Below are 68,847 nucleotides of genomic sequence, written 5' to 3'. Positions count from 1 at the left end.
TGGAGATCAGCACCAGAGAGGAACAGGCTCACGCCAGCACCTACCAGCGCTATGATGACCACCTTGACGACACCTTCTCCCCTGACAATGACCTTGACCCCCAGGACAACCAGGAAGAGGGGCGCTACCAGGGCTGGTCAGCGGAGAAGGGCTACCACTACCAACAGCAAAACCAGGATCAGAACCAGGATCCGGAGGGTGACCAGTACCAAAACCACTATCAAGATGGCAATCAAGATGGCAACCAGTACCAGGATGGCTCCCAGTACCAGAACCAGTTAGGTTATCAGTCCGGCCCTCAGGGCTCCTCTATGGGATCCAGGGGAAGAACCAATCAGGGCTACACAGATCCACAGGAACCCGGGGGCTCCTCTTGTGATTGACAGCTGCAGTGGAACACACTTACTTCCTGTTTCACTGGGCACTAGAGGAGAGGAAGGGCAGAGGGCTCCTGAATCCCTCATCAAGCCCCACACCATAGGCACTTGAGTAGACTGAGAGGACAGGAGAAGTGAGCTATATGGCAACCATTCCACCTGGTCTAACACTGCATTATAAACATACATACAACATGCTGTGTTTCAAATCTATCTATCTATCCGAGAGTGAATCAATTATCCAGGAGCAAACATGCTCTTATACTACCTATTAGTCTGACTCCACTGGTGTGACATTGTACATGGGTGAGTTGGTTGGAAAACATTTAAGATTATTTTGTTTTAAGAGTGTGATCATTCAAAAAAGAAAGTATTTATTGTTGAATCAGAGTGTGTAAATGTGTGCACAAAGAGTGATCTGTGTTTTGCTGTTTTCTGATAAACTGTCAATAAAACAAATACATCTGAGAGAACACCTGTCTCTGTTCCCTTACTACACGAAAACACTAGAACACTAGAACACCAGAACACCAGAACACCAGAACACTAGAACACTAGAACACTAGAACACCAGAACACTAGAACAATAGAACACCAGAACACTAGAACACCAGAACACCAGAACACTAGAACACTAGAACACCAGAACACTAGAACACTAGAACACCAGAACACTAGAACACCAGAACACCAGAACACTAAATGGTGTAGAAGGAGGTTATGGAATTCCAGTGAACAGGGAAAAAGTTGAGGAGGGTGGTGTTCACCTGGCCAGCTTCCTGTCTGGCAGGATGTGAGGTCATGGTCCTCAGGATGAGGTCATGGTCATGAAGACTAGCCAGTCATGTGGATGTGTCAATCACAAGTTCTCTGCAGCTCATAATCCTTTTTTACATTCTTTCTCACACGTTGGCGCTCTTGGCGTGGTTGCCTGTGATTACAGTGGTAGCAGTAGCGTAGGGGTTGATAATAATAATAATAATATATGCCATTTAGCTGACGCTTTTATCCAAAGCGACTTACAGTCATGTGTGCATACATTCTACGTATGGGTGGTCCCGGGAATCGAACCCACTACCCTGGCGTTACAAGCGCCATGCTCTACCAACTGAGCCACAGAAGGACCACGATGGGTGTGGTGGCGCCCCCTGCCTGTCTAGAGAAGTAGTAGCTGCTCTCTTGCGTCTGGGGGTTCCCCAAGTGGTTGTCACCGTGGCAACACAGAATCATAGTGCTCCCCAGGAGACAGAGGGCGGAGCTGACCCATCCAGCGTACAGTGAGATGCTGAATTACAACAGACCCTCCTCTGCATGAGCACCAATAGCAAACCAGATAGTTGACACCAATCCACAGAACGCTGGAAAGAGATAGGAGAGAAAGAGAGTTGGTTATTGTCCACCAGCTGCTCAGTCCCTATCACAAGGCTTCTGACATGGACTTCCTGTCCCACACAGGAAACACTTCCCAGGTTAGAGAGAGGGTGATATGAGATGGTCCCGCAGCATCCCATAGCCTGACACAGCATCATTAGTCAATATAGGATAACATTAAGTTGTGTGGAATGTTTGTGTCTGTGTGTGAACGTGCGTCTCACTTACCCATGACGAAGATGAGCGAGCCCCCCAACATGGCACAGCGTAGTTTGATAGCGGGGATCTCATGTCCTAGACCTAGCCTGATGCAGGACATGACACGCACACACACCTTCACTGCACGACTGCTGGAGGGGAGGGGAAAGGTAGCGATAGAGACTTTTATATTCAGATGTTTTTTTAAATAACACAAGATATGGTACGGTTTTCTAGAAGTCTATGGAATCTGCAGGTGGACTACAGATGTGGTTAGAGGCAACTTCTTACACACACACACACACGCACGCACGCACGCACGCACACGCACACACACACACACACACACACGCGCGCGCACGCAGTGTAGTGGCACTCTAACTTTGTCCACTAAGAAAACTCAAAATCAGTCACCAAAGATATGGGATAAAGGGAAGGAATTCAGTTGGTGAGTGATTCATACTGCACCATTCCTGTCAGTAGAAACCTTGAAGTGTCGAACTATGAAAATAAATAGGTCAAATCTAAAAAGGCTAAAAAGCAAGAATTTTGTTAAAATGTCAGTTGATATGTCAGTAAAAATTAAGGTGGACTAAAAATAGGGTACATTTATTGTCCCCCACAATGACATCGGGAAGGGGACTGTGGATCTGTGTCTAGTGTTTACCAAATTACATTTATTGTCCCCCACAATGACATCGGGAAGGGGACTGTGGATCTGTGTCTAGTGTTTACCAAATTACATTTATTGTCCCCCACAATGACATCGGGAAGGGGACTGTGGATCTGTGTCTAGTGTTTACCAAATTACATTTATTGTCCCCCACAATGACATCGGGAAGGGGACTGTGGATCTGTGTCTAGTGTTTACCAAATTACATTTATTGTCCCCCACAATGACATCGGGAAGGGGACTGTGGATCTGTGTCTAGTGTTTACCAAATTACATTTATTGTCCCCCCCAATGAGATCGGGAAGGGGACTGTGGATCTGTGTCTAGTGTTTTCCAAATTACATTTATTGTCCCCCACAATGACATCGGGAAGGGGACTGTGGATCTGTGTCTAGTGTTTACCAAATTACATTTTATTGTCCCCCACAATGACATCGGGAAGGGGACTGTGGATCTGTGTCTAGTGTTTACCAAATTACATTTTATTGTCCCCCACAATGACATCGGGAAGGGGACTGTGGATCTGTGTCTAGTGTTTACCAAATTACATTTTATTGTCCCCCACAATGACATCGGGAAGGGGACTGTGGATCTGTGTCTAGTGTTTACCAAATTACATTTTATTGTCCCCCACAATGACATCGGGAAGGGGACTGTGGATCTGTGTCTAGTGTTTACCAAATTACATTTATTGTCCCCCACAATGACATCGGGAAGGGGACTGTGGATCTGTGTCTAGTGTTTACCAAATTACATTTATTGTCCCCCAATGACATCGGGAAGGGGACTGTGGATCTGTGTCTAGTGTTTTCCAAATTACATTTATTGTCCCCCACAATGACATCGGGAAGGGGACTGTGGATCTGTGTCTAGTGTTTACCAAATTACATTTTATTGTCCCCCACAATGACATCGGGAAGGGGACTGTGGATCTGTGTCTAGTGTTTACCAAATTACATTTTATTGTCCCCCACAATGACATCGGGAAGGGGACTGTGGATCTGTGTCTAGTGTTTACCAAATTACATTTTATTGTCCCCCACAATGACATCGGGAAGGGGACTGTGGATCTGTGTCTAGTGTTTACCAAATTACATTTTATTGGCCAGATGGTGGCACGACAACAAGAGATTGAAAATGCACATTTTAAAAGGTCACGCCCCTCACCCAGTTCATACTAAGGTCGTGAAATTCGCGACATCGATACGCCATGATGGATTTTCCTCCATTTAGAATTTTGTGAAAAAGTCTTAAAACGCTACTCTTATGGTACCGAATGACTGATCTGCACGAACCTTGATATGTGACATCTATGGACAAAGATCTTTCAAAGCAATATTTTACAGACTGGTACCTCAAATAAAATGTCCAGCCTTTAGTGTTACGGAGTCTAGTTGATAGGTAATCGACTAGCCGGACTGTTCCCCGGGACTCCAGTTGTAGCCATTCGTACAATGCACAAACAAGGCCATTGGTGTCTGTCGTTATTCCTTTATCTAACATATCATACTGAAAAATGGTATCAGAAGTGGCTCGGAAAACACACATTTGTTATTTTTGTAGCTAAGTACAGTATAGGCGCAGTTACGTTCTATATGCGAACACACGCCGTTTCCTACTCACAACACTGATCAACTCGTTGTTAGCTGCCTAGCTAGCATCACTACCTACGTCGATGACTGAAGGCAAAGAAATCTCATATTCCATTGCTATGGCAGCGAACATTCCGCCACCAAATCCCATGGTTCTCACAGGGGACTGGAATACTAATTGGGACAACTTCAGGGATGAATTCGAGGACGATGTGCTGGCGACCGGTTAACATGAGAAACCCAACGAGGTACAAGCGGCAATGGGCAGCGAATTTAATGGGCAGCGAATGCAGGCATATCTACCGGCACAATGTCACCCTCACAGCACGACAACAGTGTGATGCAGAGGCTATATTGGATGCATTGGAGAATTACTTCAAACCCGCCAGAAACGTCATTTATGAGCGGTTTGTTTTCGGAAGCTGTAAACAGGAAGAGGGTGAGTCAGTACACAACTTTGTAACCCGTTTGAGAGAGAAATCCGCCACTTGTGAATACGGGGGATTGAAAGATGAATTGATTCGTGACAAAATAGTGCTGGGAATTGCAAATGAGGATACACGCCGGCGTCTACTGAGAGAGAGAGACTTAACATTAGTAACTGCCATTGAAATGTGCCGCACTGCTGAAGTCACTGACATGAGAATGAGAGCAATGGAAATCGAAACCCCACGCTCCGACGTTGATACCGTTCACGCTGTTGCTAGGCAGACATTCAGACTAAACCAATCGAGGCAGAGCAATTCACCACGAACGGTGAACACAGAGAGCCCCGTAGCATGTAAATACTGTGGGAATACACACACACGTGGCAAAGAGCACTGCCCTGCCTACGGAAAAACCATGCAGAGCTTGTGGAACTAATAATCATTTTGCAAAAGTGTGTCTCAAAAGCATCTGAACCAAGCACTGAAACGATCCTACAACATCATGCCGACACTAGAGGATGTCCTCTATAAGCTTCCCAAGGCCAGGATTTTCACCTTGGTGGATGCCCGAGATGCATTCCTTCAATGCAAGCTGGATGAAGAAAGCAGCCTCATGACTACCTTCTGGACCCCCTGGGGTCGGAAACGCTGGCTCAAGCTCCCGTTTGGTGTCTCGGTGGCGCCTGAGATATACCAACGTAAGCAGCACGAGTTACTGGCTGGGCTCAAGGGCATTGAACCCATCGCAGATGATGTCCTGATCGTAGGCTGTGGTGACACAGACGAAGAAGCAGTACGCGACCACGATGTGAAGCTCCTGGCACTGATGGAGCGCTGCCGATCAGTTAAGCTTCGCCTTGGCCTGAAGAAGCTGCAGTTCAAGGTGAAAGACGTCCACTTACATGGCCACATTCTCTCGGCAAAAGGCCTGAAGCCGGACCCAGACAAGGTCAGAGCGATCCTCGACATGCCAAACCTGTCTGATGCAAAAGGAGTACAGCGTCTCATCGGCTTTGCAAACTATCTTGCAAAGTTCATGCCACACCTATCAGCAGTCTGTGAGCCTCTGCGCCGGCTGCTGGACAAAGACACACCATGGCACTGGCTACCCAAGCACGAGGCCGCAGTGCAGGAGATGAAATCTCTGGCTTCATCCATGCCAGTGTTGTGCTTCTACGACGTCATGAAGCCTGTCACAATCCAGAGCGACTCCAGCCAAAGGGGACTTGGATGCTGCCTTATGCAGGAAGGCCAGCCCGTTGCGTTTGCCTCGAGAGCGCTCACCCCCACCGAACAAAACTATGCACAAATTGAGAAAGAGTGCCTCAGCATCGTCTTCTCCTGCCAGCGATTCCATCACTACTTATATGGGCGAGACCTGGTCATCGCTGAAACTGACCACAAACCACTCATTGCCATATTCAGTAAACCTCTCCTCAACGCGCCCAAGAGGCTTCAAAGCATGCTCCTGACTCTGCAAAACTACAGCCTGAAGGTCATTTACAAGCCAGGACCAGAGATGTACATCAGCGATACACTGAGCTGGGCAACAACACAATGTACAGGCAGAGGCACTGTCTATCAGCGGCAGGCCATCTGTTCGCTAGAGCAGGAACAACAAGATGTTCAACAGATCAATCAGGCAGACTACTAAAACGTCACAGATCACCGCCTAGCCCAGATAAGGCAACACACTGACAAAGACGAACGCCTACAGTCACTGAAGTCCATGGCTCTCGCAGGTTGGCCATACCTGAAAGAGGAGACACCTTTCACAGTGAGAGAATACTGGACCTTTCGAGATGAGATCAGCGTGCAAAATGGCATCTTGTTCAGAGGTCAGAAGGTCATTATTCCCAAATCACTACGTCCAGAGATGCTTATCCACATACACTCCAGTCACGTTGGAGGTGATGCATGCTACCGCCAGGCTCGTGAAACATTATACTGGACAAACATGCAAGCAGAAATTAAAGACTTTGTCAGCAACTGTACCACATGCAACGAGTACGCTCATGAACAGCAAAAGGAAACCATGATGTCACACGAACTGCCCACAAGGGCCTGGCAAATCGTCAGCATGGACTTATTCAGCCACAGACAAAAGGACTATCTTCTCATCGTTGATCACTACTCAGACTTTTGGGAAATTGAACTGCTCCCTGACTTGTCTGCAGAGACGGTCATAAAGCGCTGCAAGGCGCAGTTTGCAAGGCAAGGTCAGCCTGACAAGGTAATCACGGACAATGGCCCACAATTCACTGCACAGTTCAAGCGTTTCGCCTCAGAATGGGAGTTTGACCACGTGACCTCCTCTCCAAGACACCCAAAAGCAAATGGCAAGGCAGAATCAGCTGTCAAGATTGCAAAAAACCTGTTAAGAAGGGCCTTGCGCGACAGCAACGACCCATGGAAAGCGATCTTACAGTGGAGGAACAAACCCACTGAAAACATGGACAGCAGCCCAGCACAACGCCTTCTGTCCAGACGTCTGAAGACTACCATCCCCGTAGCTAACAAGCTACTTGAGCCCTGCGTCATGGTTGGCGTCACGGACAAACTGCGTCACAGAAAGCAGCTAACTAAGTGCTTCTACGACCGGACTGCCCGGGACCTACCAGAGCTGGAGGTGGGTGAAACGATAAGGATGAAACCGCTGCAGTGAGACCACACAGGACTTTGGAGGCTGGGCACATACATTTACATTTACATTTAAGTCATTTAGCAGACGCTCTTATCCAGAGCGACTTACAAATTGGTGCATTCACCTTATGAAATCCAGTAGAACAGTCACTTTACAATAGTGCATCTAAATCTTAAAGGGGGGGGGCCTGCAGAGAGTTGCACCATGTTCTTACCTGGTGGATGTTGGTGGCTGCCTCTATCGTCGCAATCGGGTGGATCTGCGCGTAGCAGAGCAGACAAACCAGAACACACCATACACTCACCTAGATGAGCTGGATCACAGTCCAGGCCTAAGGGTAAGGGGTTCAGAATTGAGACATGGGCCAACTGAAGGTGAGGCTTCTACCCCACCAAGCTCTCCAGCTCGTGCCCCTAATCCTACCCCTGTCAGAGCCAATACTTACTCACGGGTGGGTCGGCTGTGCAAGCCACCGGACAGGCTTACTCTGTAAGCAAGGGACTGTTAACTTGCCCTCGGTTAATTAAAATCTATATTTGTTCTTAAGTAATTAAATTGAAATTAAAAAAGGAAGATGACAACTGAAGTAAAAAAGAAAATGTAATGCTTTTTCTATTGTTATGACCTGACTGTTAAGAATTTAATGTTATGCCTTTATGTTTGCACTTTCTATTGAAAAGGATGATGTTACGGAGTCTAGTTGATAGGTAATCGACTAGCCGGACTGTTCCCCGGACTCCAGTTGTAGCCATTCGTACAATGCACAAACAAGGCTATTGAACCTGACATTGGTGTCTGTCGTTATTCCTTTATCTAACATATCATACTGAAACATTTAGGTCACCAGGCTGCTTGTTTATGGCGCAGACCTGTCACCAGCGTTAAGCGCATTTGAGCATAATGACACTCACCTGGACTCCATCACTTCCTTGATTACCTGCACTATATATGTCACTCCCTTTGGTTCCTTCCCTAGGTGTCATTGTTTCTGTTTCTTGTCCTTGCGTGGTTCGTATTATGTTCCATTTATTTAGACCACTCACTCCCTGAACTTGCTTCCTGACTCTCAGTGCATGTCATTATGCCAATAAACATTTATTTGGTTGTGGCCTGGCACATACATGCATATAAATCAGTCAAGGATGTTCGCATTGTAGTTGGTAAACATGTTGCAAAAACTGTCAAGACTCAACCTGCAAAACAATTCACATTGACCACACGGTGGCGCTATAACAGGCACAGGTTTATATCTCTTGATCTGTTTGACTCAGAATTATGAAATTTGGCACAAATGCTCAGGGACATGAGTCTAGCTAACCCATGTGATATCTCAGACACTACTGGTCTGATTTTGATGGGTGAATGATACGTCTTGCAATAGAGATTCGCCATTTACAAAATTACACTGATTGGCCCAAGGAAGGAGCTGCAGCATTCGAGGAGGACGACATGTTTACTGTTGCCTTATTTTGATTAAATATGCCTATTATGGTGAAATGATCATTGTTGACAACACACTATATTAGGCAACATAAATTGGTTAAACCACATTTCATGACCATGGGATCAATTAATCAATATTCATACTTTAAGGTGCAATATGCAGAAATCGCTCCGCCATTTCCTGGTTGCTAAAATTCTAATAAATAGCCTAATTTCAGTTTATGTGACACAGTTTATGTGACAAAACAACCAATTATAATGGAGAGAATCATTGTACCATATAGACCACTGTGAAATACATTTTCCATACAAATATTGTATTTTCAGCTGTTTAAAGTTGGGGTACAAAACAAAGCAAAAGGAGCAAAAACAAACTGTTAGAACAGGAAGCATAGAAATAGCGGATAATTGAATATGTTCGGACATACAAAATTACCCTAATTTGCTAAACATCAGTCCTTATTTAACAATGCTTACCTACCTATAAAAAGCCATTGAAGCAGACCTAAAGTCATTTTTGCAATATTGTTCTAATGAGTAAAAAATGCTATGCAAATTGCCATTCTAATATGGCATTGCCTGTATGACCTTTTGACTTCTCAACCGCCTGGTAGTAAGTACTGTTTTTTTTTTTTTAAAACATCAAGTTGAAAAAAACACATCTATTAGTTCTTATTTGAGTTGTTAGTAATAGGAATTAAAGGTTAAATCATTTTTTCCACATGTTTTTCAAGAAGAGACAGCTAAACTGTTAAAACCCATTTCAGCAGTGTTGAAATTGCCACTGGTTCCTGATTGGTTTGGCATAAACACGGATTGATTCAGCAATAATAGGTCTGTGCTGCTTTAGGAGGTTTTTCATGTATGAACTTAGACATTGTGGTCCAGAGAAGCATCAGTGATAGCAATATAAATATGATACATTGGTTTTTATGTCATTCATATTGAATTTTCCTTGATCATTGTTTCCATGAGTTGAGAGAATATTGCAGCTGCCGTCTCTCTACTAGTAAACGTGACCCCTCACCTCCATCTAGTGGCTGGAGTTAGTAGTGGGTAATTTTGCTACCTACCAAATATCATAATACCAATACCTAGGCAGTAAAACAATGTTCATAAATTAATTTGATTTATTACTGAGTTTTAAGAGGCAGAATAAAATAAAACATTATGATATCTGACAAAATTGACATGGTTAGGAGTCAAATAAGATCTAACTTTTTCTCAGAAGAGATCATATATAAAAACATAATCATTGATTTAGTTAAGACATTAAATTCCACAAAGTTATTTGAAAATGTCTGTGTATCAACTGTGTAAAATCAAAAAGTATTTTACAATTTACATGTGATGCCACATTTTAAAATAATAACCAAATACACAAATACATGATAATGTATGTTACAAATCCTTAATGAAATTGTTTGTTACACCCAATAGACGGCATTGTAAAATATGTACACAGACACAATAGAATAGAAAAGGTCCCTCTCCTCTCTCACTGATTCACTCTTAGCTCTTCATCTCTTGAATTAATCTCTTTATCTCTCATCTTCGCTGTCCTTTGTTCCTCACCTCTCTCTCTCATCCCCTCTCTCTCATCCTCTCTCTCTCATCCCCCCTCTCTTCCCCATCAATCAATCACTCTTTTCCCTATCTTTTTCCACACCCAGCCCTCTTAACCTATTTTCTGTCTCTATCTTCTCTTCCTCCCACCTCACCTCCTTCTCTCATCTCTCCTCCCCCCTCTCTATCTGTGTCTGAGTGTGTTGATGTGGGCACAGATCTTGAGAGCTGGTCCCAATTTGATGTTCATGCTGGTCATCAGGTGGTCCTCAGTGAGCAGTAGCAGAGCCTGGCCGTCTATCTCCTGAACACGGAACGCCTCCGCAACCTCGACACAACCTAAAGAAAACATACACACACAGGTTATAACCTCCACACAACCTTAAAACAGCATACAGCTAGGTTATAACCTCCCCACAACCTTAAAACAACACACACACAGGTTATAACCTTTCCAAAATATTAAAACAACATCCACACAGGTTATAACCTCCCCACACTGGTTTTAACCTCCCGACAACCTAAAGATAACATACACCTAAGTTATAACCTCTCCATAACCTTATAACAACAATCATCCAGGTTATAACCACCCCACAACCTTAAAGCACCATACACCCAGGTTATAACCTCCCCAAAACCTAAAGACAACACACACAGGTTATAACCTCCCCAAAACCTAAACACAACACACACAGGTTATAACCTCCCCAAAACCCAAAGACAACACACACAGGTTATAACCTCCCCAAAACCTAAAGACAACACACACAGGTTAGAACCTCCCCAAAACCTAAAGACAACACACACAGGTTATAACCTCCCCAAAACCTAAAGACAACGCATAACCGACCAACAACCTACAGCAGGGAGATGGGTCAATGCATGTCCTTGTGTGTGTGTGTTACGTGGCAGTGTGTGTATGTGTTACCTGGCAGTGTGTGTATGTGTTACCTGGCAGTGTGTGTGTGTGTTACCTGGCAGTGTGTGTGTGTGTTACCTGGCAGTGTGTGTGTGTGTTAACTGGCAGTGTGTGTGTGTGTTACCTGGCAGTGTGTGTGTGTGTTAACTGGCAGTGTGTGTATGTGTTACCTGGCACTATGTGTGTGTTACCTGGCAGTGTGTGTGTGTGTGTGTGTGTGTGTGTTACCTGGCAGTGTGTGTATGTGTTACCTGGCAGTGTGTGTGTGTGTTATCTGGCAGTGTGTGTATGTGTTACCTAGCAGTGTGTGTGTTACCTAGCAGTGTGTATGTGTTACCTAGCAGTGTGTGAGTGTGTGTTACCTGGCAGTGTGTGTATGTGTTATGTGGCAGTGTGTGTTTGTATGTGTTACCTTGCAGTGTGTATGTGTTACCTAGCAGTGTGTGTGTGTGTTACCTGGCAGTGTGTGTGTGTGTGTGTTATGTGGCAGTGTGTGTTTGTGTTACCTAGCAGTGTGTATGTGTTACCTGGCAGTGTGTGTATGTGTTATGTGGCAGTGTATGTGTTGCCTGGCAGTGTGTGTGTGTGTGTTACCTGGCAGTGTATGTGTGTGTTACCTGGCAGTGTATGTGTTGCCTGGCAGTGTGTGTGTGTGTTACCTGGCAGTGTGTGTTGCCTGGCAGTGTGTGTGTGTTACCTGGCAGTGTGTGTGTGTGTTACCTGGCAGTGTGTGTATGTGTTATGTGGCAGTGTGTGTGTTACCTAGCAGTGTGTGTTACGTGGCAGTGTGTGTTTGTGTTACCTAGCAGTGTGTGTGTGTGTTACCTGGCAGTGTGTGTATGTGTTATGTGGCAGTGTGTGTTTGTATGTGTTACCTGGCAGTGTGTGTATGTGTTACCTAGCAGTGTGTGTGTGTGTTACCTGGCAGTGTGTGTGTGTGTTACCTGGCAGTGTGTGGATGTGTTACCTAGCAGTGTGTGTGTTACCTTGCAGTGTGTATGTGTTACCTAGCAGTGTGTGTGTGTGTGTTACCTGGCAGTGTGTGTGTGTGTGTTACCTGGCAGTGTGTGTATGTGTTACCTGGCAGTGTGTGTATGTGTTACCTGGCAGTGTGTGTGTGTGTGTGTGTGTTACCTGGCAGTGTGTGTGTTACCTGGCAGTGTGTGTGTGTGTTACCTGGCAGTGTGTGTTACCTGGCAGTGTGTTTATGTGTTACCTGGCAGTGTGTTTATGTGTTACCTGGCAGTGTGTGTATGTGTTACCTAGCAGTGTGTGTGTTACCTTGCAGTGTGTATGTGTTACCTAGCAGTGTGTGTGTGTGTTACCTGGCAGTGTGTGTGTGTGTTATGTGGCAGTGTGTGTTTGTGTTACCTAGCAGTGTGTATGTGTTACCTGGCAGTGTGTGTATGTGTTATGTGGCAGTGTATGTGTTGCCTGGCAGTGTGTGTGTGTGTTACCTGGCAGTGTGTGTGTGTGTTACCTGGCAGTGTGTGTATGTGTTACCTGGCAGTATGTGTTACCTGGCAGTGTGTGTGTTACCTGGCAGTGTGTGTGTGTTACCTGGCAGTGTGTGTGTGTGTGTGTTACCTGGCAGTGTGTGTATGTGTTACCTGGCAGTGTGTGTGTGTGTGTTACCTGGCAGTGTATGTGTTACCTGGCAGTGTGTGTGTGTGTGTGTGTGTGTGTGTGTTACGTGGCAGTGTGTGTGTGTGTGTGTTACCTGGCAGTGTATGTGTTACCTGGCAGTGTGTGTGTTACCTGGCAGTGTGTGTGTGTATTACCTGGCAGTGTATGTGTTGCCTGGCAGTGTGTGTGTGTGTTACCTGGCAGTGTGTGTGTTACCTGGCAGTGTATGTGTTACCTGGCAGTGTGTGTGTTACCTGGCAGTGTGTGTATGTGTTACCTGGCAGTGTGTGTGTGTTACCTGGCAGTGTGTGTGTGTGTGTTACCTGGCAGTGTGTGTGTGTGTTACCTGGCAGTGTGTGTGTGTGTGTTACCTGGCAGTGTGTTTATGTGTTACCTGGCAGTGTGTGTATGTGTTACCTAGCAGTGTGTGTTACCTTGCAGTGTGTATGTGTTACCTAGCAGTGTGTGAGTGTGTGTTACCTGGCAGTGTGTGTGTGTGTGTTATGTGGCAGTGTGTGTTTGTATGTGTTACCTGGCGGTGTGTGTGTATGTGTTACCTAGCAGTGTGTGTATGTGTTACCTAGCAGTGTGTATGTGTTACCTGGCAGTGTGTGTATGTGTTATGTGGCAGTGTATGTGTTGCCTGGCAGTGTGTGTGTGTTACCTGGCAGTGTGTGTTACCTGGCAGTGTGTGTATGTGTTACCTGGCAGTATGTGTTACCTGGCAGTGTGTGTGTTACCTGGCAGTGTGTGTGTGTTACCTGGCAGTGTGTGTGTGTGTGTGTGTGTGTGTTACCTGGCAGTGTGTTTATGTGTTACCTGGCAGTGTGTGCATGTGTTACCTAGCAGTGTGTGTGTTACCTTGCAGTGTGTATGTGTTACCTAGCAGTGTGTGTGTGTGTTACCTGGCAGTGTGTGTGTGTGTGTGTTATGTGGCAGTGTGTGTTTGTGTTACCTAGCAGTGTGTATGTGTTACCTGGCAGTGTGTGTATGTGTTATGTGGCAGTGTATGTGTTGCCTGGCAGTGTGTGTGTGTGTTACCTGGCAGTGTGTGTGTGTGTTACCTGGCAGTGTGTGTATGTGTTACCTGGCAGTATGTGTTACCTGGCAGTGTGTGTGTTACCTGGCAGTGTGTGTGTGTTACCTGGCAGTGTGTGTGTGTGTGTGTGTTCGTGTGTGTGTGTGTTACCTGGCAGTGTGTGTATGTGTTACCTGGCAGTGTGTGTGTGTTACCTGGCAGTGTATGTGTTACCTGGCAGTGTGTGTGTGTGTGTGTGTGTGTTGTGGGGTGTGTGTGTGTGTGTGTGTGTGTGTGTGTGTGTGTTACGTGGCAGTGTGTGTGTGTATTACCTGGCAGTGTGTGTGTGTGTGTTACCTGGCAGTGTATGTGTTACCTGGCAGTGTGTGTGTTACCTGGCAGTGTGTGTGTGTGTTACCTGGCAGTGTATGTGTTGCCTGGCAGTGTGTGTGTGTGTTACCTGGCAGTGTGTTTGTGTGTTACCTGGCAGTGTATGTGTTACCTGGCAGTGTGTGTGTTACCTGGCAGTGTGTGTATGTGTTACCTGGCAGTGTGTGTGTGTTACCTGGCAGTGTGTGTGTGTTACCTGGCAGTGTGTGTGTGTGTTACCTGGCAGTGTGTGTGTGTGTGTTACCTGGCAGTGTGTTTATGTGTTACCTGGCAGTGTGTGTATGTGTTACCTAGCAGTGTGTGTGTTACCTTGCAGTGTGTATGTGTTACCTAGCAGTGTGTGTGTGTGTGTTACCTGGCAGTGTGTGTGTGTGTGTGTGTGTGTGTGTTATGTGGCAGTGTGTGTTTGTATGTGTTACCTGGCGGTGTGTGTGTATGTGTTACCTAGCAGTGTGTGTATGTGTTACCTAGCAGTGTGTATGTGTTACCTGGCAGTGTGTGTATGTGTTATGTGGCAGTGTATGTGTTGCCTGGCAGTGTGTGTGTGTGTTACCTGGCAGTGTGTGTTACCTGGCAGTGTGTGAGTGTGTGTTACCTGGCAGTGTGTGTGTGTGTGTTATGTGGCAGTGTGTGTTTGTATGTGTTACCTGGCGGTGTGTGTGTATGTGTTACCTAGCAGTGTGTGTATGTGTTACCTAGCAGTGTGTATGTGTTACCTGGCAGTGTGTGTATGTGTTATGTGGCAGTGTATGTGTTGCCTGGCAGTGTGTGTGTGTTACCTGGCAGTGTGTGTTACCTGGCAGTGTGTGTATGTGTTACCTGGCAGTATGTGTTACCTGGCAGTGTGTGTGTTACCTGGCAGTGTGTGTGTGTTACCTGGCAGTGTGTGTGTGTGTGTGTGTGTGTTACCTGGCAGTGTGTTTATGTGTTACCTGGCAGTGTGTGTATGTGTTACCTAGCAGTGTGTGTGTTACCTTGCAGTGTGTATGTGTTACCTAGCAGTGTGTGTGTGTGTTACCTGGCAGTGTGTGTGTGTGTGTGTTATGTGGCAGTGTGTGTTTGTGTTACCTAGCAGTGTGTATGTGTTACCTGGCAGTGTGTGTATGTGTTATGTGGCAGTGTATGTGTTGCCTGGCAGTGTGTGTGTGTGTTACCTGGCAGTGTGTGTGTGTGTTACCTGGCAGTGTGTGTATGTGTTACCTGGCAGTATGTGTTACCTGGCAGTGTGTGTGTTACCTGGCAGTGTGTGTGTGTTACCTGGCAGTGTGTGTGTGTGTGTGTTCGTGTGTGTGTGTGTTACCTGGCAGTGTGTGTATGTGTTACCTGGCAGTGTGTGTGTGTTACCTGGCAGTGTATGTGTTACCTGGCAGTGTGTGTGTGTGTGTGTGTGTGTGTGTGTGTGTGTGTGTGTGTGTGTGTGTGTGTGTGTGTGTGTGTGTGTGTGTGTGTGTTACGTGGCAGTGTGTGTGTGTATTACCTGGCAGTGTGTGTGTGTGTGTTACCTGGCAGTGTATGTGTTACCTGGCAGTGTGTGTGTTACCTGGCAGTGTGTGTGTGTATTACCTGGCAGTGTATGTGTTGCCTGGCAGTGTGTGTGTGTGTTACCTGGCAGTGTGTTTGTGTGTTACCTGGCAGTGTATGTGTTACCTGGCAGTGTGTGTGTTACCTGGCAGTGTGTGTATGTGTTACCTGGCAGTGTGTGTGTGTTAGCTGGCAGTGTGTGTGTGTTACCTGGCAGTGTGTGTGTGTGTTACTTGGCAGTGTGTGTGTGTGTGTTACCTGGCAGTGTGTTTATGTGTTACCTGGCAGTGTGTGTATGTGTTACCTAGCAGTGTGTGTGTTACCTTGCAGTGTGTATGTGTTACCTAGCAGTGTGTGAGTGTGTGTTACCTGGCAGTGTGTGTGTGTGTGTGTGTGTGTGTTATGTGGCAGTGTGTGTTTGTATGTGTTACCTGGCGGTGTGTGTGTATGTGTTACCTAGCAGTGTGTGTATGTGTTACCTAGCAGTGTGTATGTGTTACCTGGCAGTGTGTGTATGTGTTATGTGGCAGTGTATGTGTTGCCTGGCAGTGTGTGTGTGTGTTACCTGGCAGTGTGTGTTACCTGGCAGTGTGTGTATGTGTTACCTGGCAGTATGTGTTACCTGGCAGTGTCTGTGTTACCTGGCAGTGTGTGTGTGTTACCTGGCAGTGTGTGTGTGTGTGTGTGTGTGTGTGTGTGTGTGTGTGTGTGTGTTACCTGGCAGTGTGTGTATGTGTTACCTGGCAGTGTGTGTGTGTGTGTTACCTGGCAGTGTGTGTGTATGTGTTACCTGGCAGTGTGTGTGTTACCTGGCAGTGTGTGTGTGTGTTACCTGGCAGTGTGTGTGTGTGTTACCTGGCAGTGTATGTGTTACCTGGCAGTGTGTGTGTTACCTGGCAGTGTGTGTGTTACCTGGCAGTGTGTGTGTATGTGTTACCTGGCAGTGTGTGTGTGTGTGTGTGTTACCTGGCAGTGTGTGTGTATGTGTTACCTGGCAGTGTGTGTGTTACCTGGCAGTGTGTGTGTGTGTGTTACCTGGCAGTGTGTGTGTATGTGTTACCTGGCAGTGTGTGTGTTACCTGGCAGTGTGTGTGTGTGTTACCTGGCAGTGTGTGTGTGTGTTACCTGGCAGTGTATGTGTTACCTGGCAGTGTGTGTGTTACCTGGCAGTGTGTGTGTTACCTGGCAGTGTATGTGTTACCTGGCAGTGTGTGTGTGTGTTACCTGGCAGTGTGTGTGTGTGTGTGTGTGTGTGTTACCTGGCAGTGTGTGTGTGTGTTACCTGGCAGTGTATGTGTTACCTGGCAGTGTGTGTGTTACCTGGCAGTGTGTGTGTTACCTGGCAGTGTATGTGTTACCTGGCAGTGTGTGTGTGTGTTACCTGGCAGTGTGTGTGTGTGTGTGTTACCTGGCAGTGTGTGTGTGTGTTACCTGGCAGTGTGTGTGTTACCTGGCAGTGTATGTGTTACCTGGCAGTGTGTGTGTGTGTTACCTGGCAGTGTGTGTGTGTGTGTGTTACCTGGCAGTGTGTGTGTGTGTTACCTGGCAGTGTGTGTATAAAGTCCCAGACTTGCTCGACGCTCCACTGTGCAGGTAGGGAGTCACTAGAGGTCACAGTGGAGTTACCAGGGGTCATCGCTGGCTCTGAGGCCCTCCTCGCCCTCCGTGCCACTCGGCGCTCCAGCCTGGCTGCCGTGGGAACAGCATGCCCCTCCTCCTCTTCGTTGTCACGGCGATGGGCGCTCCATATTTCACGGGGCTAAAATAGATGATGTTACAGGAGACGGAACATGTAGGAACAGCTGGGCTTCAACTATAAAGGCTTCTATATGCCTGTAACATGTTATAAGGCATTAAACCTGCAGGATATACCATAAAGTGTATCTCTGTGGAGTGACCTATTTGTTCAAAGTTGTAACTGACCAGTCGCAGTAAGAGAGGCTTCCCAGGCACAGACTCCACCTTGTTCATCTCAGAGCGTCGCCCCTCTGGCTGGCTGCCAGCACTCAGGGCACGCAGACGCTTGGACAGCCCTACATTATACCTGGAGGGAGAGAGAGGGAGAAAGAGGATGATGATGTGTCCTTTCTCTGAGCTCTCTGGGGTTGAGATTTCCTCCCATGTGACGTCCTGTCTGACCACAGCCTGTGTGAGGGTGTTTATGTGTTTCTGTGTGTTTATGAATGTCTGTGCAGTACAACTGTAGTAAATATGTGGCGAAACAACTTCACATACAACTTGCTGTCTAGACCAGGGGTTCCCAAACCTTTTTGGGCCGTGACCCCAAAAATGTGTGACCCCACCATGTAAAAATATGTATGTAATCAACGGCTTAACTTTTTTAATTGGGGCTATGACAGGCTATTACAAATCAGTCTGACAGTACTTTTGAAAGTATTTCAATCTGAAGGATGTATTGTGGTTTGAAGTGAAATCAGAATCAGAAAGGTATTGAGAAGTTCAGAAGATCATCAGGCAATAATTTGATGTGAACCTCTGTGTAGAAAAGAACATGATCATTGATGATGTTCTCCCCCCGGTCTGATGCAGTGCCTGGTGTTGTCCATTCTGTTCTAATGAGTCCTGTGTGGCTTGTGGTCATTGTAGAAGGACACAGACATACGTGTTCCTGAGAGTCTTGTCTTCCAGTGTTTGGGTCATGTTGCAGTTTAAACAGTGTTGGGGTCATGTTGTAGTTTAAACAGTGTTGGGGACATGTTGTAGTTTAAACAGTGTTGGGGTCATGTTGTAGTTTAAACAGTGTTGGGGTCATAATATGTTGTAGTTTAAACAGTGTTGGGGTCATAATATGTTGTAGTTTAAACAGTGTTGGGGTCATGTTGCAGTTTAAACAGTGTTGGGGTCATAATATGTTGTAGTTTAAACAGTGTTGGGGTCATAATATGTTGTAGTTTAAAAAGTGTTGGGGTCATGTTGCAGTTTAAACAGTGTTGGGGTCATAATATGTTGTAGTTTAAACAGTGTTGGGGTCATGTTGTAGTTTAAACAGTGTTGTGGTCATAATATGTTGTAGTTTAAACAGTATTGGGGTCATGTTGTAGTTTAAACAGTGTTGGGGTCATGTTGTAGTTTAAACAGTGTTGGGGTCATAATATGTTGTAGTTTAAACAGTGTTGGGGTCATGTTGCAGTTTAAACAGTGTTGGGGACATGTTGTAGTTTAAACAGTGTTGGGGTCATGTTGTAGTTTAAACAGTGTTGGGGTCATGTTGCAGTTTAAACAGTGTTGTGGTCATAATATGTTGTAGTTTAAACAGTGTTGGGGTCATAATATGTTGTAGTTTAAACAGTGTTGGGGTCATGTTGCAGTTTAAACAGTGTTGGGGACATGTTGTAGTTTAAACAGTGTTGGGGACATGTTGTAGTTTAAACAGTGTTGGGGTCATGTTGTAGTTTAAACAGTGTTGGGGTCATAATATGTTGTAGTTTAAACAGTGTTGGGGTCATAATATGTTGTAGTTTAAACAGTGTTGGGGTCATGTTGCAGTTTAAACAGTGTTGGGGACATGTTGTAGTTTAAACAGTGTTGGGGTCATGTTGTAGTTTAAACAGTGTTGGGGTCATGTTGTAGTTTAAACAGTGTTGGGGACATGTTGTAGTTTAAACAGTGTTGGGGTCATGTTGTAGTTTAAACAGTGTTGGGGACATGTTGTAGTTTAAACAGTGTTGGGGTCATAATATGTTGTAGTTTAAACAGTGTTGGGGTCATGTTGTAGTTTAAACAGTGTTGGGGTCATGTTGCAGTTTAAACAGTGTTGGGGACATGTTGTAGTTTAAACAGTGTTGGGGACATGTTGTAGTTTAAACAGTGTTGGGGTCATGTTGTAGTTTAAACAGTGTTGGGGTCATAATATGTTGTAGTTTAAACAGTGTTGGGGTCATAATATGTTGTAGTTTAAACAGTGTTGGGGTCATGTTGTAGTTTAAACAGTGTTGTGGTCATAATATGTTGTAGTTTAAACAGTATTGGGGTCATGTTGTAGTTTAAACAGTGTTGGGGTCATGTTGTAGTTTAAACAGTGTTGGGGTCATAATATGTTGTAGTTTAAACAGTGTTGGGGTCATGTTGCAGTTTAAACAGTGTTGGGGACATGTTGTAGTTTAAACAGTGTTGGGGACATGTTGTAGTTTAAACAGTGTTGGGGTCATGTTGTAGTTTAAACAGTGTTGGGGTCATGTTGCAGTTTAAACAGTGTTGGGGTCATAATATGTTGTAGTTTAAACAGTGTTGGGGTCATGTTGCAGTTTAAACAGTGTTGTGGTCATAATATGTTGTAGTTTAAACAGTGTTGGGGTCATAATATGTTGTAGTTTAAACAGTGTTGGGGTCATGTTGCAGTTTAAACAGTGTTGGGGACATGTTGTAGTTTAAACAGTGTTGGGGACATGTTGTAGTTTAAACAGTGTTGGGGTCATGTTGTAGTTTAAACAGTGTTGGGGTCATAATATGTTGTAGTTTAAACAGTGTTGGGGTCATAATATGTTGTAGTTTAAACAGTGTTGGGGTCATGTTGCAGTTTAAACAGTCTTGGGGACATGTTGTAGTTTAAACAGTGTTGGGGACATGTTGTAGTTTAAACAGTGTTGGGGTCATGTTGTAGTTTAAACAGTGTTGGGGTCATGTTGTAGTTTAAACAGTGTTGGGGACATGTTGTAGTTTAAACAGTGTTGGGGTCATGTTGTAGTTTAAACAGTGTTGGGGTCATAATATGTTGTAGTTTAAACAGTGTTGGGGTCATGTTGTAGTTTAAACAGTGTTGGGGTCATGTTGCAGTTTAAACAGTGTTGGGGACATGTTGTAGTTTAAACAGTGTTGGGGACATGTTGTAGTTTAAACAGTGTTGGGGTCATGTTGTAGTTTAAACAGTGTTGGGGTCATAATATGTTGTAGTTTAAACAGTGTTGGGGTCATAATATGTTGTAGTTTAAACAGTGTTGGGGTCATGTTGCAGTTTAAACAGTGTTGGGGACATGTTGTAGTTTAAACAGTGTTGGGGTCATGTTGTAGTTTAAACAGTGTTGGGGTCATGTTGTAGTTTAAACAGTGTTGGGGTCATGTTGTAGTTTAAACAGTGTTGGGGTCATAATATGTTGTAGTTTAAACAGTGTTGGGGTCATGTTGTAGTTTAAACAGTGTTGGGGGCATGTTGTAGTTTAAACAGTGTTGGGGTCATAATATGTTGTAGTTTAAACAGTGTTGGGGTCATGTTGTAGTTTAAACAGTGTTGGGGTCATGTTGTAGTTTAAACAGTGTTGGGGACATGTTGTAGTTTAAACAGTGTTGGGGTCATAATATGTTGTAGTTTAAACAGTGTTGGGGTCATGTTGTAGTTTAAACAGTGTTGGGGTCATAATATGTTGTAGTTTAAACAGTGTTGGGGTCATAATATGTTGTAGTTTAAACAGTGTTGGGGTCATGTTGTAGTTTAAACAGTGTTGGGGTCATGTTGTAGTTTAAACAGTGTTGGGGTCATGTTGTAGTTTAAACAGTGTTGGGGTCATAATATGTTGTAGTTTAAAGAGTGTTGGGGTCATGTTGTAGTTTAAACAGTGTTGGGGTCATAATATGTTGTAGTTTAAACAGTGTTGGGGTCATAATATGTTGTAGTTTCAACAGTGTTGGGGTCATGTTGTAGTTTAAACAGTGTTGGGGTCATGTTGTAGTTTAAACAGTGTTGGGGTCATGTTGTAGTTTAAACAGTGTTGGGGTCATAATATGTTGTAGTTTAAACAGTGTTGGGGTCATGTTGTAGTTTAAACAGTGTTGGGGACATGTTGTAGTTTAAACAGTGTTGGGGACATGTTGTAGTTTAAACAGTGTTGGGGTCATGTTGTAGTTTAAACAGTGTTGGGGACATGTTGTAGTTTAAACAGTGTTGGGGTCATAATATGTTGTAGTTTAAACAGTGTTGGGGTCATGTTGTAGTTTAAACAGTATTGGGGTCATGTTGTAGTTTAAACAGTGTTGGGGACATGTTGTAGTTTAAACAGTGTTGGGGTCATGTTGTAGTTTAAACAGTGTTGGGGTCATAATATGTTGTAGTTTAAACAGTGTTGGGGTCATAATATGTTGTAGTTTAAACAGTGTTGGGGTCATGTTGCAGTTTAAACAGTGTTGGGGACATGTTGTAGTTTAAACAGTGTTGGGGACATGTTGTAGTTTAAACAGTGTTGGGGTCATGTTGTAGTTTAAACAGTGTTGGGGTCATGTTGTAGTTTAAACAGTGTTGGGGACATGTTGTAGTTTAAACAGTGTTGGGGTCATAATATGTTGTAGTTTAAACAGTGTTGGGGTCATGTTGTAGTTTAAACAGTGTTGGGGGCATGTTGTAGTTTAAACAGTGTTGGGGTCATAATATGTTGTAGTTTAAACAGTGTTGGGGTCATGTTGTAGTTTAAACAGTGTTGGGGTCATAACATGTTGTAGTTTAAACAGTGTTGGGGTCATGTTGTAGTTTAAACAGTGTTGGGGGCATGTTGTAGTTTAAACAGTGTTGGGGTCATAATATGTTGTAGTTTAAACAGTGTTGGGGTCATGTTGTAGTTTAAACAGTGTTGGGGTCATGTTGTAGTTTAAACAGTGTTGGGGACATGTTGTAGTTTAAACAGTGTTGGGGTCATAATATGTTGTAGTTTAAACAGTGTTGGGGTCATGTTGTAGTTTAAACAGTGTTGGGGTCATAATATGTTGTAGTTTAAACAGTGTTGGGTGTCATAATATGTTGTAGTTTAAACAGTGTTGGGGTCATGTTGTAGTTTAAACAGTGTTGGGGTCATGTTGTAGTTTAAACAGTGTTGGGGTCATGTTGTAGTTTAAACAGTGTTGGGGTCATAATATGTTGTAGTTTAAACAGTGTTGGGGTCATAATATGTTGTAGTTTAAACAGTGTTGGGGTCATGTTGTAGTTTAAACAGTGTTGGGGTCATGTTGTAGTTTAAACAGTGTTGGGGTCATGTTGTAGTTTAAACAGTGTTGGGGTCATGTTGTAGTTTAAACAGTGTTGGGGACATGTTGTAGTTTAAACAGTGTTGGGGTCATGTTGTAGTTTAAACAGTGTTGGGGTCATGTTGTAGTTTAAACAGTGTTGGGGTCATGTTGTCGTTTAAACAGTGTTGGGGTCATGTTGTAGTTTAAACAGTGTTGGGGACATGTTGTAGTTTAAACAGTGTTGGGGTCATGTTGTAGTTTAAACAGTGTTGGGGTCATGTTGTAGTTTAAACAGTGTTGGGGTCATAATATGTTGTAGTTTAAACAGTGTTGGGGTCATGTTGTAGTTTAAACAGTATTGGGGTCATGTTGTAGTTTAAACAGTGTTGGGGACATGTTGTAGTTTAAACAGTGTTGGGGTCATGTTGTAGTTTAAACAGTGTTGGGGTCATAATATGTTGTAGTTTAAACAGTGTTGGGGTCATGTTGTAGTTTAAACAGTGTTGGGGTCATGTTGTAGTTTAAACAGTGTTGGGGTCATGTTGTAGTTTAAACAGTGTCGGGGTCATGTTGTAGTTTAAACAGTGTTGGGGTCATGTTGTAGTTTAAACAGTGTTGGGGTCATGTTGTAGTTTAAACAGTGTCGGGGTCATGTTGTAGTTTAAACAGTGTTGGGGACATGTTGTAGTTTAAACAGTGTTGGGGTCATAATATGTTGTAGTTTAAACAGTGTTGGGGTCATGTTGTAGTTTAAACAGTGTTGGGGTCATGTTGTAGTTTAAACAGTGTTGGGGTCATGTTGTAGTTTAAACAGTGTTGGGGTCATGTTGTAGTTTAAACAGTGTTGGGGTCATGTTGTAGTTTAAACAGTGTTGGGGTCATGTTGTAGTTTAAACAGTGTTGGGGTCATGTTGTAGTTTAAACAGTGTTGGGGTCATGTTGTAGTTTAAACAGTGTTGGGGTCATGTTGTAGTTTAAACAGTGTTGGGGTCATGTTGTAGTTTAAACAGTGTTGGGGTCATGTTGTAGTTTAAACAGTGTTGGGGTCATGTTGTAGTTTAAACAGTGTTGGGGTCATGTTGTAGTTTAAACAGTGTTGGGGTCATGTTGTCGTTTAAACAGTGTTGGGGTCATGTTGTAGTTTAAACAGTGTTGGGGTCATGTTGTAGTTTAAACAGTGTTGGGGTCATGTTGTAGTTTAAACAGTGTTGGGGACATGTTGTAGTTTAAACAGTGTTGGGGTCATGTTGTAGTTTAAACAGTGTTGGGGTCATGTTGTAGTTTAAACAGTGTTGGGGTCATGTTGTAGTTTAAACAGTGTTGGGGTCATGTTGTAGTTTAAACAGTGTTGGGGACATGTTGTAGTTTAAACAGTGTTGGGGTCATGTTGTAGTTTAAACAGTGTTGGGGTCATGTTGTAGTTTAAACAGTGTTGGGGTCAAGTTGTAGTTTAAACAGTGTTGGGGTCATAATATGTTGTAGTTTAAACCGTTCAAAAGATACAGTCACATTTGTATGAATGGAAACAGAAATCGCTCTGTTTATTGCAACTGTATCTAGTGGCTACCGGAGGTTACTGACGTTACCCCAGTTTTATTTAAACCTATTTTCAAATCAGGCAAACCCATATTTGTATTTGTATTTATTATGGATCCCGATTAGCTCCTACCAAGGCAGCAGCTACTCCTCCTGGGTGTGTATAGTTTGGTCGCCACCCCTAGTTTGAGAAACGCTGGTCTAGACCAAGAGAATAACTATTCTGTCACTGTCTTGTTACTGTGTTCAGCCAATGGTAGTGCGGCTTACCTGCGGGCACAGGAAGTGGAGCAGTATCGCTTGGAGCGATGGAAGGAGTGGGCGTGGCCTCTCTTCCCACAAGACTCGCAATGTAACACTCCCCTATGTCTCTCTCTGGGACCTAGTGTGGTTTGGATTCAGAGAGATAATTGAATTGAATATTGAATTGAATATTGATTCAGAACCAGGAGATTAAGGTGGTTTACCTGTGAGCGGGTCACTTGTAGCCACACGCTCTTGTTCTGATTCGCTGGAATGTTCCGGTGGCTCTGGTGTGTCTGTCAACGGTAATAACTCGGCCCCCTCTATGTTCCCATTCTGGGAGATAGCCTCCTGCCCTCCCAACAACAGAGACGAGCGGTTCACCTGCACAGGTACACACACGCGCGCATGCACACAAAGGTTATTCTGTATATACTGTTAATTTATCAGTTTGTGACACCAACTAGACACCAGCTATATCCCCTGTAGGAATTGTGTGTTTGTGTTTACCGGGAATGCCTGCAGCCCCTCCTGTATGATGAAGCCCTCCACCAGGTGAGTTAAGACACGCCTCCCGCCCTCTGGCCAGACCCTCTGTGACCAAGGCTTGCGCTCCAATAGGCTGAAGGTCTCAGGGCGGCTCTGTGATAGGCTGAGGCTCTCTGGGTGGGAAGGGCTAACAGGCAGGAGAGGAGGGGGGAGATCAGATGAAAGGGTGAGGAAGGGTGAGGCAGGGGGAGACTGAGAGGAAAGACTGGACAAGACTGGGGGGAGGAAAAAAGAAGAGGAAGACGGAGAGGAGAGGAGGAGCAGAACAGAGGAGGAAGACGGAGAGGAGAGGAGGAGCAGAACAGAGGAGGAAGGCGGGGTGGAGGGGGAGAGAGGAGGAGCAGGACAGAGGAGGAAGGCGGGGTGGAGGGGGAGAGAGGAGGAGCAGGACAGAGGAAGAAGACGGGGTGGAGGGGGAGAGAGGAGGAGCAGAACAGAGGAGGAAGACGGGGTGGAGGGGGAGAGAGGAGGAGCAGAACAGAGGAGGAAGACGGGAGGACGGGGGAGAGAGAGGAGGAGCAGAACAGAGGAGGAAGACGGGGAGGAGGGGAGAGAGGAGGAGCAGGACAGTGGAAGAAGACGGGTGGAGGGGGAGAGAGGAGGAGCAGGACAGAAAAGGAAGGCAGGGAGGAGGGGGAGAGAGGAGGAGCAGGACAGAGGAAGACAGGAGGGGGAGAGAGGAGGAGCAGGACAGAGGAAGACAGGGTGGAGGGGGGAGAGGAGGAGCAGGACAGAGGAAGAAGACAGGGTGGAGGGGGGAGAGAGGAGGAGCAGGACAGAAGAGGAAGACGGGTGGAGGGGGGAGAGAGGAGGAGCAGGACAGAAGAGGAAGACGGGGAGGAGGGGGGAGAGAGGAGGAGCAGAACAGAGGAAGTAGACGGGAGGACGGGGGAGAGAGGAGGAGCAGAACAGAGGAGGAATACGGGGTGGAGGGGAGAGAGGAGGAGCAGAACAGAGGAGGAAGACGGGAGGACGGGGAGAGAGAGGAGGAGCAGAACAGAGGAGGAAGACGGGAGGAGGGGGAGAGAGGAGGAGCAGGACAGTGGAAGAAGACGGGTGGAGGGGGAGAGAGGAGGAGCAGGACAGAAAAGGAAGACAGGGAGGAGGGGGGAGAGAGGAGGAGCAGGACAGAGGAAGACAGGGAGGAGGGGGAGAGAGGAGGAGCAGGACAGAGGAAGACAGGGTGGAGGGGGGAGAGAGGAGGAGCAGGACAGAGGAAGAAGACAGGGTGGAGGGGGGAGAGAGGAGGAGCAGGACAGAAGAGGAAGACGGGTGGAGGGGGAGAGAGGAGGAGCAGGACAGAAGAGGAAGACGGGGAGGAGGGGGAGAGAGGAGGAGCAGAACAGAGGAAGTAGACGGGAGGACGGGGGAGAGAGGAGGAGCAGAACAGAGGAGGAATACGGGAGGACGGGGGAGAGAGGAGGAGCAGAACAGAGGAGGAAGACGGGAGGAGGGGGAGAGAGGAGGAGCAGAACAGAGGAGAAAGACGGGAGGGGGGAGAGAGGAGGAGCAGAACAGAGGAGGAATACGGGAGGACGGGGGAGAGAGGAGGAGCAGAACAGAGGAGGAAGACGGGAGGAGGGGGGGAGAGAGGAGGAGCAGAACAGAGGAGAAAGACGGGAGGGGGGGAGAGAGGAGGAGCAGAACAGAGGAGGAATACGGGAGGACGGGGGAGAGAGGAGGAGCAGAACAGAGGAGGAAGACGGGAGGAGGGGGGGAAAGAGGAGGAGCAGAACAGAGGAGGAAGACGGGAGGACAGGGGAGAGAGAAGGAGCAGGACAGAGGAAGACAGGGAGGATGGGGGAGAGAGGAGGAGCAGGACAGAAGAGGAAGACAGGGAGGAGGGGGGAGAGAGGAGGAGCAGGACAGAAGAGGAAGACAGGGAGGAGGGGGAGAGAGGAGGAGCAGGACAGAGGAAGACAGGGAGGAGGGGGAGAGAGGAGGAGCAGGACAGAGGAAGACAGGGTGGAGGGGGGAGAGAGGAGGAGCAGGACAGAGGAAGACAGGGTGGAGGGGGGAGAGAGGAGGAGCAGGACAGAGGAAGAAGACAGGGTGGAGGGGGGAGAGAGGAGGAGCAGGACAGAGGAAGACAGGGTGGAGGGGGGAGAGAGGAGGAGCAGGACAGAGGAAGAAGACAGGGTGGAGGGGGGAGAGAGGAGGAGCAGGTGGGAGGAAGACAGGAGGAGGGGGGAGAGAGGAGGAGCAGGACAGAGGAAGAAGACAGGGTGGAGGGGGAGAGAGGAGGAGTAGGACAGGAGAGGAAGACGGGTGGAGGGGGGAGAGAGGAGGAGCAGGACAGAAGAGGAAGACGGGGAGGAGGGGGGGAGAGAGGAGGAGCAGGACAGAGGAGGAAGACGGGGTGGAGGGGGGAGAGAGGAGGAGCAGGACAGAAGAGGAAGACGGGGTGGAGGGGAGAAGGAGGGGGAGGAGTTCACAAAACAAGTTAGTTTAAAGTTGAATTAATAGGCCAAGGCTAAAGGTAATGGTGGAGAGACGCTGGTACCTGCCTGATTGGTTGTCAGACTGATTGAACATGTTCTCACAGAGGTCCTCTTGGTCCACATGGGGGAGGTCTGGGGATTGCTCTATGGGACGGTCTGATGGTCTTTGGATGTTTATGGGGGGTTCTGAGGGAGGGTTCTGAGTAGCCGGGTCTGGATTGAGCTGTGGGTCTATTGTAGTCCCCTCCTCTCCTTTCATTGCATCTTTCTGTCCCTGCTCCTGCTCCTCTACTTCCATCCTCTCTCTCTGCTTTTCCTCCTCTACTTCCATCCTCTCTCTCTGCTCCTCTCCCTCTATCTTCATCCTTTCCTGCCCCTCCTCTACTTCCATCCTCTCTCTCTGCTCCTCTCCCTCTATCTTCATCCTTTCCTGCCCCTCCTCTACTTCTGTCAGCTCTCTCAGTGTCTCAAATCCTTTAACTCTCTCCATCCATGTTTCCTCTCCTCCAGTCCCCTCTTTCTCCTGTCCTCCCACCCTCTCTCCTCTCTTATCCACATTCCCTTTCTCCTCTCCTGTCACCTGTCTGTCTCCTCCCACCCTCTCTCTATTCCTCTGCTCCTCTTCAATTCCCCCCATCATTTCTTCATCTAATCCCACCCTCTCTCTCTCCTCCCTTACCCCCTGTCTCCCCACTTCTCCTTTTGGATCAGTGTGTCTGGCCTGATAATGGAGGTAGGGTAGGGGTGTGTTGGCTTTGTGGATGGAGGAGGTGGGAGAGGGAGAGGCGTGTTCAGAAGTCCTCTGTGGTTGGGCATCGAGCTGAGGTGGTGGGGATTCAAGAACCAGGTGCTTTGATTGGATAGAAGTTGGGGTGTGTGTGTTGGCAGCAGGCTGTAGTTGGCTGCTGAGGCGGTGGGTGGAGCCAGCGGAGAGGGCAATGATTTGCAGCTGCCTTGATGCCGGCGGCAACCGATCAAAACAGGAAGTAGAACCCAGGGGACTAGAGCCTGAGCTGAGCTGTGATTGGCCTGGGGTGGTCTGTGTGGGTGGGGTTTGAGATGACAAACTGCTGGCTGGTCCAGTCCACTGTCTGCTGGGCAGGGCCTGTCTGGCAGCGGCAGCAGCGATTGGTTGCAGGGCCGGGCTGTGTCTCGGGGATGCCACCCTGTGGCCATTTGGAGAATGAAGTCTGGGTCTCAGAGGGACAGAACGCACAGAAGAGTAGAGAGCTGGAGAGAAGAGAAAAAAGAGAATGATTGAATGGTTTTAGTGGACATTCTATAAATCACATGTCATTCCTCCTGAACATTCTACTCATTATCACATGTTTATGACTCACTTGGAGGTGGGACTGAGAGGTGCCGGGTGGGTGTGGTCTGTCTGTCTGTTACCATGGCACTGGGCTGGGGGCGTGGCCGGAGAGGGGGGAAAAGGGGTGTACGGGGACGAGAGATAGGAGAGTGGGAGGAGGAAGAGGGAGGTTTGAGACGTAAAGAAGGGGGGATTGTAAGAGTTCCAGGAGCAGAGGGGTGCAGGGTTAGACTCTGGAGCTATGGGAGAGGGAGGGAGGGAGGGAGGGAGGGAGGGAGGGAGGGAGGGAGGAGGGAGAGAGAGAGAGAGAGAGAGAGAGAGAGAGAGAGAGAGAGAGAGAGAGAGAGAGAGGAGGGAGGGAGAGAGGGAGGGAGGGAGGGAGGGAGGGGAGGGAGGGAGGAGGGAGGGAGGGAGGGAGGGAGGGAGGGAGGAGGGAGGGAGGGAGGGAGGGAGGGAGGGAGGAAAATAAATAGGGAGGGAGAGAGTGGGGGTTGAGAGGGAGTTTAGTTAAACTTGTGAGACAATCACAATCTTCAGTGGTCTCTCATACTCCTAACACACACCTAACACACACATTCTGAACTGCTCACCTGAGCGGAGGCAGGGCAAGAGGAAGAGGAGGAAGAGGAAGGGACAGGCCGTACTGTAGAGGTGAAAATCAGCTAAGAATGAGAGAGCAAAATATACTAAGAGAGAGGGAGAGAGAGAGAAATAGAGAGAGAGAGAAGGGAGCAAGAGAGCGAGAGAGAGAAAGAGCGAGAGAGGGGGGGGCGTAATCTTGAACTGAGGAATCTTGAAAAAGGCCAGTCTGAGGGTTCAGCTTCAGGAGTTTGAAGTTGGTAGAAGTAGAGCTGACATGTGTTGGTGTGTGTGTTGTTACACACTATCAGTTGGTAGAAGTAGAGCTGACAGGTGTTGGTGTGTGTGTGTTGTTACACACTGTCAGTTGGTAGAAGTAGAGCTGACAGGTGTTGGTGTGTGTGTTGTTACACACTATCAGTTAGTAGAAGTAGAGCTGACAGGTGTTGGTGTGTGTGTTGTTACACACTATCAGTTGGTAGAAGTAGAGCTGACAGGTGTTGGTGTGTGTGTTGTTACACACTATCAGTTGGTAGAAGTAGAGCTGACAGGTGTTGGTGTGTGTGTGTTGTTACACACTGTCAGTTGGTAGAAGTAGAGCTGACAGGTGTTGGTGTGTGTGTTACACACTATCATTAGAAGTAGAGCTGACAGGTGTTGGTGTGTGTGTTGTTACACACTATCAGTTAGTAGAAGTAGAGCTGACAGGTGTTGGTGTGTGTGTTGTTACACACTATCAGTTGGTAGAAGTAGAGCTGACAGGTGTTGGTGTGTGTGTTGTTACACACTATCAGTTGGTAGAAGTAGAGTTGACAGGTGTTGGTGTGTGTGTTGTGTTGTTACACACTATCAGTTGGCAGAAGTAGAGCTGACAGGTGTTGGTGTGTGTGTTGTTACACACCATCAGTTGGTGTGACAGGTGTTGGTGTGTGTGTGTTGTTACACACCATCAGTTGAAGTAGAGCTGACAGGTGTTGGTGTGTGTGTTGTTACACACTATCAGTTGGTAGAAGTAGAGCTGACAGGTGTTGGTGTGTGTGTTGTTACACACTATCAGTTGGTAGAAGTAGAGCTGACAGGTGTTGGTGTGTGTGTTGTTACACACTATCAGTTGGTAGAAGTAGAGCTGACAGGTGTTGGTGTGTGTGTGTTGTTACACACTATCAGTTGGTAGAAGTAGAGCTGACAGGTGTTGGTGTGTGTGTTGTTACACACTATCAGTTGGTAGAAGTAGAGCTGACAGGTGTGGGTGTGTGTGTTGTTACACACTATCAGTTGGTAGAAGTAGAGCTGACAGGTGTTGGTGTGTGTGTTGTTACACACTATCAGTTAGTAGAAGTAGAGCTGACAGGTGTTGGTGTGTGTGTTGTTACACACCATCAGTTGGTAGAAGTAGAGCTGACAGGTGTTGGTGTGTGTGTTGTTACACACTATCAGTTGGTAGAAGTAGAGCTGACAGGTGTTGGTGTGTGTGTTACACACACCATCAGTTAGTAGAAGCAGAGCTGACAGGTGTTGGTGTGTGTTGTTACACACTATCAGTTAGTAGAAGTAGAGCTGACAGGTGTTGGTGTGTGTGTTGTTACACACTATCAGTTGGTAGAAGTAGAGCTGACAGGTGTTGGTGTGTGTGTGTTATTACACACCATCAGCTTGGTAGAAGTAGACACTGACAGGTGTTGGTGTGTGTGTTGTTACACACTATCAGTTAGTAGAAGTAGAGCTGACAGGTGTTGGTGTGTGTTGTGTTACACACTATCAGTTAGTAGAAGTAGAGCTGACAGGTGTTGGTGTGTGTGTGTTGTTACACACCATCAGTTGGTAGAAGTAGAGCTGACAGTTAGAGCTGACAGGACAGGTGTTGGTGTGTGTGTTGTTACACACCATCAGTTGGTAGAAGTAGAGCTGACAGGTGTTGGTGTGTGTGTTGTTACACACTATCAGTTGGTAGAAGTAGAGCTGACAGGTGTTGGTGTGTGTGTTGTTACACACTATCAGTTGGTAGAAGTAGAGCTGACAGGTGTTGGTGTGTGTGTTGTTACACACTATCAGTTAGTAGAAGTAGAGCTGACAGGTGTTGGTGTGTGTGTTGTTACACACTATCAGTTGGTAGAAGTAGAGCTGACAGGTGTTGGTGTGTGTGTGTTGTTACACACTATCAGTTAGTAGAAGTAGAGCTGACAGGTGTTGGTGTGTGTGTTGTTACACACTATCAGTTAGTAGAAGTAGAGCTGACAGGTGTTGGTGTGTGTGTTGTTACACACCATCAGTTAGTAGAAGCAGAGCTGACAGGTGTTGGTGTGTGTGTTGTTACACACTATCAGTTGGTAGAAGTAGAGCTGACAGGTGTTGGTGTGTGTGTTGTTACACACCATCAGTTGGTAGAAGCAGAGCTGACAGGTGTTGGTGTGTGTGTTGTTACACACCATCAGTTGGTAGAAGCAGAGCTGACAGGTGTTGGTGTGTGTTGTTACACACTATCAGTTGGGTAGAGTTGACAGGTGTTGGTGTGTGTGTGTTGTTACACACCATCAGTTGGTAGAAGTAGAGCTGACAGGTGTTGGTGTGTGTGTTGTTACACACCATCAGTTGGTAGAAGCAGAGCTGACAGGTGTTGGTGTGTGTGTTGTTACACACCATCAGCTGGTAGAAGTAGAGCTGACAGGTGTTGTGTGTGTGTTGTTACACACCATCAGGTAGAAGTAGAGCTGACAGGTGTTGGTGTGTGTGTTGTTACACACTATCAGTTGGTAGAAGTAGAGCTGACAGGTGTTGGTGTGTGTGTTGTTACACACCATCAGTTGGTAGAAGCAGAGCTGACAGGTGTTGGTGTGTGTGTTGTTACACACCATCAGTGGTAGAAGTAGAGCTGACAGGTGTTGGTGTGTTGTGTGTACACACCATCAGTTAGAAGTAGAGCTGACAGGTGTTGGTGTGTGTGTTGTTACACACCATCAGTTGGTAGAAGTAGAGCTGACAGGTGTGGTGGTGTGTGTGTTGTTACACACTATCAGTTGGTAGAAGTAGAGCTGACAGGTGTTGGTGTGTGTGTTGTTACACACTATCAGTTGGTAGAAGCAGAGCTGACAGGTGTTGGTGTGTGTGTTGTTACACACTATCAGTTAGTAGAAGTAGAGCTGACAGGTGTTGGTGTGTGTGTTGTTACACACTATCAGTTGGTAGAAGTAGAGCTGACAGGTGTTGGTGTGTGTGTTGTTACACACCATCAGTTGGTAGAAGTAGAGCTGACAGGTGTTGGTGTGTGTGTTGTTACACACTATCAGTTGGTAGAAGTAGAGCTGACAGGTGTTGGTGTGTGTGTGTTGTTACACACCATCAGTTGGTAGAAGTAGAGCTGACAGGTGTTGGTGTGTGTGTTGTCACACACTATCAGTTGGTAGAAGTAGAGCTGACAGGTGTTGGTGTGTGTGTTGTTACACTATCAGTTGGTAGAAGTAGAGCTGACAGGTGTTGGTGTGTGTGTTGTTACACACTATCAGTTGGTAGAAGTAGAGCTGACAGGTGTTGGTGTGTGTGTTGTTACACACTATCAGTTGGTAGAAGTAGAGCTGACAGGTGTTGGTGTGTGTGTTGTTACACACTATCAGTTGGTAGAAGTAGAGCTGACAGGTGTTGGTGTGTGTGTTGTTACACACTATCAGTTGGTAGAAGTAGAGCTGACAGGTGTTGGTGTGTGTGTTGTTACACACTATCAGTTAGTAGAAGTAGAGCTGACAGGTGTTGGTGTGTGTGTGTTGTTACACACTATCAGTTGGTAGAAGTAGAGCTGACAGGTGTTGGTGTGTGTGTTGTTACACACTATCAGTTAGTAGAAGTAGAGCTGACAGGTGTTGGTGTGTGTGTGTTGTTACACACTATCAGTTAGTAGAAGTAGAGCTGACAGGTGTTGGTGTGTGTGTTGTTACACACTATAGAGCTGACAGGTGTTGGTGTGTGTGTGTTGTTGTTACACACCATCAGTTGGTAGAAGTAGAGCTGACAGGTGTTGGTGTGTGTGTTGTTACACACTATCAGTTGGTAGAAGTAGAGCTGACAGGTGTTGGTGTGTGTGTTGTTACACACCATCAGTTGACAGAAGCAGAGTGACAGGTGTTGGTGTGTGTGTTGTTACACACCATCAGTTGGTAGAAGTAGAGCTGACAGGTGTTGTGTGTGTGTTGTTACACACCATCAGTTAGTAGAAGTAGAGCTGACAGGTGTTGGTGTGTGTGTTGTTACACACCATCAGTTAGTAGAAGTAGAGCTGACAGGTGTTGGGTGTGTGTGTTGTTACACACCATCAGTTGGTAGAAGTAGAGCTGACAGGTGTTGGTGTGTGTGTTGTTACACACCATCAGTTGGTAGAAGTAGAGCTGACAGGTGTGGTGTGTGTGTTGTTACACACCATCAGTTAGTAGAAGTAGAGCTGACAGGTGTTGGTGTGTGTGTTGTTACACACCATCAGTTGGTAGAAGCAGAGCTGACAGGTGTTGGTGTGTGTGTTGTTACACACTATCAGTAGTAGAAGTAGAGCTGACAGGTGTTGTGTGTGTGTTGTTACACACCATCAGTTAGTAGAAGTAGAGCTGACAGGTGTTGGTGTGTGTGTTGTTACACACCATCAGTTGGTAGAAGCAGAGCTGACAGGTGTTGGGTGTGTGTGTTGTTACACACCATCAGTTGGTAGAAGCAGAGCTGACAGGTGTGGTGTGTGTGTTGTTACACACCATCAGTTGGTAGAAGTAGAGCTGACAGGTGTTGGTGTGTGTGTTGTTACACACTATCAGTTAGTAGAAGTAGAGCTGACAGGTGTTGGTGTGTGTGTGTTGTTACACACTATCAGTTGGTAGAAGTAGAGCTGACAGGTGTTGGTGTGTGTGTTGTTACACACTATCAGTTAGTAGAAGTAGAGCTGACAGGTGTTGGTGTGTGTGTGTTGTTACACACTATCAGTTGGTAGAAGTAGAGCTGACAGGTGTTGGTGTGTGTGTTGTTACACACTATCAGTTAGTAGAAGTAGAGCTGACAGGTGTTGGTGTGTGTGTTGTTACACACTATCAGTTGGTAGAAGTAGAGCTGACAGGTGTTGGTGTGTGTGTTGTTACACACTATCAGTTGGTAGAAGTAGAGCTGACAGGTGTTGGTGTGTGTGTTGTTACACACTATCAGTTGCAGAGTAGAAGTAGAGCTGACAGGTGTTGGTGTGTGTGTTGTTACACACTATCAGTTAGTAGAAGTAGAGCTGACAGGTGTTGGTGTGTGTGTTGTTACACACCATCAGTTGGTAGAAGTAGAGCTGACAGGTGTTGGTGTGTGTGTTGTTACACACTATCAGTTGGTAGAAGTAGAGCTGACAGGTGTTGGTGTGTGTGTTGTTACACACTATCAGTTGGTAGAAGTAGAGCTGACAGGTGTTGGTGTGTGTGTTGTTACACACTATCAGTTGGTAGAAGTAGAGCTGACAGGTGTTGGTGTGTGTGTTGTTACACACTATCAGTTGGTAGAAGTAGAGCTGACAGGTGTTGGTGTGTGTGTGTTGTTACACACTATCAGTTAGTAGAAGTAGAGCTGACAGGTGTTGGTGTGTGTGTTGTTACACACTATCAGTTGGTAGAAGTAGAGCTGACAGGTGTTGGTGTGTGTGTGTTGTTACACACTATCAGTTGGTAGAAGTAGAGCTGACAGGTGTTGGTGTGTGTGTTGTTACACACTATCAGTTAGTAGAAGTAGAGCTGACAGGTGTTGGTGTGTGTGTTGTTACACACTATCAGTTGGTAGAAGTAGAGCTGACAGGTGTTGGTGTGTGTGTTGTTACACACTATCAGTTAGTAGAAGTAGAGCTGACAGGTGTTGGTGTGTGTGTTGTTACACACCATCAGTTAGTAGAAGCAGATCTGACAGGTGTTGGTGTGTGTGTTGTTACACACTATCAGTTGGTAGAAGTAGAGCTGACAGGTGTTGGTGTGTGTGTTGTTACACACTATCAGTTGGTAGAAGTAGAGCTGACAGGTGTTGGTGTGTGTGTTGTTACACACTATCAGTTGGTAGAAGTAGAGCTGACAGGTGTTGGTGTGTGTGTTGTTACACACTATCAGTTGGTAGAAGTAGAGCTGACAGGTGTTGGTGTGTGTGTGTTGTTACACACTATCAGTTAGTAGAAGTAGAGCTGACAGGTGTTGGTGTGTGTGTGTTGTTACACACTATCAGTTGGTAGAAGTAGAGCTGACAGGTGTTGGTGTGTGTGTTGTTACACACTATCAGTTGGTAGAAGTAGAGCTGACAGGTGTTGGTGTGTGTGTGTTGTTACACACTATCAGTTGGTAGAAGTAGAGCTGACAGGTGTTGGTGTGTGTGTTGTTACACACTATCAGTTAGTAGAAGTAGAGCTGACAGGTGTTGGTGTGTGTGTGTGTGTGTGTGTGTTGTTACACACTATCAGTTGGTAGAAGTAGAGCTGACAGGTGTTGGTGTGTGTGTTGTTACACACTATCAGTTAGTAGAAGTAGAGCTGACAGGTGTTGGTGTGTGTGTTGTTACACACTATCAGTTGGTAGAAGTAGAGCTGACAGGTGTGGGTGTGTGTGTTGTTACACACTATCAGTTGGTAGAAGTAGAGCTGACAGGTGTTGGTGTGTGTGTTGTTACACACTATCAGTTGGTAGAAGTAGAGCTGACAGGTGTTGGTGTGTGTGTTGTTACACATCAGTTGGTAGAAGTAGAGCTGACAGGTGTTGGTGTGTGTGTTGTTACACACTATCAGTTGGTAGAAGTAGAGCTGACAGGTGTTGGTGTGTGTGTTGTTACACACTATCAGTTGGTAGAAGTAGAGCTGACAGGTGTTGGTGTGTGTGTTGTTACACACTATCAGTTGGTAGAAGTAGAGCTGACAGGTGTTGGTGTGTGTGTTGTTACACACTATCAGTTGGTAGAAGTAGAGCTGACAGGTGTTGGTGTGTGTGTTGTTACACACTATCAGTTGGTAGAAGTAGAGCTGACAGGTGTTGGTGTGTGTGTTGTTACACACTATCAGTTAGTAGAAGTAGAGCTGACAGGTGTTGGTGTGTGTGTTGTTACACACTATCAGTTGGTAGAAGTAGAGCTGACAGGTGTTGGTGTGTGTGTTGTTACACACTATCAGTTGGTAGAAGTAGAGCTGACAGGTGTTGGTGTGTGTGTTGTTACACACTATCAGTTGGTAGAAGTAGAGCTGACAGGTGTTGGTGTGTGTGTTGTTACACACTATCAGTTGGTAGAAGTAGAGCTGACAGGTGTTGGTGTGTGTGTGTTGTTACACACTATCAGTTAGTAGAAGTAGAGCTGACAGGTGTTGGTGTGTGTGTTGTTACACACTATCAGTTGGTAGAAGTAGAGCTGACAGGTGTTGGTGTGTGTGTTGTTACACACCATCAGTTAGTAGAAGTAGAGCTGACAGGTGTTGGTGTGTGTGTTGTTACACACTATCAGTTGGTAGAAGTAGAGCTGACAGGTCAGTTAGTAGAAGTAGAGCTGTGTTGGTGTGTGTGTGTTGTTACACACCATCAGTTGGTAGAAGTAGAGCTGACAGGTGTTGGTGTGTGTGTTGTTACACACACTATCAGTTAGTAGAAGTAGAGCTGACAGGTGTTGGTGTGTGTGTTGTTACACACCATCAGTTGGTAGAAGTAGAGCTGACAGGTGTTGGTGTGTGTGTTGTTACACACCATCAGTTGGTAGAAGTAGAGCTGACAGGTCCAGTGTGTTGTACACACCATCAGTGGCAGAAGCAGAGCTGACAGGTGTTGGTGTGTGTGTTGTTACACACTATCAGTGGTAGAAGTAGAGTTGACAGGTGTTGGTGTGTGTGTTGTTACACACCATCAGTTAGTAGAAGTAGAGCTGACAGGTGTTGGTGTGTGTGTTGTTACACACCATCAGTTGGTAGAAGTAGAGCTGACAGGTGTTGGTGTGTGTGTTGTTACACACTATCAGTTGGTAGAAGTAGAGCTGACAGGTGTTGGTGTGTGTGTTGTTACACACTATCAGTTGGTAGAAGTAGAGCTGACAGGTGTTGGTGTGTGTGTTGTTACACACCATCAGTTGGTAGAAGTAGAGCTGACAGGTGTTGGTGTGTGTGTTGTTACACACTATCAGTTGGTAGAAGTAGAGCTGACAGGTGTTGGTGTGTGTGTTGTTACACACCATCAGTTGGTAGAAGTAGAGCTGACAGGTGTTGGTGTGTGTGTTGTTACACACCATCAGTTGGTAGAAGTAGAGCTGACAGGTGTTGGTGTGTGTGTTGTTACACACTATCAGTTGGTAGAAGTAGAGCTGACAGGTGTTGGTGTGTGTGTTGTTACACACCATCAGTTAGTAGAAGTAGAGCTGACAGGTGTTGGTGTGTGTGTTGTTACACACCATCAGTTGGTAGAAGTAGAGCTGACAGGTGTTGGTGTGTGTGTTGTTACACACTATCAGTTGGTAGAAGTAGAGCTGACAGGTGTTGGTGTGTGTGTTGTTACACACCATCAGTTGGTAGAAGTAGAGCTGACAGGTGTTGGTGTGTGTGTTGTTACACACTATCAGTTGGTAGAAGTAGAGCTGACAGGTGTTGGTGTGTGTGTTGTTACACACCATCAGTTGGTAGAAGTAGAGCTGACAGGTGTTGGTGTGTGTGTTGTTACACACCATCAGTTAGTAGAAGTAGACTGACAGGTGTTGGTGTGTGTGTTTACACACCATCAGTTGGTAGAAGTAGAGCTGACAGGTGTTGGTGTGTGTGTGTTTTCAGTTTAGAGACACTATCAGTTGGTAGAAGTAGAGCTGACAGGTGTTGGTGTGTGTGTTGTTACACACTATCAGTTGGTAGAAGTAGAGCTGACAGGTCAGTTGAGTGACAGGTGTGTGTGTGTGTTGTTACACACTATCAGTTAGTAGAAGTAGAGCTGACAGGTGTTGGTGTGTGTGTTGTTACACACCATCAGTTAGTAGAAGTAGAGCTGACAGGTGTTGGTGTGTGTGTTGTTACACACTATCAGTTGGTAGAAGTAGAGCTGACAGGTGTTGGTGTGTGTGTTGTTATCAGTTAGTAGAAGTAGATGACAGGTGTTGGTGTGTGTGTTGTTACACACCATCAGTTGGTAAGTAGAGCTGACAGGTGTTGGTGTGTGTTGTTACACACCATCAGTTGGTAGAAGTAGAGCTGACAGGTGTTGGTGTGTGTGTTGTTACACACTATCAGTTAGTAGAAGTAGAGCTGACAGGTGTTGGGTGTGTGTTGTTACACACTATCAGTTGGTAGAAGTAGAGCTGACAGGTGTTGGTGTGTGTGTTGTTACACACCATCAGTTGGTAGAAGTAGAGCTGACAGGTGTTGGTGTGTGTGTTGTTACACACCATCAGTTGGTAGAAGTAGAGCTGACAGGTGTTGGTGTGTGTGTTGTTACACACCATCAGTTGGTAGAAGTAGAGCTGACAGGTGTTGGTGTGTGTGTTGTTACACACCATCAGTTGGTAGAAGTAGAGCTGACAGGTGTTGGTGTGTGTGTTGTTACACACTATCAGTTGGTTGACAGGTGTTGGTGTGTGTGTTGTTACACACCATCAGTTAGTAGAAGTAGAGCTGACAGGTGTTGGTGTGTGTGTTGTTACACACCATCAGTTAGTAGAAGTAGAAGTAGAGCTGACAGGTGTTGGTGTGTGTGTTGTTACACACCATCAGTTGGTAGAAGTAGAGCTGACAGGTGTTGGTGTGTGTGTTGTTACACACCATCAGTTAGTAGAAGTAGAGCTGACAGGTGTTGTGTGTGTTGTTACACACTATCAGTTAGTAGAAGTAGAGCTGACAGGTGTTGGTGTGTGTGTTGTTACACACTATCAGTTAGTAGAACAGAGCTGACAGGTGTTGGTGTGTGTTGTCAGTAGTAGAAGCAGAGCTGGTGTGTGTGTGTTGTTACACACTATCAGTTGGTAGAAGTAGAGCTGACAGGTGTTGGTGTGTGTGTTGTTACACACATCAGTTAGTAGAAGCAGAGCTGACAGGTGTTGGTGTGTGTGTTGTTACACACCATCAGTTAGTAGAAGTAGAGCTGACAGGTGTTGGTGTGTGTGTTGTTACACACCATCAGTTGGTAGAAGTAGAGCTGACAGGTGTTGGTGTGTGTGTTGTTACACACTATCAGTTGGTAGAAGTAGAGCTGACAGGTGTTGGTGTGTGTGTTGTTACACACTATCAGTTAGTAGAAGTAGAGCTGACAGGTGTTGGTGTGTGTGTTGTTACACACCATCAGTTGGTAGAAGTAGAGCTGACAGGTGTTGGTGTGTGTGTTGTTACACACTATCAGTTGGTAGAAGTAGAGCTGACAGGTGTTGGTGTGTGTGTTGTTACACACCATCAGTTGGTAGAAGTAGAGCTGACAGGTGTTGGTGTGTGTGTTGTTACACACCATCAGTTGGTAGAAGTAGAGCTGACAGGTGTTGGTGTGTGTGTTGTTACACACCATCAGTTGGTAGAAGTAGAGCTGACAGGTGTTGGTGTGTGTGTTGTTACACACCATCAGTTGGTAGAAGTAGAGCTGACAGGTGTTGGTGTGTGTGTTGTTACACACTCATCAGTACACACCATCAGAAGTAGAGTTGACAGGTGTTGGTGTGTGTGTTGTTACACACTATCAGTTGGTAGAAGTAGAGCTGACAGGTGTTGGTGTGTGTGTTGTTACACACTATCAGTTGGTAGAAGTAGAGCTGACAGGTGTTGGTGTGTGTGTTGTTACACACCATCAGTTGGTAGAAGTAGAGCTGACAGGTGTTGGTGTGTGTGTTGTTACACACCATCAGTTGGTAGAAGTAGAGCTGACAGGTGTTGGTGTGTGTTGTTACACACCATCAGTTAGTAGAAGTAGAGCTGACAGGTGTTGGTGTGTGTGTTGTTACACACCATCAGGGGTAGAAGTAGAGCTGACAGGTGTTGGTGTGTGTGTTGTTACACACCATCAGTTGGTAGAAGTAGAGTTGACAGGTGTTGGTGTGTGTGTTGTTACACACCATCAGTTGGTAGAAGCAGAGCTGACAGGTGTTGGTGTGTGTGTTGTTACACACATCATCAGTTCAGCTGGTAGAAGCAGAGCTGACAGGTGTTGGTGTGTGTGTTGTTACACACATCAGTTAGTAGAAGTAGAGTTGACAGGTGTTGGTGTGTGTGTTGTTACACACCATCAGTTAGTAGAAGTAGAGCTGACAGGTGTTGGTGTGTGTGTTGTTACACACTATCAGTTGGTAGAAGTAGAGCTGACAGGTGTTGGTGTGTGTGTTGTTACACACCATCAGTTGGTAGAAGTAGAGCTGACAGGTGTTGGTGTGTGTGTTGTTACACACTATCAGTTGGTAGAAGTAGAGCTGACAGGTGTTGGTGTGTGTGTTGTTACACACCATCAGTTAGTAGAAGTAGAGCTGACAGGTGTTGGTGTGTGTGTTGTTACACACTATCAGTTAGTAGAAGTAGAGCTGACAGGTGTTGGTGTGTGTGTTGTTACACACCATCAGTTAGTAGAAGTAGAGCTGACAGGTGTTGGTGTGTGTGTTGTTACACACTATCAGTTAGTAGAAGTAGAGCTGACAGGTGTTGGTGTGTGTGTTGTTACACACTATCAGTTAGTAGAAGTAGAGCTGACAGGTGTTGGTGTGTGTGTTGTTACACACTATCAGTTGGTAGAAGTAGAGTTGACAGGTGTTGGTGTGTGTGTTGTTACACACTATCAGTTGGTAGAAGTAGAGCTGACAGGTGTTGGTGTGTGTATGTTGTTACACACTATCAGTTAGTAGAAGTAGAGCTGACAGGTGTTGGTGTGTGTGTTGTTACCATCTGGGTCCTGAGCAGCATCTGGTCTCGGCTGGAACAAGAACTCCGACCTAGGAGCAAAGCCTGCTGGGATACCCTCTGTCTGACAGACGAAGTGCTCTGATAGGCTTGCACCAGAGTGGGTGTATCCAGGGGGCGAGGGAAATGTATCTGACAGAGAGAGAGAGAGGGGTATTTTGGAGGTATCTTGAATACTGTACTCTAGGTTAAAGGAAAGTAAACCAATTGATCCAGGAATGGACGTGGTTGTCTGTGTAGTCAATTGTGTGTGAATTTGTGTATGTGTGTTTGTTTGTGCCTGTGTCTGTGTGTGTCTGTGTGTGTTTGTTTGTGCCTGTGTGTGTGTGTGTGTGTGTGTGTGTGTGTGTGTGTGTGTGTGTGTGTGTGTGTGTGTGTGTGTGTGTGTGTGTGTGTGTGTGTGTGTGTGTGTGTGTGTGTGTGTGTGTGTGTGTGTGTGTGTGTGTGTGTGTGTGTGTGTGTGTGTGTGTGTTTGTTTGTGCCTGTGTGTGTGTGTGTGTGTTTGTTTGTGCCTGTGTGTGTGTATGTGTGTTTGTTTGTGCCTGTGTGTGTGTATGTGTGTTTGTTTGTGCCTGTGTGTGTGTGTGTGTGTGTTTGTGCCTGGGTGTGTGTATGTGTGTGTGTGTGTGTGTGTGTGTGTGTGTGTGTGTGTGTGTGTGTGTGTGTGTGTGTGTGTGTGTGTGTGTGTGTGTGTGTGTGTGTGGTGTGTGTGTTTGTTTGTGCCTGGGTGTGTGTGTGTGTATGTGTGTATGTGTGTTTGTGCCTGTGTGTGTGTATGTGTGTTTGCTTGCCTGTGTGTGTGTGTGTGTTTGTTCCTGTGTGTGTGTGTGTGTGTGTGTTTATGTGTTTGTTTGTGCCTGTGTGTGTGTGTGTGTGTATGTGTGTTTGTTTGTGCCTGTGTGTATGTGTGTGTGTGTGTGTTATAGTGTGCCACTTTTGTTTATTTTTCTCTATTTTCAATTACCTGTCTGCTGGCCGGGGTATGGAAAGGCGTGATTGGTGGAGAGGTGGGTGTGGGGACTGGCCTTGCGTTACCATTGGTCAAGGAGGAAGTCCCGGGAGCAGAAGACATGTTGCTATGGTTTACAGAGGAGGGGGGCAGAGAAGTGATGGCTGATACAGTGGGGGAGGAGCGGGAGGGAGTGAGTAGAGGGGATGTAAAGTGGATGGTGGGGGGAGTGAGGGGGAAAGGAACAGGTTTGTGAGTGACTTTAGTGGGGGCATGCGTGGGTGTAGGTAGAGAGGGTGTAAGTGTGGGGGGAGTAGGGTTGGAGATGAGTATTGTAGGGGTGACGGGGTTGGGAGTAAGTGAGGGGGAAGTCGGTGTACATGTTGGGGTGGGGTTGAGTACCATAGGGGTGAGGGTAGTGAGGGTTTTATGAGTGAGAGTAGGGGGAGGTGAGGGGGTGGGGTTCAGTTTAAGGGGATTGGGGGTAGGTGTAGAGGAGGAAGAGGGTGTGCATGTAGAGGTGAGGGTGAGTGTACTAGCAGAGGGAGTGAGGGTGAGTGTACTAGCAGAGGGAGTGAGGGTGAGTGTACTAGCAGAGGGAGTGAGGGTGAGTGTACTAGCAGAGGGAGTGAGGGTGAGTTTAGAAGGGCGAGGGGGATTCAGTTTAGGGGGAGTAGTAAGGTTGTGAGCAGATGAAAACCTATTGGGGGACAGGGGGCTGGGGCTCCTGGTGGGTCCCTCTCTGGTCTCTGTTCTCTCTCCCTCTGTCTCTGCTCTGCTCTGAGTGCATGTCTCCAAGGACGGGTCTGGCTCCATCCCTCTAGGATTCAGCATGCTGCAGGAGGACACACACAGTATCAGACCTCTGTCTCTGTTTTACATTGTAGTTAATGATTTGGGGCGACAGGGTAGCCTAGTGGTTAGAGTGTTGGACTAGTAACCTGAAGGTTGCAAGTTCAAACCCCCGAGCTGACAAGGTACAAATCTGTCGTTCTGCCCCTGAACAGGCAGTTAACCCACTGTTCCTAGGCCGTCATTGAAAATAAGAATTTGTTCTTTAACTGACTTGCTTGGTTAAATAAAGGTTTAAAAAAAACAGCGCCACCTTTGGTCAAATCAGGAACTTTTCCCACAAAAGCGTTGAGACCTATGCACTTCAAATTTGTAATGACTTAATTTATAATGGAAATATACGGGGATAATCATTGCCTTTAATTATCATGTTTACTATGACGATGCTTAGGCTACTTTGTCAACAAATATCCTGCCAAGAAAATCCCAACCTATTAAAAAATGTGGGTGCCATGGAATGTTCTATCAAAACCACCAAGAAATAGTAGCCTGCCCAAACCAGTTGTGACGCATGCAGCCGAATCTATTCTCTCTATCCATCAACAAAGAGGAAATGTATGTTTGTTTATCTATAGGCTACTCCTTCTGTCAATGTCAGTGAAAGAAGGCTGAACTGCGTTTCTGTAAATTACAAATGACAGTCAGTAGGCTAAAAGGGGCGTGCGTGTGACATATTGCGCGCTCCACTTCCTGGTATTAGAGAACACAGAATGTGTATTCAACAGCAGCACGTCATATCACCAGCCCCGATAAAATTATCTTTATGACTTTGCGTCGCTTGTGACGAACCTGCCACAAATATAACGTGGCAGGTAAACACTATCTTAATCAGACGCGGATGTTTCAACAACAAGTGTGAAATATATGCTACGAATATTTCAGAGTAGCTAAATGTGAGTTTATGATTAATAGAGTCACCCCAATGATTCATAAACGATCCCATCTGTGCTCCCCTTACCACCCCCACACCTCCATACCTGCCGGGGTCTGTGTGGAGGCAGACCGCTCAGGGAAGCCAGAGAGTCGGGTGCGATGTGCCAGTCAGTCCGCCAGATGGGAGGAATGGAGATAGAGTACAGTAGCGTGGAGCTGTGACGCTCAAAGAGAGCAGAGAGCGGAGAGAGAGGCAAGACAGCACCACGCACAGTGCAGGAGGACCGCACTCAAATTGTGTGTGTATGGAGTGTTTTTTTATGTCAATGTTAAATTAAATAAAAAACTTTTTTAAGCCCATGTTTTATCATAATACAAATATTTTACGGACCAAGACGGACCCCCTGAACACATCGACAATAGACACTCATGAAGCATCGCAGACCAAGGCAAACTACTACTTCAAGGTCTCTGAGCGAGTGATGTCACCGATTGATAGCCATTTCACATCAGTTACACTCACCCTCCTTTGTCCTCCTTCTCCGCAGTCAAACCCAGCAGCTGGGCAGAGCCCAACTCAGTGATATGGGTCAACAGCATCAATGTAACAGTATTACTTCCGTCCCTCTCGTTGACCCAACGTAAGCTCGAACCAGGGACCCTATGCACACATCAACAACTTCCCTTCCACAAAGCATCGTTACCTATCGCCCCACAAAAGCCACAGCCAAAAAGATGCCTAGGACAGTAGATACTCTAGTCTAGTGCATGCAGTATTGTCAGTGGAGGAGGATTGATAGTGTAGAGTGACATGCACCGCATTTGATGGGCAGGAGTTATGTTTGAAACATTAATTTAATTAAGTTATGTAGCCTATTGATTCCTTCATGATGAATAAATAATATGAAAACTGCCAAGGTTGCTAGACTTTAGAAAAGCAAACAATTACTAAATAAACAGAAAAATATACAGTGCATTCGGAAAGTATTCAGACCCCTTCACTTTTTCCACATTTTGTTATGTTACAGCCTTATTCTAAAATGTATTAAATAGTTTGTTTTTATTCTCATCAATCTACACACAATACCCCATACCCCATAGTCGACAAAGCACTGAAATTTGCATAAGTATTCAGACCCTTTACTCAGTACTTAATGAAGCACCTTTGTCAGTGATTACAGTCTCAAGTCTTCTTGGGTATGATGCTACAAGCTTGGCATACCTGTATTTGAGGAGTTTCTCCCATTCTTCTCTGCAGATCCTCTAAAGCTCTGTCAGGTTGGATGGGGAGTGTTGCTGCTCAGCTATTTTCAGGTCTCTCCAGAGATGTTCGATCGGGTTCAAGTCCGGGCTCTAGCTGGGCCAGTCAAGGACATTAAGAGACTTGTCCCGAAGCCACTCCTGCGTTGTCTTGGCTGTGTGCTTAGGGTTGTTGGAAGGTGAACTTTCACCCCAGTCTGAGGTCCTGAGCGCTCTGGAGCAGGTTTTCATCAAGGATCTCTCATCTTGAAAAAACACATACTAAAAATGTGGAAATGAATCAATCCGCCATCCTTAACACAGTAGAAAAAGTAATGATTTATTATTGAAATATTGAAATAGCATGGACGACTGTGAAAAACAAATTGATACAATTTAAGGCCAAGTGGCAAACAATAATGCAGGCACTAGAGATGGAGGTGTGAGCAGGCACTAGGGATGGAGGTGTGACCAGGCACTAGGGATGGAGGTGTGACCAGGCACTAGGGATGGAGGTGTGACCAGGCACTAGGGATGGAGGTGTGACCAGGCACTAGGGATGGAGGTGTGACCAGGCACTAGGGATGGAGGTGTGACCAGGCACTAGGGATGGAGGTGTGACCAGGCACTAGGGATGGAGGTGTGACCAGGCACTAGGGATGGAGGTGTGAGCAGGCACTAGGGATGGAGGTGTGACCAGGCACTAGGGATGGAGGTGTGACCAGGCACTAGGGATGGAGGTGTGACCAGGCACTAGGGATGGAGGTGTGACCAGGCACTAGGGATGGAGGTGTGAGCAGGCACTAGGGATGGAGGTGTGACCAGGCACTAGGGATGGAGGTGTGACCAGGCACTAGGGATGGAGGTGTGACCAGGCACTAGGGATGGAGGTGTGACCAGGCACTAGGGATGGAGGTGTGAGCAGGCACTAGGGATGGAGGTGTGAGCAGGCACTAGGGATGGAGGTGTGAGCAGGCACTAGGGATGGAGGTGTGACCAGGCACTAGGGATGGAGGTGTGACCAGGCACTAGGGATGGAGGTGTGACCAGGCACTAGGGATGGAGGTGTGACCAGGCACTAGGGATGGAGGTGTGACCAGGCACTAGGGATGGAGGTGTGACCAGGCACTAGGGATGGAGGTGTGAGCAGGCACTAGGGATGGAGGTGTGACCAGGCACTAGGGATGGAGGTGTGAGCAGGCACTAGGGATGGAGGTGTGACCAGGCACTAGGGATGGAGGTGTGACCAGGCACTAGGGATGGAGGTGTGACCAGGCACTAGGGATGGAGGTGTGAGCAGGCACTAGGGATGGAGGTGTGACCAGGCACTAGGGATGGAGGTGTGAGCAGGCACTAGGGATGGAGGTGTGACCAGGCACTAGGGATGGAGGTGTGACCAGGCACTAGGGATGGAGGTGTGAGCAGGCACTAGGGATGGAGGTGTGACCAGGCACTAGGGATGGAGGTGTGACCAGGCACTAGGGATGGAGGTGTGAACAGGCACTAGGGATGGAGGTGTGACCAGGCACTAGGGATGGAGGTGTGACCAGGCACTAGGGATGGAGGTGTGACCAGGCACTAGGGATGGAGGTGTGACTAGGCACTTGGGATGGAGGTGTGACCAGGCACTAGGGATGGAGGTGTGACCAGGCACTAGGGATGGAGGTGTGAGCAGGCACTAGGGATGGAGGTGTGACCAGGCACTAGGGATGGAGGTGTGAGCAGGCACTAGGGATGGAGTCATTGTTTGTGTGCTTCTGTAAGTTGTTGTTCTTAAGTATATGTTTGTATCTGGAGTGAACAAATGTGTAGGCTCTGAAGACGTCTATATTGGCCTGCTAATATAGGACTAGTAAAGGCCCAGTGCACTACTTTTTGTGAGAACATAAACTAAATGTGTTTGAGTGTTTAATAACATTTGTATTATCAGATTAACTGTTTTGTAAAGATAATTATCAGACTCAAGTTACTTGTGGAATATAAAAATACTTGCTTGATATATGTTTTCCAGGTTCTTGAAATACTTTGCAAATGCAATGTATTTCTTTGTGAAAACTGACACTCTTATCCAGAGCAACTTAGTGAATGACATCACAGAGAAAATGACAGGGTTTTGTTCTTTCTGAAAATCCATTAGAATGACATCACAGAGAAAAGGACAGGGTTTTGTTCTTTCTGAAAATCCATTAGAATGACATCACAGAGAAAAGGACAGGGTTTTGTTCTTTCTGAAAATCCATTAGAATGACATCACAGAGAAAAGGACAGGGTTTTGTTCTTTCTGAAAATCCATTAGAATGACATCACAGAGAAAAGGACAGGGTTTTGTTCTTTCTGAAAATCCATTAGAATGACATCACAGAGAAAAGGACAAGGTTGTGTTCGTTCTGGATTCTATTAGAATGACATCACAGAGAAAGAGACAGGGTTGTGTTCTTTCTGGATCCCATTAGAATGACATCACAGAGAAAGAGACAGGGTTGTGTTCTTTATGGATCCCATTAGAATGACATCACAGAGAAAGAGACAGGGTTGTGTTCTTTATGGATCCCATTAGAATGACATCACAGAGAAAGAGACAGGGTTGTGTTCTTTATCAATCCCATTAGAATGACATCACAGAGAAAGAGACAGGGTTTTGTTCTTTATGAATCCCATTAGAATGACATCACAGAGAAAGAGACAGGGTTGTGTTCTTTATGGATCCCATTAGAATGACATCACAGAGAAAGAGACAGGGTTGTGTTCTTTCTGGATCCCATTAGAATGACATCACAGAGAAAGAGACAGGGTTGTGTTCTTTATGGATCCCATTAGAATGACATCACAGAGAAAGAGACAGGGTTGTGTTCTTTATGGATCCCATTAGAATGACATCACAGAGAAAGAGACAGGGTTGTGTTCTTTATGGATCCCATTAGAATGACATCACAGAGAAAGAGACAGGGTTGTGTTCTTTATGGATCCCATTAGAATGACATCACAGAGAAAGAGACAGGGTTGTGTTCTTTATGGATCCCATTAGAATGACATCACAGAGAAAGAGACAGGGTTGTGTTCTTTCTGGATCCCCATCACAGAGAAAGAGATGACATCATCAGAGAATGACATCACAGAGAAAGACAGGGTTGTGTTCTTTATGGATCCCATTAGAATGACATCACAGAGAAAGAGACAGGGTTGTGTTCTTTATGGATCCCATTAGAATGACATCACAGAGAAAGAGACAGGGTTGTGTTCTTTATGGATCCCATTAGAATGACATCACAGAGAAAGAGACAGGGTTGTGTTCTTTATGGATCCCATTAGAATGACATCACAGAGAAAGAGACAGGGTTGTGTTCTTTATGGATCCCATTAGAATGACATCACAGAGAAAGAGACAGGGTTGTGTTCTTTCTGGATCCCATTAGAATGACATCACAGAGAAAGAGACAGGGGTGTTGTCCCATTAGAATGACATCACGTTATGGATCCCATTAGAATGACATCACAGAGAAAGAGACAGGGTTGTGTTCTTTATGGATCCCATTAGAATGACACCACAGAGAAAGAGACAGGGTTGTGTTCTTTCTGGATCCCATTAGAATGACATCACAGAGAAAGAGACAGGGTTGGGTTCTTTCTGATCCCATTAGAATGACATCACAGAGAAAGAGACAGGGTTGTGTTCTTTCTGGATCCCATTATAATGACATCACAGAGAAAGAGACAGGGTTGTGTTCTTTATGGATCCCATTAGAATGACATCACAGAGAAAGAGACAGGGTTGTGTTCTTTCTGGATCCCATTAGAATGACATCACAGAGAAAGAGACAGGGTTAGGTTCTTTATGGATCCCATTAGAATGACATCACAGAGAAAGAGACAGGGTTGTGTTCTTTCTGGATCCCATTAGAATGACATCACAGAGAAAGAGACAGGGTTGTGTTCTTTATGGATCCCATTATAATGACATCACAGAGAAAGAGACAGGGTTGTGTTCTTTATGGATCCCATTAGAATGACATCACAGAGAAAGAGACAGGGTTAGGTTCTTTATGGATCCCATTAGAATGACATCACAGAGAAAGAGACAGGGTTGTGTTCTTTATGGATCCCATTATAATGACATCACAGAGAAAGAGACAGGGTTGTGTTCTTTATGGATCCCATTAGAATGACATCACAGAGAAAGAGACAGGGTTAGGTTCTTTATGGATCCCATTAGAATGACATCACAGAGAAAGAGACAGGGTTGTGTTCTTTATAGATCCCATTAGAATGACATCACAGAGAAAGAGACAGGGTTGTGTTCTTTATGGATCCCATTAGAATGACATCACAGAGAAAGAGACAGGGTTGTGTTCTTTATGGATCCCATTAGAATGACATCACAGAGAAAGAGACAGGGTTGTGTTCTTTATGGATCCCATTAGAATGACATCACAGAGAAAGAGACAGGGTTGTGTTCTTTCTGGATCCCATTATAATGACATCACAGAGAAAGAGACAGGGTTGTGTTCTTTATGGATCCCATTAGAATGACATCACAGAGAAAGAGACAGGGTTGTGTTCTTTCTGGATCCCATTAGAATGACCTCACAGAGAAAGAGACAGGGTTGTGTTCTTTATGGATCCCATTAGAATGACATCACAGAGAAAGAGACAGGGTTGTGTTCTTTATGGATCCCATTAGAATGACATCACAGAGAAAGAGACAGGGTTGTGTTCTTTATAGATCCCATTAGAATGACATCACAGAGAAAGAGACAGGGTTGTGTTCTTTATAGATCCCATTAGAATGACATCACAGAGAAAGAGACAGGGTTGTGTTCTTTATGGATCCCATTAGAATGACATCACAGAGAAAGAGACAGGGTTGTGTTCTTTATGGATCCCATTAGAATGACATCACAGAGAAAGAGACAGGGTTGTGTTCTTTCTGGATCCCATTAGAATGACATCACAGAGAAAGAGACAGGGTTGTGTTCTTTCTGGATCCCATTATAATGACATCACAGAGAAAGAGACAGGGTTGTGTTCTTTATGGATCCCATTAGAATGACATCACAGAGAAAGAGACAGGGTTGTGTTCTTTATGGATCCCATTAGAATGACATCACAGAGAAAGAGACAGGGTTAGGTTCTTTATGGATCCCATTAGAATGACATCACAGAGAAAATGGCAGGGCAACAACTCTTACAATTTATGACTATTGAATCCTGCAAGACACTGTTCTTAAATGAACTACCTTTTTTTGCAGAGATGCTGAAAAAAAAACATTTTACCATAACTACAGATGTCTACTGTATATCTAATACTAGTGTGAAATTATTTTTTCGTCAAAAAGATTCGTTTTTTGTTGTTGAAAAAAATGCTTTTTCCAAGAAGGATATAGATTTTGTTGAAAAAAGTATTATCAATTTTTTTATTATGATTTTTCAGGGGGTGCCCTCCGCTACCCCACTTCCTGCTGCTATGCTCATTACAAGGTCAAGCATCCTTTGGGGATTCTGCCCAGTCAGTAATCGGATTACAGTTAAAACCTTTTGAATTTAATTTGCCCCGGCAGCCTGCGCGTGGCACGGGATTCCACGTCAACAAGCGGTTGCCAGGTGAAGGCAGACAAGCCAGACAGTTCCACAGCATCCAGCACCTCACAGGCTAATAGCCTACTAATTCAGAGATTTGATAAAACCATTGTAGAACCGAATCAACTATTATTGACAAGGTGAGATGATAAGGAATTTATTTGGAGCCTTGACCGAGCCTATATATTTGTTATTGATAAAATGCCGACCACAAGGGTTATCAAGCAAAAACCTGTTATTGAAACGAAAACAAGAGTCGTCGAAGTGAAAACAAAACCGGTTGAAACGAAACCAGCATCGACAACTCAACACAAAGTCACAGCTCCTCGCAAACCGCGGGCGTCGAGCTGTCCCAGATGTATCCATAGCGACCGATGCGAGACCACGAAGACCCAGCAGCAGGTCAAGCTGTGCGCTCCCAGGTGCGATAGGAGAGCGAGATCAACCTCCACCGCTCCCAAATCAACACTCTCCTCTTCGAAATCAGCTGTGCTCTGTCAAAAACCAACAGCCACGTCTCCAAAATCAACTGTAACTTCTTCAAAGTCTAAAGAAGCATCTCAGGCGAGGCAGGAAGAGGAACGGACTTCGAGACCCAGGGCGCACTATGCAATTCAGAGGTGAGAGGGACAGCTGAAGTACTTGTCCTCTTCAAGAAGGCCCTATGGGTAGTCAACCCTGGTCCTGGAGAGTTGCTGGGTTTGAATATTTATAGGCTACTCTAGGCTCCAGCCCCGGTCCGACACACTGGATTCTCGGCTGGGACCTTTGATTAGCTGAACCAGTTGTGTTACTCTATAGCAAGGTTGGAATGAAAGCCTGCACACCCAGTCGCTCTCCAGAAGGCTTGGTCACTCGTGCCCTATGAGAGGACTCCTATAACCTACCTCAGTATACTCTAGCCCTATCTGTATGGTTATTTGCAGGTGTGTGGTGTGTTGTATACAGCTAGCTGGTAGCTGGAAATAGCTCAGTCTTCAGCACCAAGCCACCTGCTGCTGGTTCTATAATCCTACCTACCACCAGCTGGCACGCAGGTGTTGTGTCAAGCTCTGTACCCTCACCAGATCCTGTTAGGCCCTTTATTACATGTTACAAACTGTCACTTAGACGTTTGGCATTTGAATTTCAGAGTAGCTTAGCTGAAAGCCTGTCCAATTTGATGTGAACTGCCAGACTGGCTTGTCACATTGGCATGACATTTTATTGAATGAATTTCTGTTTGTCGGTTTCAGTCACAAAGCTTTCACGGTCATCCCTCCTAACCCCAAGAAAAGAATAGAGATCCAGCAAAGTGAGTCCTTTGTCTTTGACTGTGTTTTGTGACACTGAGAGGAATGTGCTTGTCATCATCATTATCATCCTCTTCCTCCTGTTCCTCCACACCATCATCATCCTCATCTAGGATCAGCCTAGAGGGGGAAGCCCTAAAATTAATTGCCCTGTTCATTTGTTGATTGGGGGGAGGGAGGGGTGTGTGTGTTTTAATTGGTTGATTAAGGGAGTGTGTGTCTCTGATTGGTGTGCAGAGGCGGAGGCAGAGCTGGCAGCTTTGGAGGATCTGAGGCTGAGCAGAGCTACACCCTATGTCTCCATTGACCCCAGCAGTGTTGGTGAGATATGGCTACAGATTGTAACACCAGATAATGTGATTTAACCCCACAATTTCACATTTATACTGGTAGTTACAGTTGTGGCTATACAAAACGTTGGCAGATATTTTTAAACTAACCTGGTATAGGCGATACTATCTTCGTCCTCGATTCGTGGAAACAGGAGTCTCGTAAAATATCTGTGTCTAGTTGCAGGGGGTTTGTTTGAATTTAGAAAATGCTCTGTTATAAAAATAAATCTAAATGTTTTGCACCTTGAAGTAATTGAACAATGTGTGTGGCACCACTGGGGCAGCAGGTAGCCTAGCGGTAAAGCGTGTTGAGACAGTAACACATAGGTTGCTGTTTTGAAAATCTGTCCACGTGCCCTCGAGCAAGACGCTTAACCCTAATTGCTCCTGTAAATCAATCTGGACAACAGCATCTGCTAAATGACTGACTTGTAAATATATTTTTCAAATCTTTGATTGAGACAGATGGGTCCACGATGACAGACACCTGTCTCCATCAATGAGAAAAGACTTGAAATAGACAAGATGGCGGGGTACACATTGTTGGATTGCTTCATGGAGCAAAACCTTTATTTATTTTAATAACTGAGCATTTTCTAAATTCAAATGGACACAGACATTTTATGAGACTCCTGTTTCCACGAATCGAGGACGAAGGTATTATCGCCAAAACCAGGTTAGTTGAAAAATCTCTGCCTACGTTTTGTATAGCCACACCTGTAACTACTAATATAGCCACACCTGTAACTACTAATATAGCCACACCTGTAACTACTAATATAGCCACACCTGTAACTACTAATATAGCCACACCTGTAACTACTAATATAGCCACACCTGTAACTACTAATATAGCCACACCTGTAACTACTAATATAGCCACACCTGTAACTACTAATATAGCCACACCTGTAACTACTAATATAGCCACACCTGTAACTACTAATATAGCCACACCTGTAACTACTAATATAGCCACACCTGTAACTACTAATATAGCCACACATGTAACTACTAATATAGCCACACCTGTAACTACTAATATAGCCACACCTGTAACTACTAATATAGCCACACCTGTAACTACTAATATAGCCACACCTGTAACTACTAATATAGCCACACCTGTAACTACTAATATAGCCACACCTGTAACTACTAATATAGCCACACCTGTAACTACTAATATAGCCACACCTGTAACTACTAATATAGCCACACCTGTAACTACTAATATAGCCACACCTGTAACTACTAATATAATGGTTCAGTTTTGGGGAGTTACAATCTGTAGCTAGGTGACACACACACACACACACACACACACACACACACACACACACACACACACACACACACACACACACACACACACACACACACACACACACACACACACACACACACACACACACACACACACACACACACACACACATCTCCAAGCACATAGATGCAGTGATAAACAAGGTGAGTCCTTGAAGAGTTAAATGTTAATAATGAGTCTAATGGGATTAGAATGACATGCTCTAACATGTTTCACAGCAACCAGCATACTCTCCCTTGTGGAGCACTGTCTGGAGAACACCAGCATACTCTCCCTTGTAGAGCACTGTCTGGAGAACACCAGCATACTCTCCCTTGTGGAGCACTGTCTGGAGAACACCAGCATACTCTCCCTTGTGGAGCACTGTCTGGAGAACACCAGCATACTCTCCCTTGTGGAGCACTGTCTGGAGACATTACTGTGTCTCTGTCGGTAGATACCAGCATACTCTCCCTTGTGGAGCACTGTCTGGAGAACACCAGCATACTCTCCCTTGTGGACCACTGTCTGGAGACATTACTGTGTCTCTGTCCGTAGATACCAGCATACTCTCCCTTGTAGAGCACTGTCTGGAGACATTACTGTGTCTCTGTCGGTAGATACTAGCATACTCTCCCTTGTGGAGCACTGTCTGGAGACATTACTGTGTCTCTGTCGGTAGATACCAGCATACTCTCCCTTGTGGAGCGCTGTCTGGAGAACACCAGCATACTCTCCCTTGTGGAGCACTGTCTGGAGAACACCAGCATACTCTCCCTTGTGGAGCACTGTCTGGAGACATTACTGTGTCTTTGTAGGTAGATACCAGCATACACTCCCTTGTGGAGCACTGTCTGGAGAACACCAGCATACTCTCCCTTGTGGAGTACTGTCTGGAGAACACCAGCATACTCTCCCTTGTGGAGCACTGTCTGGAGACATTACTGTGTCTCTGTCAGTAGATACCAGCATACTCTCCCTTGTGGAGCACTGTCTGGAGACATTACTGTGTCTCTGTCAGTAGATACCAGCATACTCTCCCTTGTGGAGCACTGTCTGGAGACATTACTGTGTCTCTGTCGGTAGATACCAGCATACTCTCCCTTGTGGAGCACTGTCTGGAGACATTACTGTGTCTCTGTAGGTAGATACCAGCATACTCTCCCTTGTGGAGCACTGTCTGAAGACATTACTGTGTCTTTGTAGGTAGATTTATCTGCTGTAGTTCTATTTATAGCCACAAGGGCGCACCGTGGTACAACTATTTGTTTTAGTTTATATGAGACGGGTGGATTCCGTAAAATTGTGTGTGTGTGTGTGTGTGCGCAGGTGGGAGTCTGAGTCTGGAGGAGGTGCGGCTAAAGCAGCAGCAGGAAATGCAGACCAGGAGGAAGCAGAGACAGGTTAGACACACATGCACAAACACACACACACACACACACACACTGAGTAGGAGATATTGTCAAGATATTGTATGTGATCATAATAGAGTGGATCTGTTCATATATATTCTTTATATATTGTTTCAGATGAAGAAATATATGTTTGAGACGTCACCCGTGGTGTTGGGATGAAGACTGAGCCACAGAGAGACAGGAAGCTGAAGTTATCATTAAAATACAGACGCATCGTCATCATGTGAATGATGCTTGTTGCCTGTATGTCTAAGTCCAGCACTGGGATCACACATTGTCTAAGTCCAGCACTGGGATCACACATTGTCTAAGTCCAGCATTGGGATCAATGTCTACAATGTTTCAGTGTCACACTGTATTATTTTATATTTTGTACCAAATAGATTTCATGTTAGTTTCATTTAGTAAAAAAAAAATATTGTTAAGTGGGCTACAAAGGTTTTACTTCCATCCCTCTGTTTAATAAGTATCACAATGAACTGTACAAATGGCTGTTGTTCATATAAACAAAATGGCTGCAGAACATTGTACTCCTTCTCTTTACCCTCGTTGTTCATGCTTTCTCTCCCTTTCTATGTTTATAAAGTAACACGTGAATAAAACCCTCCTATGGAATACTTCTGAGTTTTACTTTGAAATGTCTCTACAGCCACGAGTAGAGGACAGATTACAGCATCCAATCATCCTGTCATTCTAATGATGACACAACCCTATAGAATCCCTCCTCTCCTCCCATTGTCAGGTGTGTTTTGTATACCATGTAACCTACAGAAGATTTGTGTTAGCTCTTGTGGCACAGACACAGTAAAGGCGAGGGGCTTAATCATGGGCTGTGTCTGTTTTGAGATTGCAATTTAGTGGTGAAATTATTATTTACTTTGTGAGCTGTGCGTACAGGGCGTCAAATAGGCCCTACTCATCACGTGATCATGGTTTCCTGGTCTCAAAGCTCCACCTCCTACGTGACTTCCCTTTCAGAAGTTTAGTGTGTGAACATCGATGGTTGACGGTATCGATGATCTGTCATGTGTTCTCTAAACTACCTGCTCGGAGAAACCAGACTGAACACACAGAAAACCCTGGGAGGAGAGAAATGACCTTTACAACTACCGTGAGAAATACATACTAAAAACAGGGATCTCACGCTGCTGCTTAATCACACTAGGTTTTTAACAATCAGAATCAAAAGTGAAAGTTAACTTTTGTACAAGGCTCGGTCATTCCAGAGGAGGGATTGTCACAAGAACAAAATGGCTTCCAGATTATCTCTCCAAGAGGACGATCTATCCTGTGCTGTGACATCTTCAAGGATCCTGTCATCCTGTCATGTAGTCACAGCTTCTGTAAAGCCTGTCTGCAGGAATACTGCAGGGGGAAGGCAGAAAAGGAATGTCCAGTTTGCAGGAGAAGATCTTCAAGGGCAGATCCTCCCTGTAACCTGGTCTTAAAGAACCTGTGTGAGGCCTTCTTACAGGAGAGGAGGCGGAGAGATTCAGGGGAGTCTGAGGAGCACTGCAATCTGCACAACGAGAAACTCAAGCTCTTCTGTCTGGATGATAAAACAGCCCATCTGTGTTGTGTGTCAGACCTCAAAAACCCACAAAAAACATGACTGCTGCCCCATAGACGAAGCTGCACAGGACCACAGGGTACAGTAGAATACAAATAGTAATAGAAACACACAGAAAAACTCAAACAACAGCAATATTAAACAGCGGCCATTGTCTGCATATTAAGTAACAATGAAAAACTATAGTTGCACAGCATTCTAACCTGTATTCACATCACATTTTAACATGGAAAGGGATGTTCCTAAAAATTCCCCTTTGTTAATACACTTTGACTCCTCCATCTATTTCTCTCTCATATTCACTCAACCTCTGCTTATGCCAGGAAGAACTCCAGACGGTCCTGAAGCCCTTACAGAAGAAGCTGAAGGGCTTGAAGGAAGTTAAGGATATTAAAGTAAGGATAATGACTCGATAGCGTTGTGCAGAATATGTATGATCCAGTGTTTATGCAGATAGTTTACTACCGTTCCTCTCACTGTCTCCAGAACAAGGCCCAGAGCACAGAGATACGGATCAGAAAGGAATTTGAGAAGCTCCACCAGTTTCTACGAGAGGAAGAGGAGGTGAGGATAGCTGTTCTGAGGGAGGAAGAGGAGCAGAAGAGTCAGGCGATGAAGGAGAAGATTGAGGAGATGAGCAGAGAGATATCATCACTTTCAGACACAATCAGAGCCTTAGAGGAGGAGCTGAGAGCTGAAGACATCTCATTCCTGAAGGTCAGCACTGCTCTCTCTAAATTGACGTGATGTGTTGGTATGTGTATTGGTTGACTGATAAATATTGATTGTTTAATTTAATCTTGTCTTCTGTTTTTTTTTCAGAACTATAAGGTCACAGTGGTAAGGTAAGTGATCTGCCTCCTATCTTTCTCTTCTCTGTGGTTCTGAACCCAACCCTACAGCAACACTGACTCCTGAATGTTCTTCCAGAACCCAGTGCACACTGCCGGATCCACAGCTGGTCTCAGGAGCACTCATAGATCTCTGATCTCCCTCCTCAGATTCTGTGATTCTGGACCCCAACACTGCCAACCCAACCCAACACTGTATCTCTGATCTCCCTCCTCAGATTCTGTGATTCTGAACCCCAACACTGTATCTCTGATCTCCCTCCTCAGATTCTGTGATTCTGGACCCCAACACTGCCAACCCAACCCAACACTGTATCTCTGATCTCCCTCCTCAGATTCTGTGATTCTGGACCCCAACACTGCCAACCCAACCCAACACTGTATCTCTGATCTCCCTCCTCAGATTCTGTGATTCTGGACCCCAACACTGTATCTCTGATCTCCCTCCTCAGATTCTGTGATTCTGGACCCCAACACTGCCAACCCAACCCAACACTGTATCTCTGATCTCCCTCCTCAGATTCTGTGATTCTGGACCCCAACACTGCCAACCCAACCCAACACTGTATCTCTGATCTCCCTCCTCAGATTCTGTGATTCTGGACCCCAACACTGTATCTCTGATCTCCCTCCTCAGATTCTGTGATTCTGGACCCCAACACTGCCAACCCAACCCAACACTGTATCTCTGATCTCCCTCCTCAGATTCTGTGATTCTGGACCCCAACACTGCCAACCCAACCCAACACTGTATCTCTGATCTCCCTCCTCAGATTCTGTGATTCTGGACCCCAACACTGCCAACCCAACCCAACACTGTATCTCTGATCTCCCTCCTCAGATTCTGTGATTCTGGACCCCAACACTGCCAACCCAACCCAACACTGTATTTCTGATCTCCCTCCTCAGATTCTGTGATTCTGGACCCCAACACTGCCAACCCAACCCAACACTGTATCTCTGATCTCCCTCCTCAGATTCTGTGATTCTGGACCCCAACACTGCCAACCCAACCCAACACTGTATCTCTGATCTCCCTCCTCAGATTCTGTGATTCTGGACCCCAACACTGCCAACCCAACCCAACACTGTATCTCTGATCTCCCTCCTCAGATTCTGTGATTCTGGACCCCAACACTGCCAACCCAACCCAACACTGTATCTCTGATCTCCCTCCTCAGATTCTGTGATTCTGGACCCCAACACTGCCAACCCAACCCAACACTGTATCTCTGATCTCCCTCCTCAGATTCTGTGATTCTGGACCCCAACACTGCCAACCCAACCCAACACTGTATCTCTGTTCTCTGTCCTCAGATTCTGTGATTCTAGACCCCAACATTGCCAACCCAAAGCGCATCCTGTCTGAGAACCTGACCAGTGCCATATACAATAAAGAGAGACAGCAGCTTCCTGAAAACCCAGAGAGATTTAATTACTATAAAATGGTCTTGGGCTCTGAGGGCTTTACCTCCGGGACACACAGCTGGGACGTTGAGGTAGGGTTTAATACAGCCCTGGGTGTGATAGCAGAGTCTGTCCAGAGGAAGGCAAAAGTAGAAAGTGGATTCTGGTGTTTAAGCCTTTGGTGTGCAAGCCCCTGTGATGCTTATGGTTATGATATTGATGGTGATATTCGATATAAAGTAGAGTCCCCTCCGAGGCCAGACATCCAGCTCAGATTGAGAAAGAAACCGCAGAGGATCAGAGTGCAGCTGGACTGGGACAGAGGGATGCTGTCATTCTCTGACCCTGATAATAACACACATTTATACACTATTACACACACTTTCACTGAGAGACTCTTTCCGTACCTTCTCAATGAATGTGCCCTCCAGCCAACCAGGGTAGGCCTCTGATGGTGGAACAGAACACCTAGAGCCTCTGATGGTGGAACAGAACACCTAGAGCCTCTGTGATGGTGGAACAGAACACTTAGAGCCTCTGTGGTGGTGGAACAGAACACTTAGAGCCTCTGTGATGGTGGAACAGAACACTTAGAGCCTCTGTGGTGGTGGAACAGAACACTTAGAGCCTCTGTGATGGTGGAACAGAACACTTAGAGCCTCTGTGATGGTGGAACAGAACACTTAGAGCCTCTGTGATGGTGGAACAGAACACTCAGAGCTTCTGTCTATAATGGTGGAACAGAACACTTAGAGCCTCTGTCTATAATGGTGGAACAGAACACTTAGAGCCTCTGTCTATAATGGTGGAACAGAACACTTAGAGCCTCTGTCTATAATGGTGGAACAGAACACTTAGAGCCTCTGTCTATAATAGTGGAACAGAACACTTAGAGCCTCTGTCTATAATGGTGGAACAGAACACTTAGAGCCTTTGTCTATAATGGTGGAACAGAACACTTAGAGCCTTTGTCTATAATGGTGGAACAGAACACTTAGAGCCTTTGTCTATAATGGTGGAACAGAACACTTAGAGCCTCTGTCTATAATGGTGGAACAGAACACTAAGAGCCTCTGTCTATAATGGTGGAACAGAACACTTAGAGCCTCTGTCTGTAATGGTGGAACAGAACACTTAGAGCCTCTGCCTATAATGGTGGAACAGAACACTTAGAGCCTCTGTCTATAATGGTGGAACAGAACACTTAGAGCCTCTGTCTGTAATGGTGGAACAGAACACTTAGAGCTTATACTGTAGAATGTTATTTGTGTTTCTTGTCTCAGTTATGAATTGCTCTAAGCAGGAGAAAGACAAAGCCTGGGAAGCAGTTAGTTAGGTAAACGCATTAACTTTGTTATTTTTGCATGTGGCTGAAGCTCTGGTTATTTTTAAATCCATGAGCCTTGAAAATTGTTATATTTTTACTATGCATTCTTTATTTTGTTTTTAATATTGAATTGTATAGATATGAATTGGCTGAAAATAATTCGAATTTGTGATATAAATCACTCAATATATAATTTTAATATTTTGTCAAATGAATTTTAATAAAAACATACTGTATATATTCTTGTAACTGAAGCAATAGCCTGACAATTGCTGTGTTATTCGTGTCATTCTCTGCTTCTACCAGTAGAGGGCAGAGTACACCACATTTACTCTCTCACTCTCCAGCCACCACACACCTGCACCCTGTCATTTTAATGATGACTCAACCCAACCTCCTTCCCTCATGCGGCGTTCAGGACAACTGGGAACTCGGAAAAAAACGAGCTCCCACTGAAAAATAATTTAGAATGGTCATCCAACTCAGAATTCCTCTTTCTATAGCTCCGACACAGTTGTCCTGAAAGCACCAAAAGCCTGTTTGATATTGCTGCCTCTACTTACATCGTTTCGTCTCACACTTCACTCCGAATATGAAGACCTCAACCAGGTTAACACAACCAGGTCGTCACAACCAGGTCAACACCACCCAGGTCAACACCACCCAGGTCGTCGCAACCAGGTAAACACAACCAGGTAAACACAACCAGGTCGTCACAACCAGGTCAACACCACCCAGATCAACACCACCCAGGTCATCACAACCAGACACCGACCAATGTGACAGTAGGGATCATGTGTATGTTTTTAAAGATTATTTATTTCAATGAGAAATCTGCAGTAAAAAAAATAATGTGTACAGTGGTTTATAGGAATAGTGGGGATTAAAGGTGAAGGGGTTTGTTCTGCTGGGGGAGGGGGTGGCTGGGGTTTGTTCTGCCGGGGGAGGGGGTGGCTGGGGTTTGTTCTGCCGGGGGAGGGGGTGGCTGGGGTTTGTTCTGCCGGGGGTAGGGGGTGGCTGGGGTTTGTTCTGCCGGGGGAGGGGTGGCTGGGGTTTGTTCTGCCGGGGGAGGGGTGGCTGGGGTTTGTTCTGCCGGGGGAGGGGTGGCTGGGGTTTGTTCTGCCGGGGGAGGGGTGGCTGGGGTTTGTTCTGCCGGGGAGGGGTGGCTGGGGTTTGTTCTGCCGGGGGAGGGGTGGCTGGGGTTTGTTCTGCCGGGGGAGGGGTGGCTGGGGTTTGTTCTGCCGGGGGAGGGGTGGCTGGGGTTTGTTCTGCCGGGGGAGGGGTGGCTGGGGTTTGTTCTGCCGGGGAGGGGGTGGCTGGGGTTTGTTCTGCCGGGGAGGGGTGGCTGGGGTTTGTTCTGCCGGGGAGGGGTGGCTGGGGTTTGTTCTGCCGGGGGAGGGGTGGCTGGGGTTTGTTCTGCCGGGGGAGGGGGTGGCTGGGGTTTGTTCTGCCGGGGGAGGGGGTGGCTGGGGTTTGTTCTGCCGGGGGAGGGGTGGCTGGGGTTTGTTCTGCCGGGGAGGGGTGGCTGGGGTTTGTTCTGCTGGGGAGGGGGTGGCTGGGGTTTGTTCTGCTGGGGGAGGGGGTGGCTGGGGTTTGTTCTGCCGGGGGAGGGGGTGGCTGGGGTTTGTTCTGCCGGGGGAGGGGGTGGCTGGGGTTTGTTCTGCCGGGGGAGGGGGTGGCTGGGGTTTGTTCTGCCGGGGGAGGGGTGGCTGGGGTTTGTTCTGCCGGGGAGGGGTGGCTGGGGTTTGTTCTGCCGGGGAGGGGGTGGCTGGGGTTTGTTCTGCCGGGGAGGGGGTGGCTGGGGTTTGTTCTGCTGGGGAGGGGTGGCTGGGGTTTGTTCTGCCGGGGGAGGGGGTGGCTGGGGTTTGTTCTGCCGGGGGAGGGGGTGGCTGGGGTTTGTTCTGCTGGGGGAGGGGGTGGCTGGGGTTTGTTCTGCTGGGGGAGGGGTGGCTGGGGTTTGTTCTGCTGGGGGAGGGGTGGCTGGGGTTTGTTCTGCCGGGGGAGGGGTGGCTGGGGTTTGTTCTGCCGGGGGAGGGGTGGCTGGGGTTTGTTCTGCCGGGGGAGGGGGTGGCTGGGGTTTGCAGTCTTCAGTCTTCTTCCAGGAAAAGAGTTTGGATGTGAAATGGAGACAGATGCCAGTTGAAGAGTAGCAGAGGGAGAATGGGATGAGTGAACATTTATGCCTCGGCACATTCACCTGCAATAGAGAGGAGGGAGAAAATAGTGAGGAGATTATTTCTACCAGGGAAGCACATTCATATGTATCTGATCACCATAATAATATTGTACATCTGTGTGTGTGTGTGTGTGGTGTCGTACCATTGTTGGGCAGGAAAACAATGTTCCCAGAGAGGATTCCTGTATCCAGAGAGAACTGCATGAACTTCTTCTGGACATCTGCACTCACCTCTGGAGTGCGACCTACAACCACAACACAACCAGGTTAACACAACACGACCAGGTAAACACAGCCAGGTTAACACAATACGACCAGGTTAACACACACAACCAGGTTAACACAGCCAGGTTAACACAACACAACCAGGTTAACACAGCCAGGTTAACACACACAACCAGGTTAACACAGCCAGGTTAACACAACACAACCAGGTTAACACAGCCAGGTTAACACAACACAACCAGGTTAACACAGCCAGGTTAACACAACACGACCAGGGTACCACACACAACCAGGTTAACACACACAACCAGGTTAACACGACCAGGTTAACACAGCCAGGTTAACACAACACGACCAGGTTAACACAGCCAGGTTAACACAACACAGCCAGGTTAACACAACACAACCAGGTTAACACAGCCAGGTTAACACAACACAGCCAGGTTAACACAACACAACCAGGTTAACACATCCAGGTTAACACAATACAACCAAGTTAACACAGCCAGGTTAACACAACACAACCAGGTTAACACAACACAACCAGGTTAACACAGCCAGGTTAACACAACACAACCAGGTTAACACAGCCAGGTTAACACAACACAACCAGGTTAACACAGCCAGGTTAACACAGCCAGGTTAACACAACACAACCAGGTAAACACACACAACCAGGTTAACACAGCCAGGTTAACACAACACGACCAGGTTAACACAACACGACCAGGTTAACACAGCCAGGTTAACACAACACGACCAGGTTAACACAGCCAGGTTAACACAACACGACCAGGTTAACACAGCCAGGTTAACACAACACAGCCAGGTTAACACAACACAACCAGGTTAACACAGCCAGGTTAACACAACACAGCCAGGTTAACACAACACAACCAGGTTAACACATCCAGGTTAATACAATACAACCAAGTTAACACAGCCAGGTTAACACAACACAACCAGGTTAACACAACACAACCAGGTTAACACAGCCAGGTTAACACAACACAACCAGGTTAACACAGCCAGGTTAACACAACACAACCAGGTTAACACAGCCAGGTTAACACAGCCAGGTTAACACAACACAACCAGGTAAACACACACAACCAGGTTAACACAGCCAGGTTAACACAACACGACCAGGTTAACACAACACGACCAGGTTAACACAGCCAGGTTAACACAACACAACCAGGTAAACACAGCCAGGTTAACAAAACACAACCAGGTAAACACACACAACCAGGTTAACACAGCCAGGTTAACACAACACGACCAGGTTAACACACACAACCAGGTAAACACAACACAAAAGTTTAACACAAGCAGGTTAACACAACACGACCAAGTTAACACAACACTACCAGGTTAACACAACTAGATTAAAACAACCAGGTTAACAAACACTACCAGGATAACACAACCAGGTTAGCACAACAGAACCAGGTTAAAACAACCAGGTTAACACACACAACCAGGTAAACACAACAAAAAACTTTAACACAAGCAGGTTAACGCAATTGGGTTAACCACACAACCAGGTAAACACAACAAAACCCAGTTAACACAACAAAACCAGGTTAACACAAGCAAGTTAACACAACACAACCAGGTAAACACAACACAACCAGGTTAACACAGCCAGGTTAACACAGCCAGGTTAACACAACACGACCAGGTTAACACACACAACCAGGTAAACACAACAAAACCCAGTTAACACAAAACTACCAGGTTAACACAAGACTACGAGGTTACCACAACCAGGTTAACAAACAATACCAGATTAACATAACACAACCAGGTTAGCACAACACAACCAGGAAAACACACACAACCAGATTAACACAGCCAGGTTAACACAACACGACCAGGTTAACACACACAGCTAGGTAAACACAACACAACTAGGTTCACACAACACAAAAATTTAACACAAGCAGGTTAACACAACCAGGTCAACACAACGCGACCAAGTTAACACAACGCTACCAGGTTAACACAACACAACCAGGTTAACAGAACACTACCAGGTTAACACAACGCGACCAGGTTAACACAACACAACCAGGTTAACAGAACACTACCAGGTTAACACAACGCGACCAGGTTAACACAACACAACCAGGTTAACAGAACACTACCAGGTTAACAGAACACAACCAGGTTAACAGAACACAACCAGGTTAACACAACACAAGCAGGTTAACAGAACATAACCAGGTTAACAGAACATAACCAGGTTAACAGAACACAGCCAGGTTAACAGAACATAACCAGGTTAACAGAACACAACCAGGTTAACAGAACACAACCAGGTTAACAGAACATAACCAGGTTAACAGTACACAACCAGGTTAACAGAACACAACCAGGTTAACAGAACATAACCATGTTAACACAACACAACCAGGTTAAGACAACCAGGTTAACAGAACATAACCAGGTTAACAGAACATAACCAGGTTAACAGTACACAACCAGGTTAACAGAACACAACCAGGTTAACAGAACATAACCAGGTTAACAGAACACAACCAGGTTAACAGAACACAACCAGATTAACATAACCCACCTGTAACATGACCATGCTAAAACCAGAGACCAAAGTGAAACTGTGATGAATGACACAAAACATGAGAATCTAAAGGTGTGAATTAATTTCAGACATGCAGGCAGCCAGACAGACTTACTGAAGAGTTTGTTGACCACGTCAGTTACTCCGTGTTTGGTCTTGATGGTGTGGATCAGAGCAAAGTCATCATACTGGACAGCTACCACACGCATGTCATTTTCATTGTTCCAACCTGAGAGAGAGGGAGAAAGAGTTATGTTAAGTTATGTTAACTGTGTGTGTGTGTGTGTGTGTGTGTGTGTGTGTGTGTGTGTGTGTGTGTGAACTCACGCTGGCTGGTGAAGGTGAAGCGGCCTGGTATGTCAGTCTTCTTGGCCACTTCGGTCATCCTCCAGCAAGAGCCATCAGCGCTGAGAGAAAGAGCAGCATCAATATGAGTGAAATGGACACACACACACGGACACACACACACACACAAACTCACTTCTGGTTGGCGCAGCTGATGTCCAGGTCACCTTCGGCAGTGGGCAGCATCATGGAAGTTCCCATCTTCATATCAGCCTTACGGTTCATAAACCACTTGGCGTTGGTGGCAAAGCCCACGACCCACCACTTACCAGCCATCTGGGGAGAGAGAATATAGTTTGAAGAAAAAGAAGAACCACTATTCATTCATTCTCACAATGCAAATTGATTTAATAGTCATGGCAGATGATCGATCCACTGTCCTCTCTCTACTCTGACCCTCCTCAACTCCAGAATCTCTTCTCTCTCTGCACTTGTACTGTACAGCACTCTTCTCTCAACTCTTTGCCTGCTCTCTTTTTGTTGTTGTAGCCTTTCTCATTTGTTTTATCAGTTCTCTCAGTCTTTCTTTCTCTCTCACCTTCTCCAGGTTGAAGTCTTTCTGAGGCATGACGTTGACACAGGCGACCAGCGTAGCGCACAGCAGAACTCCCATTATGCTCAGCCTCATGGTTACAGATCTGTGTGTGTGACGGCTCGACTCTCCGGGGTGTGTGTGAGGAGGAAAATGAGTAAGGTGGGAGCTGTCTGAGGGTCCTTATATCCTCCAACATTCTTCTCTTCTCTACTCCTCCCCTCTTCTCCCCCTTGTTTCCAGTTAGTCCCTCCCCTCTCCATCCCTCAAAGATGTAAATCTCACCCTTATACAACTGCATGAGGAGGTGGGGGAGAAGTCAACAATGTAAGCAGAATGATTTTCTGCTGTCCTCTCCTTTTCTCTCATCTCCTCTCCTTTTCTCTCTTCTCCTCTCTCCTCTCCTCCTCTCCTTTTCTCTCATCTCCTCTCCTTTTCTCTCTTCTCCTCTCCTTTTCTCTCTTCTCCTTCTCCCTCAAGTCCTTTTCTCTCATCTCCTCTCCTTTTCTCTCCTCCTTCTCTCTCCTGTCCTTTTCTCTCCTCTCCTTTTCTCTCTTCTCCTTCACTCTCCTGTCCTTTTCTCTCCTGTCCTTTTCTCTCTTCTCCTTTTCTGTCCTTTTCTTTCTCCTCTCTCTTCTCCTTCTCTCTCCTCTCCTCGCCTTCCCTCTCCGCTCCTTTTCTCCTCCTTCACTCTCCTCTCCTCCTTCTCTCTCCCCTCTTCGCTCCTTTTCTCCTCCTTCTCTCTCCTCTCCCCCAACAATGATAGGATTTACCTATTTAGACAAGTCTGATTCCTGGTATGAACAACCTCCACCCTGAAATCCACATGTAAGCATGAAGACACACACACACACATGAATGCACCGACACATACACACACAGTATCCTCAGAGTGAGGTAAAGCATAGTCCTCATGTTAATCCCATACCCTTCAGGGCTGCAACATGTGCGTTGTAACATTCCTCTGTCAGTCACAACATTTAACACTGCGGAGGACAGAACATGGGTTACCATAGGTCATGTAATGCTGGGGTTTGGGGTGGATTCCTCCTGAAGGATACATTACTTTGAGGTCTGAAGGTTACATAATCTCCTGGAGGTTATATAACTCTGAATGGTACATAATCTCCTGGAGGTTATATAACTCTGAATGGTACATAATCTCCTGGAGGTTATATAACTCTGAATGGTACATAATCTCCTGGAGGTTATATAACTCTGAATGGTACATAATCTCCTGGAGGTTATATAACTCTGAATGGTACATAATCTCCTGGAGGTTATATAACTCTGAATGGTACATAATCTCCTGGAGGTTATATAACTCTGAATGGTACATAATCTCCTGGAGGTTATATAACTCTGAATGGTACATAATCTCCTGGAGGTTATATAACTGTTTCTGAGCAGTCAGAACTTGGGCTTGGTCGCACTTTGAAATCTTCCTCAACATATTGGCTGTGAAGAAGAGATGAAACAAGCTCAGAACGACCAAAGAAACAAAGACTCTGACTATACGAACTAAATAAACTTGGAGATAAAGCAATGAGCATGTCCATATAATTACATGCAAATATGTTTCTATAGCATATCGAATTTGTGCTGCGTGTTCAAAATTAGGTAACAGTTTTATAAACTTGTTTATGCAATTTATATAACTGATTGTTACGCAAGTAACTTTCCACACACCCTGCAAGAAGGAGTACACATTGTTGTTGGGTTTTTTTTGGGGGGGGGGGGGTTATTTGACTACATGAAGGCGCCATAAACAGATGTAAAATACATTTGACATAGGATATTCGGTGGATATTTAAAAAATAAAAAAAATTATATACAGGCCTACATTTAAAAAAAAATAAGATTTCGTATTTCAATCGTCATTAACTCTTTAACAAAGCGTGCCATGACTATGAACATTGTATATTCTTAATCAGGGGTGAATGGAGAAGATCAAAATCAACAACCAAAAAAAGGTGAGGATCGTTCTGCATCCCCCCCGACTCAGAATATTCCATTTTCATAGTCATGGCATGATTGGTTCAATAGCTAGTTATGAGAGAAAAATGAATATCCACGGAATATTCCGTATAAAACAAATTTTACCTCAGTATAAAATGTATTTTACCTCAGTGCCTGACCGGTGCCTTTTCCACCGATCTGCATCTCTCTCATTCCTCCCTCTACAGATGCAGTTCTGCAGCGCATCCCAATACAACCCAGAGAATCCGTCTACATGTCACCGCTACTCAGCCTACTGTATAAGAAGTATATTGCAAACAGATGATCGTCTTCTGCCGAGAACAGTTCTTGACGTCTTAACAAAACAGCGGTTTGCGAATTACTTCATTCTGGTGAACCAGTGTTTGAGTTGCGTGGTTTCAAATATCAACAAACCCTTATTTGTGGTATACAGTGGGGCAAAAAAGTATTTAGTCAGCCACCAATTGTGCAAGTTCTCCCACTTAAAAATATGAGAGAGGCCTGTAATTTTCATCATAGGTACACTTCAACTATGACAGACAAAATGAGAAAAAAAATCCAGAAAATCACATTGTAGGATTTTTTATGAATTTATTTGCAAATTATGGTGGAAAATAAGTATTTGATCACCTACAAACAAGCAAGATTTCTAGCTCTCACAGACCTGTAACTTCTTCTTTAAGAGGGTCCTCTGTCCTCCACTCGTTACCTGTATTAATGGCACCTGTTTGAACTTGTTATCAGTATAAAATACACCTGTCCACAACCTCAAACAGTCACGCTCCAAACT

At 45.8% G+C, this 68,847-nt stretch overlaps 5 protein-coding genes, 2 long non-coding RNA genes and 1 pseudogene across 23 annotated transcripts in view; 5 read left to right on the top strand and 3 right to left on the bottom strand.

Annotated features, from left to right (window-relative positions):
- The window catches only part of LOC118373799 (probable cationic amino acid transporter), a 12,552-nt gene extending 11,702 nt beyond the window's left edge, over positions 1–850 (top strand). For all 3 annotated transcript variants that reach the window (XM_052501591.1, XM_052501592.1, XM_052501583.1), the window contains exon 8: positions 1–850. This exon is cut by the window's left edge and continues 42 nt beyond it. In XM_052501591.1, coding sequence (XP_052357551.1) covers positions 1–383 — 383 coding nt within the window. In that variant the 3' untranslated portion in view covers positions 384–850.
- Positions 851–9,842: 8,992 nt separating this feature from the next.
- Positions 9,843–44,142, bottom strand: LOC118373794 (bromodomain-containing protein 4-like). 2 transcript variants are annotated; one of them, XM_052501560.1, is made up of 11 exons: positions 44,007–44,142; positions 42,193–43,012; positions 41,211–41,360; positions 28,827–29,037; positions 27,549–28,716; positions 25,007–25,172; positions 24,721–24,880; positions 24,524–24,635; positions 17,693–17,813; positions 17,312–17,528; positions 9,843–10,631 (listed from the first exon to the last, which is right to left on the bottom strand). In XM_052501560.1, exons 2-11 carry the CDS (start codon positions 43,009–43,011, stop codon positions 10,477–10,479), a joined length of 3,279 nt encoding a protein of 1,092 aa, XP_052357520.1. In that variant the 5' UTR covers position 43,012; positions 44,007–44,142; the 3' UTR covers positions 9,843–10,476. The 2 variants fall into 2 exon arrangements, with proteins under 2 accessions (XP_052357520.1, XP_052357519.1); XM_052501559.1 differs by having other exon boundaries at positions 25,007–25,260; positions 27,553–28,716.
- On the bottom strand, positions 14,835–17,251 carry LOC127918285 (uncharacterized). 3 transcript variants are annotated; one of them, XR_008099676.1, is made up of 3 exons: positions 17,201–17,251; positions 15,789–15,853; positions 14,835–15,505 (listed from the first exon to the last, which is right to left on the bottom strand). It is a non-coding gene; the product is annotated as an uncharacterized LOC127918285 (long non-coding RNA). The 3 variants fall into 3 exon arrangements; XR_008099680.1 differs by lacking the exon at positions 17,201–17,251 and adding an exon at positions 17,090–17,140; XR_008099672.1 differs by lacking the exon at positions 17,201–17,251 and adding an exon at positions 16,933–16,983.
- LOC127918253 (uncharacterized) lies at positions 30,040–41,185 on the top strand. 12 transcript variants are annotated; one of them, XR_008099635.1, is made up of 9 exons: positions 30,040–30,193; positions 30,349–30,620; positions 31,452–31,561; positions 33,116–33,281; positions 34,187–34,514; positions 34,897–34,952; positions 35,063–35,116; positions 35,495–35,606; positions 36,376–36,819. It is a non-coding gene; the product is annotated as an uncharacterized LOC127918253 (long non-coding RNA). The 12 variants fall into 12 exon arrangements; XR_008099655.1 differs by lacking the exon at positions 34,897–34,952 and having other exon boundaries at positions 34,353–34,514; positions 34,953–35,116; XR_008099648.1 differs by lacking the exons at positions 33,116–33,281; positions 34,897–34,952 and having other exon boundaries at positions 34,297–34,514; positions 34,953–35,116.
- Positions 44,143–50,614: 6,472 nt separating the features above from the next.
- On the top strand, positions 50,615–55,677 carry zgc:194621 (uncharacterized protein LOC795037 homolog). Its single transcript, XM_052501557.1, has 5 exons — positions 50,615–51,335; positions 51,951–52,009; positions 52,245–52,328; positions 54,975–55,048; positions 55,175–55,677. The coding sequence occupies exons 1-5, from the start codon at positions 50,917–50,919 to the stop codon at positions 55,217–55,219; spliced, it is 681 nt and encodes a 226-aa protein (XP_052357517.1). The 5' UTR covers positions 50,615–50,916; the 3' UTR covers positions 55,220–55,677.
- A 312-nt stretch (positions 55,678–55,989) lies between these two features.
- On the top strand, positions 55,990–58,778 carry LOC118378718 (E3 ubiquitin-protein ligase TRIM35-like; annotated as a pseudogene).
- A 7-nt stretch (positions 58,779–58,785) lies between these two features.
- On the top strand, positions 58,786–59,350 carry LOC127906007 (zinc-binding protein A33-like; the record flags this gene model as incomplete). The annotated part of the gene is made up of 1 exon (XM_052498291.1): positions 58,786–59,350. A coding segment is annotated over one exon (555 nt), but the record flags the coding sequence as incomplete, so codon positions are not given.
- A 2,900-nt stretch (positions 59,351–62,250) lies between these two features.
- LOC118378716 (lipocalin-like) lies at positions 62,251–66,251 on the bottom strand. Its single transcript, XM_052501549.1, has 6 exons — positions 66,084–66,251; positions 65,682–65,821; positions 65,528–65,607; positions 65,316–65,429; positions 62,535–62,636; positions 62,251–62,412 (listed from the first exon to the last, which is right to left on the bottom strand). The coding sequence occupies exons 1-6, from the start codon at positions 66,171–66,173 to the stop codon at positions 62,393–62,395; spliced, it is 546 nt and encodes a 181-aa protein (XP_052357509.1). The 5' UTR covers positions 66,174–66,251; the 3' UTR covers positions 62,251–62,392.
- Between the last annotated feature and the right edge of the window lie 2,596 nt (positions 66,252–68,847).

The sequence above is a fragment of the Oncorhynchus keta genome, chromosome 4 (assembly GCF_023373465.1).
Source record: "Oncorhynchus keta strain PuntledgeMale-10-30-2019 chromosome 4, Oket_V2, whole genome shotgun sequence".
Lineage (NCBI taxonomy): Eukaryota > Metazoa > Chordata > Actinopteri > Salmoniformes > Salmonidae > Oncorhynchus > Oncorhynchus keta.
This window is presented reverse-complemented; position numbering and strand designations above follow the sequence as displayed.

What these genes read in the sequence shown, in the direction of transcription:
- LOC118373794 (XM_052501559.1), bottom strand. Translation starts at nt 43,011, where the DNA reads ATGCTGAATCCTAGAGGGATGGAGCCAGACCCGTCCTTGGAGACATGC. An exon ending in ATACCCCGGCCAGCAGACAG is followed by an intron (nt 41,361 to 42,192) that starts GTAATTGAAAAT and finishes TCTCTCTGTCAG; the next exon opens with ATACATTTCCCTCGCCCCCT. An exon ending in TACAAGTGACCCGCTCACAG is followed by an intron (nt 24,636 to 24,720) that starts GTAAACCACCTT and finishes AAACCACACTAG; the next exon opens with GTCCCAGAGAGAGACATAGG.
- zgc:194621 (XM_052501557.1), top strand. Translation starts at nt 50,917, where the DNA reads ATGCCGACCACAAGGGTTATCAAGCAAAAACCTGTTATTGAAACGAAA. An exon ending in AAGAATAGAGATCCAGCAAA is followed by an intron (nt 52,010 to 52,244) that starts GTGAGTCCTTTG and finishes ATTGGTGTGCAG; the next exon opens with AGGCGGAGGCAGAGCTGGCA. An exon ending in CCAGGAGGAAGCAGAGACAG is followed by an intron (nt 55,049 to 55,174) that starts GTTAGACACACA and finishes ATATTGTTTCAG; the next exon opens with ATGAAGAAATATATGTTTGA.
- LOC118378716 (XM_052501549.1), bottom strand. Translation starts at nt 66,173, where the DNA reads ATGAGGCTGAGCATAATGGGAGTTCTGCTGTGCGCTACGCTGGTCGCC. An exon ending in CGTGGTCAACAAACTCTTCA is followed by an intron (nt 62,637 to 65,315) that starts GTAAGTCTGTCT and finishes TTGTGGTTGTAG; the next exon opens with GTCGCACTCCAGAGGTGAGT. An exon ending in TGTTTTCCTGCCCAACAATG is followed by an intron (nt 62,413 to 62,534) that starts GTACGACACCAC and finishes TCTCTATTGCAG; the next exon opens with GTGAATGTGCCGAGGCATAA.